The following is a 72,089-nucleotide window of genomic DNA, read 5'->3' on the forward strand; positions in this document are numbered from 1 at the left end:
GGATTTTAGCAGAACAACTAAAGCAGCAGTGTTAATAATAACAGAAACGCCAAAGAGTCACATCCTAATAGAAATATATAAAAGCATTTATTTTAAATTGTGGAGCAGTCAGTTTATAATTTTGGCAGCACTGTTGAGCATTTTGAAAATGTATTTTCATGCCTCTGTGCAAAGCTTAGTCTTTCTATCTTTATAGCCACATGGTGTAAAGTAACTAAGTTCATAAACTCAACAAGTACTATACTTGGGCACAATTTTTAGATACTTGTACTTTATTTAAGTATTTCAATGTTTTGCTACTTTGTTCTTCTACTTCACTACAGTTCAGAGGTACATTGTGTACTTCTACTCCACTACATGTATTTAATACCTTTAGTTACTTTACAGATGTGGATGAATGATGTGAAATATAATCAAGTGTTAATTCCGACTTTAGTTCCACCTGGAGTAAATCCACAAGCTACCCTGCAGTATACAAAGTCATTCAAACTAGCCGCACCTTTACCAGCTTTGAGAACACTTTCATGATCAATCATTATAAAACATATCATATCTATTATTCTGAAATGGACCAATCTGCACAATGACTACTTTTACTGTCGCTATACTTTCACTATATTCTGATGAGAATACTTTTCTACTTTTACTTGAGGAACATTTTGAATGCAGGACTTTTACTGTAACAGAGTATTCCTACACTCTGGTACTATTACTTTTACTCGAGTACAAGATCTGAGTACTTCTACTTGTACTCAAGTACAAGACCTGAGTGCTTCTACTTTTACTCAAGTACAAGACCTGAGTGCTTCTACTTTTACTCAAGTGCAAGACCTGAGTACTTCTACTTTTACTCAAGTACAATATCTGAGTACTTCTACTTTTACTCTAGTACAAGATCTGTGGGCTTCTACTTTTACTCAAATAGGCTACAAGACCTGAGTGCTTCTACTTTTACTCAAGTACAAGACCTGAGTGCTTCTACTTTTACTCAAGTGCAAGACCTGAGTACTTCTACTTTTACTCAAGTACAATATCTGAGTACTTCTACTTTTACTCTAGTACAAGATCTGTGGGCTTCTACTTTTACTCAAATAGGCTACAAGACCTGAGTGCTTCTACTTTTACTCAAGTACAAGATCTGAGTACTTCTACTTTTACTCTAGTACAAGATCTGTGTGCTTCTACTTTTACTCAAGTAGGCTACAAGACCTGAGTGCTTCTACTTTTACTCAAGTACAAGACCTGAGTACTTCTACTTTTACTCAAGTACAAGACCTGAGTACTTCTATTTTTACTCAAGTACAATATCTGAGTACTTCTACTTTTACTCTAGTACAAGATCTGTGTGCTTCTACTTTTACTCAAGTAAGACCTGAGTACTTCTACTTTTACTCTAGTACAAGATCTGAGTACTTCTACTTTTATTCTAGTACAAGATCTGAGTGCTTCTACTTTTACTCAAGTACACTATATATATACTTATATCACCTCTGTTTATAGCCTATGAAAAAAACTATTAGAAATAGAAGGCTAAAGCTAACGTTAGCAGATAGTGACAATGTATGCTAGTTAGCTAGCTCAACGATTCCTTAAATAATATTGCCACAGAAAAACTTTTCAGTTCACATCACGCTCTGCCGCTCCGACAGGGAGCTCTGCTCTGAACACCTGAACGGCCCGTTCTAACAGCTGTTCACCAGCGGTCCAGTCTGTGCCACAGTGACTCCGGACGCACAGTTAATATTAACGAACGCACCCGTAGGTAATGTAGCTGCTGAAGCTAGACCCTCATCACGGAGCAGCAGAGGCTTATTATACATCCATCAGAGCAGAGCCGACAGGCAGGAAGACTCGAGCACACAGCTCGCACTTCATTATAATATATAAACAAGAACACCATGTGTGTCATGATGGCACATAACAGCTCATGGCTGCAGATTACTCCGGGGTCCCAGACCCCCCCATACCCCAAAATAACTTTATTGCATATCTACATGAATCACACAAACGACCTATTTTGGATTCAAAACGGCGAATTTCGCCGAAAGGTGACAAGTTTGCATCACTGAACATAGACAGAGCACAACTGAAATATAACATCTTAAACGATGTAACAACATAATAAACTTTTTGGGGATGCAGCTTGGGATGTGAGGAGTGAGGGACACGGCTTAGAACGGGCGTGTCGCCTGGCAGGACAGGAGAGTGTGTGCACCAGACTGCCTTGATCTATGAATTCATGTACGTGACACTCACTGCCCGCCACAGCTGTTTTATAGAAGGAAAACCTCCTTCACTTCATGAAAGTGTTTTAACCACACACACCTCTATACACACACACACACACACACACACACACACACACACACACACACACACACACACACACACACACACACACACACACACACACACACACACACACACACACACACACACACACACACACACACACACACACACACACACACACACACACACACACACACACACACACACACACACACACACACAATTGACATGAAATCACTGACAAATATGAATATACTGTATTCAACTTCATTAAAACGCTATTAAAGTGCCTAAACTCAGTAATTCACTAAAAATATGTATATTTTAATGGAGCCTCGTCAGCATGAAGTGTGTTATTTTCCCCATAAGGAACAAGTCGCTGCAAATTATCCCGCTTATTACATGGCCACATTCTCAACAAATTAACGACATGACTCCCAATATTAATTGAAATGTTTTTATTGATTTAAAAAATAGTTGTATGTATTGATTTAAATTGACATGCATCCGCCAAGAAAAATAGTCAGTTTTTACCGTTTTTTAAACAGTCTGAATGAAACGGCAGCTCTCAGCTGTGTATTTACACAACTAATGGCCCATCAACCACAGCTCCCCCCCCCCCTCCCCCCCTGATCTTTCTTCTCCAGCAGCTAAATTAACTTTAGGTTACTCTGAGTGACAAGCTTACAGTTAGACACAACACTGTCATTGCAAGTGACCCTCAGTTAGTTGACTTTTATATTCAACTGCTAAATGTGTTACTGATTAAAAAGGACTTCTACTGTACCTAATTACCTTAACACTAGAACCGCCAGAGGTTTTTGTATAGGCCTACCTAAACCCGTCAAATTCCGCTATTAGAATGCAATTTTTAACAACATAGGGTGCTACATAACACACTTTCAGGAAAAGTCACGGACTGGGAGAATTTAATATTTTATTGAAAAAAAGTTACATTGCACACACACAACACACATCACACAAATTGACCCGATTGGCGGCTCTAGTGTTAAATAAACTCACTAATTAATGAAACCAGTTCAATAAGCATTATTTTTATTCTTATCATTCTTTATGAGCGCAGAAATAGTCTTAAAATCAGATCTGTTTTTCAAATGAAATCTGACGGCAGGCAGTTAGCTCTGATCACCTATGATAAATGCGCCACACCTAATCGCTGGCCATTCAGCCACAGAGCTCCCTCAATACAAATCAAACTGTAGACGGTGTGAAAGCACCTATTGTTTTAAATAATGGTCGGAATGTGACCTGTGAGCCTTCTGAATTACCGTGGGACAGCACATTCTAAACTAAAATGTTCAATCAATAAAGTAACATCTTATCTTATCTTAAAAATATCTTCATATTAATAATAATAATAAATCATACAGTATGTGTCCGAAAGGGAGCAGGAGGAAGCAAACACAAAAATATACAAAAAATATACTGCATATTAAAGAAAACGATTGTAAAGGTAAACGTATGAGCATAACAAATAAAGAAGTGTAATGTAAACATTTACATTATTATTATTATGATTATTTAATATATAAAGACTATATATTATTGAATTACAAGATTAGATATACTTTAGTTGATCTAATATATTGATGTGTTCAAATGCTCTTCAAAAGACAACTGAAAGTCCATGAAACTTGTCTTTCAGTATTTGTGAATGAAGCGCCATCTCCTGGTTAAAACCTGAAATTGAAAATCTGAGAACGCCCTCTTGGAAAATAGTGGAAGGGCTTAACATTCCTCTATACTGGTCTTAGGCAGGTTGCAGGCAGGAAGCTGTAAGCTGGAGTCTGAAATTAGGTGCTACATCTGTATAAAATAATTAAAAGAAATCTGTTGAAATGTCATGTTTTTTGTTTAATTTTGTATCGAATATTTCCAAAATTCCCCCCGGAAATGTACCGGAAAGTTTCCCGCCCCTTTGCAACCCTAGTGGTGAATAAATCTTGGAATCTGTTGTCTTTGACGAATGTCTTTGGTGGCAACAGAAGCCAAATAATCTAAGTCCTCTTTCTTTTGGATGGCACATTTATTACATGCTTATGAAAAGCGCCTCTAGATCGCCACCAAATGTACCATAAAACAATGGTAAGAGCCACTTATGGCGCATTTCCACTGCAGCGCGTAGCACGGTTTAAGCGTGCCGTAACAAACCTGGCCCGTTTTTTTTTGCTTTCCACTAGGAGTAGTTCCGGCTCAGGGCTACTTTTTCACCTTTTTTCTTGCCCTCCAAAATGGAGGTTCTTACCGGGCCAACAACCGGGCTGAATATGCTAAACTAGTGATGTAAACACTCTCGACTGCTGAATGGTCAGAGAGAATCGCTGGCAAGGGGGCTACAACTACAACAAAATGAACATATTTTACTGTGATTTAATTGTATTACACGTTTCAAAATGATGCCGAAGTAACAACATACTGATACCGGTTAGTAAAAACCATGAATTAATGCTTCACAAGTCTGCAGACAAGACGTCAGGCGAAAAACCTTTTAAAATGTTTTCTGAATGGAGATCGGCTAAGCTAACATTGTATATGCTCCGACCGTCCACACTCGCAACAACGGCTTACAGACATAAATAAACCAGCGACTGTATTTGCCATGACACAGACATTCTGTGGTTTGTACTTGTTTAACTTTTGTCTAGTTTTGAACAGATATGAGGAGCTGAGCTCTGAGTGCTAACAGCTAACAGCTAACGGCTGATGTTGATTTTGTGGTTCGCATTGAAGATGACGTCACGGCTCCGCCTACACTGCGTTACTATAGTTACTGCCCCAGCTACTAAACTGTCATTGAAATGCAGCATAAAGTGAGCCTGGCCTACCAAGGCCTAACTATACCGTACTAAGCTGTGCTAGGCCCTGCAGTGGAAATGTGCCATTACAACCCAGTCTCATGGCATTTCGTGTTCACCAACACGATATTTAATCTATTGATTTGTGTTCACCAACACGATTTTCCCCTTGTTTTCATGTTGCACAGCATGATTTTAAAAGCAATGTATTTCTATTGGTAGTCTCACGGCATTACGTGTTATAGGAAGACCGGAAGCTGTGTGGTTCATAAAAACATGTTCTTACTCAATATCAAGCCACAATTATTGCTTTTATTTTAAATCGTATAATTTCTGACTTTTGTTGCCGTCTGTGAGGAAAATAAATGTGGCTGAGAGCCTCACGATACTGAAATCTGTATTTTTTAAATATTTCTTTCCTTCTAATTTGTTATTCTTTTCAAAATAACACACTGTTATTTACTCAACAATAACACATAATTATCCTTGTTTTTATTTATTGGTTTATTTCCATAATCTCTGGATGTTTTTACGTCCGTCAGGAACTGAATTTCAAAATAAAAATAACCGGAAACAGACGTAGGCCTCTAGGAGTTTAGGATGGCCGAAGACACTACACTACCCATAATCCCCAGCTATCGTTTAGGACTACAGTCCCCGTGATTCATCTTCAAGCTCTGGGATTGGATGTTGGAGTGGCAGTGCGCCAAGATTAGCCAAGAGTCAAACAGCTGTTTGAAATGGAACGAAACCACGCCAGACTATCCAAAACTGGAATCGAACGCCCCCCCAGAACTACACATAATGGCTATTGTGTTTCGCAAAATGTTCTATGGGGATTGTAAACTGTGTTCGTTATTCTCCCGTCCAGGAGTGAAGCTTTAAAATGAGACTAAATGGAGTCTCTGTGAAAGTTCAATTGGGTACTTTAATTAAAAAAGGCGCGGGTTGGTCACAAGCATGATATTGTTCAGTCAGACAAACAGCTGTGATCCGCTCCTCGTTAGGGAAGAGAAGCGCTGGATCTCTCCTCCGGTGCTGTTCTATTTCGTATATGGCTTCGCCCTCTAAGGCTATCGCTATTGGGTAATCCCCCTGCTTCCCCGCGCAGCACTGAAACACTTGTAGTCCACGCCCACCCGCAAGGTGGGCCCCACCCTCGGGCCTCCTTCCGGTATAAATAGGAAGGTGGCCCGGCAATCTGCTCCCTCTTTTTTTCAGCAAACCAGCACAGTTACTGAAGCACAGCAATTGAGAATCATCATGAGCAACAACTGCGTCCGTGGTTGTCCCTCATGTGGCTCTGGGTTCATAATGAGTTATGACCTGCAGAGATAAAAGCAGTATGTGAATCCTGCCGGGGGTCAGAGCACGCGTACGCGGCTCTAAACCAGCAGGTAGCATGCATTGCGCTCGTCTCCCCTCGGGCGACAGGAAGCGGAGAGCGGACATTCTTGCTGCTGTGGCCGAGGAGGACAATTGGCCCGTCCAGGCTTACGAGCCCGCGGACGGGGCCTCGTGTCCCTGGGGCAGAGTGCCGGGCAGGAGTCCGAAGCAACTCCTGCCCCGCCTCCCTCCATGGTTCACCGTTCGGTTCTCCCCTCCCTCCTCTCCCCCGGACGGGGGAGACAGAGTCGGAGCAGGGTGCCAGCTTGGCCGTCGAACATGCTTTCCCCCTCTCCGTCACCACAGCGCGGCGGCGTCTGTTACGGAGACGGCCAGAAAAGTGCTACTGGACGCTCCAATCAGCCCGGATGGGCTGTTCGGACCCCAGTTCCACGCCATGGTGGAGTCCATGAAGACGGCCGCGGAACAGGTGGACGGCATTCGCCAGCATGTACAGCTGGCTCCAGTCGGCTGAGCTGCCACAGCGGCACCAACGCCCGCAGCAGCCGCGGCATCCACGCCGGCCACAGGAGGCCGCAAGCGGAGAGACGCCCACAGCAACCGCCCCGGCGGCTGCAGGGGCTCCGTCCCACGTCTCCGCTCCCCCGCTACCCCAGAGACAGGGTCTCCCAGCGGCGAGTCAAATGGGATTGAGGCTCCCCCGCTCCTGGTCGGCTCCGCGAGAGCCTCCGAGGAAGCGGAGCCGGTAATTAAGCCGGCTGCCACTAATCTGTTGATTAAGTAGACAGCACGGCTCCCTGCAGAAGCCTGCTCGCGGCATTCCTCTGTCCGAGATACGCCTCCTACACACGGTCATAACCCATGAGCGCCGGTATAACGCCTCATGTGGACAGCACTGCACACACCTCCACTCATCCCCTGAGCGTGTACACGCCTCATGATGACAGCCGGAGTGAAACGCAGCGTGTGGAGGTGTCCTCGCAGCCCTTTCGCCTCACGGGCAGCGGCGGCGAGGGCAATGGCGTGGCTCGTCACCATGACGACCATTACAGCACATCACAGAGAAGCCAGAACGGGGGAATGAGCAGTATTCCAGGCTGAGTGCCCCCAGCGGAAGCGCCCGCAGCGCCACGGCGCCAGGGCTCGCTGCAGAATCCTGCTGGTTTTAACCTATCGGTTAATTAACTGCAGAGCTCGCTAATTAAGCCGGCTGCCACAAATCTGTTGATTACCAGGAGGGCTCGCTGCAGAAGCCTGCCCGTTTTAACCTCGGTTAATAACCTGCAGAGCTCGCGGCATTCCTCTGTCCGAAATACGCCTCGTACACACGGCCTTAATAAACCCATGAGCGCCGTTATAATGCCTCATGTGGGCAGCACTGCACACACCTCCATCCATCCCCTGAGCATGTACGCGCCTCATGATGAGAGTTGGAGTGAAACGCAGCGTGTGGAGGCTTCCTCGCAGCCCTTTCGCCTCACAGTGGCGGCGAGGGCAATGGCATCACAGAGAAGCAAGAACGGGGGACTGAGCAGTATTCCAGGCTGAGTGCCCCCAGCGGCAGCGCCCGCAGCGCCACGGCGCCAGGTCTCGCTGCAAGAAGCCTGCTGGTTTTAACCTATCGGTTAATAACCTGCAGAGCTCACTAATTAAGCCGGCTGCCACTAATCTGTTGATTAAGTAGACAGCAGGGCTCGCTGCAGAAGCCTGCCGGTTTTAACCTCGGTTAATAACCTGCAGAGCTCGCGGCATTCCTCTGTCCGAGATACGCCTCCTACACACGGTCATAATAAACCCATGAGCGCTGTTATAACGTCTCGTGTGGACAGCACTGCACACACCTCCATTCATCCCCTGAGCGTGTAAACGCTTCATGATGAGAGCCGAAGTGAAACGCAGCGTATGGAGACTCCCTGGCGTGGCTCGTTGCCATGACGACCACAGAACATCTCGAGCATGTGCGCCCGCTCTTAGAGTGTTTCTCAGAGTGGCAGCGCGTGTGTCTGATGGACAGATGGATGAGCAGGCTGATCAGCAGAGGATACGTCCTGCAGTTCGCCTCTCCCCCCCCCCCCCCCCCCCCCACAGTTCAATGGGATACAGGAAACACTCCTGTCCTCCCAGAAGCTATGTCTTGCGCTCCAATCCGAGCTGCTGGAACTCCTGTTGAAAGAGGATATTTCCAGGGTTCCTCAAAGGGAGGAAAATCAGGGGTTTTCACTCCCGTTATTTTTCTAATCCCGAAAAAGACTGGGGGAATGAGACATCCTCGATCTGTCAGTATTCCACATGCTGACGATCAAACAGGTGCTGGAATGTTTTCACCAGGACGACTGGTTCACTTCCACCTGAAGGATGCATACTTCCACGTACCCATCATCCCGAAACACAGGGAATTCCTGCGTTTTCCATTCAAGGAATATCAGACCAGACAATCGTCTGCCGTTCGGATATTTCCTGGCTCCTCGCATTTGTGTAGAGAAGGCTGGAGCCACTACACAGAGGAGGGATGAGAGTGTGTTTCCTCTGGACGACCTGCTATTTGCTGGCTCGCCCCAGGGAGGAAGTCGCTTTACAGACGGTACATCTCGTATCGCATCTGTCAAAGCCTGGGTTTCATAATAAATTGGAAGAAGAGCTGTCCTCTTCCCTCTCAGACAATCGTTTATCTGGGAGTGGAGTTAAACTCAGCCAGCATGAGAGCGCGACTCTCGCGGCAGCGAGGGGAAGAACTGACAGCTCTCCTTCGGCGTGTCACAACCCACACCGCCCTCTCCGTGACGCAGCTGCTCGGCGTTGGCGTCAGCTGGTCACGTGATGATCCCCCTGAGTCTCTTCCAACAGGGGGACACTCCAGAGGTGGTTCATTCGCTGCAGAAGCCCGCTGTTTTAACCTATTGGTTTATAAACTGCAGAACTCGCGGCATTCCTCTGTCCCAGATATGCCTCCTACACACGGTCATAATAACCACAAGCTCCGTTATAACGCCTCGTGTGGACAGCATGCACACACCTCTCATCCCCTGGGCGTGTACGCGCCTCATGAGGAGAGACGGAGTGAAAGGCAGCGTGTGGAAACTCCCTCGCAGCCCTTTTGCCTCACGGGCAGCGGCGGTGATGGCGTGGCTCGTCACCATGAATACCATTATGGCACTTCACAGAGAAGCCTCTCCCCCCAGCAGTTCCATGGGATACAAGAAACACTCCTGTCATCCCAGGAACAGTGTCTTGCGCGGCTTTTACCCCCGCTATTTTTCTAAATCTCCTCTGTCCTGTGCGCGCGCTGTCCTGCTAGGTGGCGCGCACGGCGGCCTGGCGCCGTTCTCAGCGCCTGTTCGTGCACTATAGAGAGAGCTCGATCGGGCAACCTCTGTCTGCACAACGGCTGTCACACTGGCTGTGTGAGGCTGTGTCACAGGCATATGTCTCCTCTGGGGTGGAGCCCCCGGAGAACATCAAGGCGCACTCCACCAGAGGAATGTCCTCCTCCACGGCTTTGCACGGAGGAATGTCAGTGGAAGATATTTGCACGGCTGCATCTTGGTCTTCCCCCTGTTCATTTATTCATTTTTATTTGAGGGATGTCTCCCATTCCTCTCTGACACACCCTGTACTGGGTGTCCTGTCGGGGTGAGTGACGTCAGGGAGCCAGCTGTGCGCCTCTCTCCTGCCTTTTGGCACGCGGAGAGCGGCCCATTTCCCCTCTTATAGGAGGGATGTTCCTTTTTCCTCTAACACACTTTCTACGGAGTGCCTGGTCAGAGTGAGTGACGTCAGGGATCCAGCTGTGCGCTCTCCTGCCTGTCTGCACGCAGAGAGCTGCTGTTCCCCCACTACGATCGCAGGACGAGGTGGGACTTTCGTCTCTACTTTCTCACAGCGGCCGGTATGTATTGTTCCCAGCCTTCACCCCGTCGGGAAGATAGGCATGTTTTGCTATGTTCCAGGTACGGTGATGAGCCATTACGCATGGCACATCAGGCAGGGGGGTGTTATTGAGCAGGTATGTCTGTGCTTCTAGTGCCGGGCGGACCCAGTGGGGCGCAGACTACATCATGCTTCGCCCTTAACCCAATAGCGATAGCCTTAGAGGGCGAAGCCATATACGAAATAGAACTGAGGTTACCTACTGTAACCCCAGCTTCTATGAGTAAATGGCGCAGCCCTCTAAGTGCGGGGCCCCACTGGCTCTACGAATAGCTGAAGAAAAGTTATGTTGTATGGGAGCAGATTGCCGGGCCACCTTCCTATTTATACCGGAAGGACGCCCGAGGGTGGGGCCCACCTTGCGGGTGGGCGTGGACTACAAGTGTTTCAGTGCTGCGCGGGGGCGCAGGGGGATTACCCAATAGCGATAGCCTTAGAGGGCTGCGCCATTTACTCATAGAAGCTGGGGTTACAGTAGGTAACCTCAGTTATATATCCTCTGCTGGCTCCTCCCCGCCTGCCGGCTCGCCTCGTCTCCAATGTCCGTTGTTGCATTTAAACAGAGGATTGGTTCTTTTCACATTCAATATATGCTTAACACGCCTTTTCTCCTCATATTCTCTTTCATCACTTTTCTTTTAACAAATTCTAAACGCTGTAATCAATACTCTAAAAAATACTTCTCGGCTCGTTTGGTTTCCGGTCATTCCGGATGTTGTCACATGCTACTCTAGTCTGTAAACAATAATGTATTCAAATAAACTGTACCTTCATTTAATATTCAGCATGGTAGTATCTCGACATCTATAGTTGTAGTGTTAAATCAGTAGGCTTCGGTTTGCACCACTCCATATCATTTCGCTACTAAATTCACCTCTTTAGGAAATCGTATATTAGCCACATGCTAAATGCTAACCGTAGATGAAGGATTTTCAGAATAAAAGCTTAACTGCTTGTGCACAAGAATTTCTGGTTTTTCAGTATAAAAGAGCATTAAAACTGACGGCATGTTTAAACTACATTTCCCCATTAAAACATTGATTTTAATTTCTAACAGTCCCTCCTTACGCACCTAAAAGGTGTGTATAATCAGGGGTGCACATAACTGGTACGCAGGTACGCATGCGCGGCAACAATCTGAAATGCGTACCGTCACTTGTGTCACAAAGTGCATTTGCGTACCGATGTATATGTGAAGCTTTTCCAGAAGGCGGTTAGATCATCGGACGACGGAGTTGGTCTCCGTGTGCACAGACAGGGCTGCTGTTAACGTCGGCCTGTACAGAAGCACTGCGCTAAAACAGCTGATCACAACGTTCACACGCTCTGTGGTCACGAAGCTCTGCACTCTACTACTACCCCCCCCCCCCCCCCCGTTGACATTCGCGATACAGGGGGCTTCATCATACTCCACTAGCACCCCCACCCGCTGACATTCGCGATACAGAGGGCTTCATGGGAACTTTGAGGGGAGCCGGAAGTTGGAGTACCAAACACTGACGCCAGGTACTCATCTGAGTACCTCACTGAGAAAGTTGTGTGCACCCCTGTGTATAATACTGAAATCAATCAGTTCTTCATCTGAACTTTGCATATTACATATCTCATATTAACAAACATACAATCAAATGGAATGGTTTTACAGCCGGCTTTACAAAAATACAAAATAAATTCTTGTCTGTGTTCAAACATAAAAGTTTTCCCTTGTGCATAACTTCTAGTGTTTACATTCAATATCATTCTTCAAAATAGCAGCAATGGCTTGATATCAGAACATTTCTTCGTCCCTCCTTTCACAGAAACCGTTCTCATACCACGCTCATTGTTAAGGCACTTGTTTTTACAAAGTGAAAAGAAACAATTTTTGAATAGCAATGATTTTAGAATAGCAATGATTTTTACAACATGAGATCCACCATATTAGAATAGTATAAAGTAATAAAGAATAAAATAAAATATCTTGGATTGGCAAAGTAAATTGAAAAATAAAAATAAACTATCTTGGAATAGTGTAAAGTAAATTGAAATGGATTCACTCCATTTTAGCATTTTATTTTGCTCACTTCTTCACATGATTTCATAATGTAAAGAATCACATCAGCTGGACATTCATTGATCAATCTCATCTCCGAACATCCATATCATTTAAACTAATCTCATCATTGTCATCAACATCTGTATACGGGGGCTGGTCGTCTTGTTCTGCTAGCATTTGTAATTGTCTCCTCATGAGAAATGTACCCTCCCTCCTTTCATAACATTTAAGGTATGAAAGTAATATGTTCTCTAGAAGGGGCCGTCGTGATCAATCGGTACGTTCTACTCTGGGGTACGGCATTCTAGACAGTCATTTCTGGGAGAAGATTTTGGTCAGTTACAACAGTTGTAGAGTTTCATCACTTAAAAGTTCCTACTCATTACCTTTGGGTGGTCTGTTCTAATGCAGTGATAAAGTCCCTGAAATGGTGTGAGAACCAGTGGAATATCAATAACTCATTATACTAATTTATTTTCAATTCTGGTCTACTTAAATAGCTATGCTAACCCCTTTAACAGTGTGTGGAACCTTGGGTGCCCGAGCATGTGATAATTACTCCCTCCTTTAACAAGGACTTTAAAACAGAAGTCATTTCATTAATGGTTTGCAGTTCAATTCAGGAATATACACCTATGGCAGATATGTTTTTCCTTTAAATAACATCTCTAAATGTCAGGTCATCACTGATTGAATGGTGTCTTTTAAAACTCATATTCTGGTGCCGTGCGCTCCCTCTGAAGCTGCAAGTAAGATTTAAAACATCTGCAGGGTGGGTCGAGCGACCCCTTCTCCCTGAACGATATTAGTTGTAAAATATGCACCATCACAATGAGTGATCCAAGGCCCCGCATGTATTACTCCCAATTATATTTTAAATTAAAATGTGCAATCTCTCTTTGCCCAGTGTCTTTTTAAAACTCTACATCTTGGACGAAAAACAAATGTTATTTCCACCTTAATCTTCCCTCCTGAGGTAATAACCATGCTACAATGGAGAAATCAATACTCTAGATTGGAATACTATCTTTGGCTTGGTACTAGCTCTACCTTTAACATTTTCCATACAAATAAAGATTTGTCTGCTTTCATAGAGTGGTTACTAAAACCATCCCTTTAAACTGTAGGTCTATACTGTAACAAATTCAATCTTCCCCAAATTCACACATGAATAAAAAAACTCTTAAAGAATAATTTGTTCATATGATGAAAAGATTGAATAATATGTTCTACCCTCAGTGTGTTTTTAGGGTTATTTAATAGTTTCCTCTTTCTTTCTTTATAAATTAACCAATTGATTAATTCATGGCTAATAAATCTTTTTCTTTACGTATTTCTCGTTGGTGAACAAGTGTGTTTATGTGTAAACTCACTCACTCCCGTTTTCCTTCTCTCCCCCTCTGGTTGTCAAGCCACGACCCCCTCACGTTCTGCCGGACCATGCCAACTCCTCCGTCCTGTCCTCTTCTCCGTCCACCTTCTCCTCAGTCCATCCGCTCTTGGATCCTTCCGCTGTAACTCTCTTCAGTGTCCCATCTGCTTTGCTTTTCATCTCCTCCTTTACAGTCTCTACTTTGTTGCATGGAGGGCGTATTCTGCTCTCATGTCCCACACTCTGCTCTTGTGTCCAAATCTTGTGGCTCAGCTTGGAACTTCATGTCCTGTGGGGGACCGATGAGAGTGTGCCTTTTTATGTCACCTGTAGTTCTGGATTCCTCAGGTGGAGATGGTTCTGGAAAAATTCTTGTCATTGTTGGTTCAGCTCTGGTTCTCTGTCTGTTCGATGGAGGAGGAGGAGTCTTCCGTGGTGAGGTCTTTTGTCTGCTTGGACGATGGGGTCGTAGCGTTCTGACAGGCGGAGAGATAGAGAGAGAGAGATCTCGGGACGCATTATCTATAGTTAATTCTAACACACTGAGGTAAAATAAATCCAATCTATCCCACTCCATTTTCCTAACCATACTATCTTTCTTTGATGTTAAATGTCATCTAAGCCCAGTTAATGTTTTCTAATAATTGTACCATATCCCTAAACATTGTTTTCACCCACTGTAACATGTTTACTCCAATTAACTCTTTCAGGAAACCACTTTCTTCCATAAATTTAAATACCTAGATGTTTCAAGCACCACATATTTCACACACTATAAAGGAACATCTCCATATTTTCTCCATCACTTTAAATCTCACTGTTATTTAGAACATAAGTAACTTTGGTGACTGGACATATCTGCAATGTCGCCACTATTTGCTGGGAAATTTTGTTCATAGAGTTTGTACGTACAAAGCTGTACTTTTGGGTTAGTAGCCTGTTTCAACTGTAATCATTTTCAATAATTCTACTCAGGTCACCGGTCGGTTGTTCATAAACTTAACAGGGGGTGTTTCTCGTACAGACTAAAACATGAATCCAGTGTATTTAGAGATTCCCCTAATCTGTAAATCCCCATCACTTACATATCCCGATCACTTAAACCCATCTCATCATTTGATACAAGAACTGCATATAGGGGGGGTGAATCATCTTGATTATAACCGCCTCTTGTTTGGGACAGAGTATTTCTAACTCCTCCTCTTTTTGCTCAGCTGATCTTTTGGCTCTGGGGATAAGTGAAAGTCTGTGAAACACAGCTGGAGTCTTGTTAGTGATGTGGGCATTCTCTATGAGTGAACTAATGGTTCCATGTTTTACTTGATATTGTACTCCCCATCCAACCAACAAGGTGCCAAGTGTAATGAGCACAATCAACAATGCTATTCTGACTCTTATCCCTAGGGGACCCCACAATTGGTTTGGCTTTGTTCTCGTCATCATCTCTATTTTATCCCTGGTTGTGTCCGTTACAGAATTTAAATAATGAGTCCAAAAATGACATACAAAAAATTGGACTCTTTTTCAGATGTAAAACAAAAAAAAATAGGTTTTCACATTAATGTACAATCTATAAAAATCTATAGACAATTTGTCTTTTGAGCTGTTTCTATCTTTATCTTATTTCTATTTATTGTTTTGTTCCAGCTCTGCCAAATCAGTCCTAACTCCCAATAATGTTCTGGAAGTTGCCAGTGAAGGGTGACAATGTGTGAGGTGGTGTCAATTTGCTCCTTTTTCTTTACCTTTAAACCGGAGCGCGTGTGAAGTTTGTTACAATTTTTCACGCTTCCGTCCACCGGGGATGAGCCCACTGTCTTTTGTGAACTTTCACCCTCACCCAATCACCTGGCCGAACAGGAGTCTCTTCTGGTGTCTCGTCTGGTATCTCTGTAGTTTTCCTAGCCTGCTGTGTAGACAAAACTTGCATAATATTACTCAGAGTTCTGACATGTTCATCCACTTTTATTTGTCTAATATCTAAAACTGGACCACTTCCTCCTTGGAGAAGGCCCAAGCTTCGGCATACCTCTTGTTGTTATGAGACCTATTGTTGACTACATCTTATTATTTATTAACTACAACGTCACTGAAATCAACATATCTGTATAATCATGACACTCCCTCCTTTGAGCATAAAATGCTCAATTAATATTGCAATGATTACCGTATTATGAACAGGACATGTAAAACCCATAACATTGCATTAAATAAATATAAATTCTCCGTGTACCCACAAGGCGTACAAAAATATCATATGATGTATGGCTTTCTGATGGCATAAATGCATATTCACTAAACATTTTCCATTAGCACTTCTAATAGTTTACTTGTTTCAATAATGGCTTTTTTTTCATGGTATTGTGCATCATCGTTGCTGCGAAAAACAATACCCCTGGTGTTGCTAATGCGTCTCAATAATTCTAGGATTAGAGGATTGGTTTACACTGCTGAACTAACATATGATAAAATAATCTTTCTCCAAACTGGAGGGAAAATATGAACTATTCTCACAGAGTGACCTGCATGAAGGGCTGGTGCCCCTCACTCAAATGAGATATTGCCTTACGCACTACACTATAAATCAGTAAAGTTACTCAAGAATAAATAAATAAAGACTGATTCTTGAAACTGTTGTAAAAACCCTACAACTTCTTCATCCAAGCTCTCAATCAGTGTTATGTTATTTAATCTGCGGCTCATGCCTTAAAACAGATACTTCAGACTGATTATAAAATTGTGTTTATGAGAAAAATGTAATCTGACTCCATAAATCACATAATTGTTTTATTAAAAACTGCACTTCTGGCTAAGAATAAATGAAGTTCCCCTTTAAACACAGCCCCGGTCTTCTGACGGGGTCTATCTATGTACTGGCTGGAAAATGTTGGGCCAGTCTCTGTCGCTCCGTCACAGTTCTCCCACTAACAGTCACTCTCTAGTTCTGCTGGGTTCTTGTTGACTTCTTCACTGGTTTGAGACAATCGACCCTATCGGACACCTCCCTTTGTAGCCAGACTTCACCACAGCAGAATCGAGTTTCTGTTTTCAGGTCTGGACAGCTTCACGTCAGGTGTATCGCCGCCCCTTGCATATTTTGGGTGGAAGCCCGTCTTCTTGACCTCACTAGTTGTGTGGACACAATAGTTTTCTGTGTGGGGGAACAACATCACTCGTAATGTATTTTCCTTCTCATAATTAAAAAATAGTCTGCTAAATGTTCTACTCTGCTACTTCTAATTGGTGGATGCTCTGTGTAAATGCAATATTCTACTCACTATCTTTTAAATAACATTCAACCTCTCCCTCCTGTGGTGACATATGTGGCTCTATCTAGCTGGATTTCAAAATACTCTAGTGCTGAAGATGCATCACCAGATGGTCCGGTCCTCTAAGCTTCCTCATTGTTGTGGATGATACCAGGCTGTCAGTGGCATTTGGTTCATGTTTGGAAATCCTGTACGTCTTTGACATCTCTGGGATCCCCTGCCTCAATCGTCATCATGGAAACTGCATGGTGGGCCGTTGTGTGGTGCATGTAGTGGGTATTTCATTTGTTGTTGTGGACAATCTCTAGCCCAATGGCCCAGCTGATTGCATATGTAGCATCCCTCGAACCGGAGAACTTTTCCTCTGCCTCTGCCTTCTCGGAAACCTCCTGGTTGTTGGTTCTCCATCTGATTCTCTGGCTGGTGAGGTTCAACTGTTTGAGATGTCTGCACTGCATTCTCTGGTTCTTCCTGAGCTTGAATTGTTGGAGGAATATGCCCTGCCTTCTCTGATGTAGCTGCCATTTGTCTTGCCGCTTTCTTGTTTTTATTAGCTTCGGTATCTTTCTCAGCCATTTGTATCTTCAAGAGTCTTAGTTGTAATGTTTTAATTTCTTCGTCTTTTTCCTTCTGGGTTGCTTGGTATTTCATATCGTGGTAAATGAGATGTTGTCTCCATTCTTCAATTGGTATAGCGTCTAATACCACCACATCTCCCAGGCTTGCCTGCACTGAATGGGGAAGGGCGTTAATGACTGCGTTCTTCCACAGCATTACGACAGACGGTGAAACGTCATGTCGTTCTCCAGTGCAGTCCTCCCACACTCCTTCACATCCCTTCAGGAAGGCATACATGTCTTCCCCCGGTTCTTTTCTCAGGCTGTTGAGGGCATGTAAACTCCGTGTTGTTGGGTAGATATGACGAATGGCAGCCCAATACCTCGACCTGACTTTGTTGAAGAAAATGTAATCTGGAGAGTTGGTGCATTTGGCCTTGGAATCCACTGCTCTTGCCTCTAGTCTTCCTTCTATCCGTCCAAGCAGTGCCCTCATGTCTCCCAAGCACAGGTGGTCTTGGACTGTGTATTTCTCCAGATCATTCACCCACTTCTGACCTCCTTGTGTAAGTGGAGGTAGTTTTGCCGCTAATGCTTCCATGTCTCTGTGAGTCCATGATTGGTATTTCAATCCTCCTTCTCCAGCCGCTATCAGCGGTAGCATGAGTGTTGAGCAGTTCTTGAGTCTTCCAGCTTCAGTTACTGTTGTTGTGTCTGGAGAACCTTCACCTTCTCTTCTCTTGAGTTGTGCTTCCATACTTTTGCTGAGGTCTTCCATCTTTCTGTTGAGCTCCTCTTCCATTCTTATGCCTAGTTCTTTCAATTCTGTTGAGCTCACCAGATAGGAGTCTTACCTCATACTCCAAGTCTTTGACACGTGTAGCTGTGGGGAGACCGTCCAACTCCAATACTCCTCCTAAAACACCTAGAGTTGGAGCTTGTATTGGGGGTTGAAATAAACTGTATTCTTCTGTCATGTAGGGAGGAGGCGCATCTGTCAGGCTTGGAAGGAGCTTTGAAGGTTGGATTACTGGAGCTTCTTCTGTCTTTTCTTTCTTATCTTCCTTTGCTGTGAGCTCTGCTCCTTGAGCCACATACATGCTGTTCGTTGATTCTTGGCTGACATATTTTAGATGGAGTACCAGACTTGTAACTCTAGATTTTCTTTTTTCAGCTCTGTTCATAGCAATGTTTTCAGGTCCATACCAAGAGGGTTGTCCGGCTTTGATCCATGCTTTTTCCTGTTGTAGGTATTCAGCATTCTCATGTTCAACTACAGCTTTTCTATGGGCTTTCGTTGGTCCAGGCTGATCATCTGCTGGAAACAGTCCTCTCGTTTGCCACTGTTCCAACAGTTTCTCCATGTGGTTCCATGTCTTTTGTCTAAGATTTGGAACTGTTATAGCATCTGATCTGATTTTTATCCTTCCCTTGATATCTGCTGTTGAGCCTGGCTCTGCGTCTGGTCTCAACTTAGTTTGTTTTGGTGACATGTTCTCTAATTATTTATTAACTTATCAAAGATGAAGCACTAATCTTCTGACTAGCACCTTCGTTGCTGTTCGTCCGAACTTTAAAACAATTTTTAGTTGCTCAAGGTTTTATTAATCTTTTTATTTTTTTAAAGTTATAGATTTTTTTTAAAGTTTTTTTTTTTAAGTTTTAGGTAAAATATTAATAAAGTTAATTAATATATAAAAATTATGCAAAGTTCAAATATGAAATGTTAAAATAAAGTTGTACCGTGTATGGTTTTGACTTTGAAATATGAATATGGTTCAAATCCAAATCTCCTGTGTACAGTGCATACCAAAATGTATGAAATTATGCAAATGTCTCAACTTGTGTTAGCTTCAATAAAGTGATGTTTGAATATTCTACAGTCTAGGTTATGTTATTATAAATTTCTCATCTTATAATTAGAAACCACTTTGCAATTCTATTCTGGCGATCAAGCTTATGTTTATTTATAACACTTAAAATTATATTTCACAATGTTATGATGTTTCTTCTATTTGTGTAATAATTCTGTACTACCACCAGAGTGCGCTATTTTAATTTCCTAGCTTAATCCACTAGGGAATAGCTGTTGCAAAACTGACTTGTTTTTAACAAGGAGAAACTTATTTTCCTTAAAAATATCTTTAAAATAGGAAGAACATTACACTATGGTTAAACAACACAGCACGTAACCGCCAAAACACATTTGCAACAAGGAATATTTCAAAAACCGCCAAAACACATTTGCCAGCAGAATTACATCAATAATCCGCCAATACACTTTTGCCAGCAGCAATACTTAAAAACTTTGAAAATACAACAATCCTTCCCTTTAATATCCAAAAATTGATTCAGCCTTCTAGTTCCAACTGTGACAAGAAGTATTATTCGTTCTTCACAAGATGGAAGTCAGGAAAATGCCTCATTGGAGTGAAACCAGCTGCATAAGAACAAAGAAAGGAGTGCTTTGAATTTGCATTTCACGAAATGGCGATTGCCCTGTCTTTGTTTTTCCACATGTGGGGTGTAAACAAGATGGCACCCGATTATTTCGCACACCTGTAGACAAAGAGATTTGTCCATGCGGCTCTCAGGTGGGAGTTTAAACAATGGCGAGGTGATCTTTAAACAAACCGTAACAAAGTAAACCACTGGTGTGGTATTATAAACCCTGAAATCCAAGCCAAAACAACACTTAGTTTAAAATAACAACATTTCTATCTAGTTTACTATGAAAAAAATGGGCTTTATCTTATTGATATCATCACTTAAAGTTAGGAACCCTTGTGCACTAGCTATAAACCTGTTCACGTAATATTTGACTTTATAGTCGACTATGGGCTTTATCTTATTGATATCATCACTTAAAGTTAGGAACCCTTGTGCACTAGCTATAAACCTGTTCAAGTAATATTTGACTTTATAGTCGACTATGGTTAACTGTTGCTATTTGGACACGCCAAACCGGGACCAATATGGAGACCTATCAGCAACTAATAATAGACCGTCGTCTTATTACTGCACTGCTGTTGTAATTCCGATTACCGTAACCCACCTGCAATATCTTGTTTAAAAACAGAACAGTTTTAACCACTGATAAAGGCTTTGACCTTAACCAAGCCTTTTCTTGAAAAGGACTTCCTTTAAAGCACTGACTTTGGTTACTTAACCCTGAGTTAATTCGCTATGCCCTGCTGGTTTTCACTTACTCGGCCCTTAACCGATTCGCTATGTCTCCAGATCTTAACAAAAATCGTCAAATGGGCTATATACCCTTACGTCATAGGCTAACTAACTACGAGTGTAACAAGAGACACCTACGTGAAAACAGCAAGGCACCAATCCGAAGTACAATGTCCACACACATTTATATTTAAAATTCAACACCCACACATGGTTAATAGCATGCAGGGTTAATGGAACAAAAGAAAGTGTGAACTCACCCTGCTTGTGACAAAACAACGCCTCGTGGTTTTAGAGTGATTATTTTATCAATTTGGGTTGTTTTAACATTAAAATGCACAGCTATTTTCAGGATCCGCCGGCTGCCGTCAAACACACAAATCTAACTTTGCCTAGTTTAACTAGTGAAGAATCTTTGTCATAACAGGCATCTTCGTACCGATTGATTTGAGCTCTTGTGTGTCGAATGGCTGCAAGCGTCTCCAGGAAACAGCCGGTTGGTTTTCTCTCCTCGGTCAGCGGGATCACGTCGGGGAACTCACCAGATTGTAAACTGTGTTCGTTATTCTCCCGTCCAGGAGAGAAGCTTTAAAAGGAGACTAAATGGAGTCTCTGTGAAAGTTCAATTGGGTACTTTAATTAAAAAAGGCGCGGGTTGGTCACAAGCATGATATTGTTCAGTCAGACAAACAGCTGTGATCCGCTCCTCGTTAGGGAAGAGAAGCGCTGGATCTCTCCTCCGGTGCTGTTATATATCCTCTGCTGGCTCATCCCTGCCAGCCGGCTCGCCTCCTCTCCAATGTCCGTTGTTGCATTTAAACAGAGGATTGGTTCTTTTCACATTCAATATATGCTTAACACGCCTTTTCTCCTCATATTCTCTTTCATCACTTTTCATTTAACACATTCTAAACGCTGTAATCAATACTCTAAAAAATACTTCTCGGCTCGTTTGGTTTCCGGTCATTCCGGATGTTGTCACATGCTACTCTCGTCTGTAAACAATAATGTATTCAAATAAACTGTACCTTCATTTAATATTCAGCATGGTAGTATCTCGACATCTATAGTTGTAGTGTTAAATCAGTAGGCTTCGGTTTGCACCACTCCATATCATTTCGCTACTAAATTCACCTCTTTAGGAAATCGTATATTAGCCACATGCTAAATGCTAACCGTAGATGAAGGATTTTCAGAATAAAAGCTTAACTGCTTGTGCACAAGAATTTCTGGTTTTTCAGTATAAAAGAGCATTAAAACTGACGGCATGTTTAAACTACATTTCCCCATTAAAACATTGATTTTAATTTCTAACAGAAGTCTCTACTGAACGTTTTCGTTTTCTCACAATTAGACGTTGCCATGACATTGGTGTTATCAAATGTAAAACATATAATTAATAAATGGGTGAAAATTGCTTGTGTCCATAATGCGCAGCATTAATTCCACATGACAGCTCATTGTTACTTTGTAATTCTACTCCACTACAATACAGAGGTTAACCTGGTATTTTTACTCCACTACACTTATTTGAGTTACTTTGCAGATTCTGATTAATGATGTGAAATATAAACAACCCTTAAATCAGACTTTAGTTACACCTGAGTAAAATTCAGGGAAGGTGATTGTCAAGTGCCAACAATCAGGAGAGATATTTGATAGTTGGTGCTTGAGAAGACTAAACATTTATCTGCAATTGACATGAATGGAAACGAGTAATAAAGTATATTCATTACTCGTTATTCTCTACTAATAGTTAATTAAAGACTGTATAATGGCTATTTTGCACATCCCTTTCAAGATTTTCAAAGGTTATTGACATATCATATACACAGTTACGGTGTATGCAATGAATGAAAATCTTGGGTCAGAGGTTCCTCAACAGCGCATTACAAGACATCTATCAATATGTGTGTATACCTCCACCATTAAACTGTCATATTCTGCACATTTCTTATACTATCTACATACAGTACATAAGAGTATAATTCATGTATTGTAAGTCGCTTTGGATAAAAGCGTCAGCTAAATGAAATGTAATGTAATGTAATGTAATGTAATAATATCAGTTAAAATAAGTGCTTCAACATAGTTAACATTGCAGGAAAGCAATATAGCGTTAAGTACTTTGCCAGGCTCAATATTTATCTGTAGATACCCCCAAAGCTTTTTTCTTATTCAAAAGAAGACCTTAATCTAAAGTATTATTTAATGTTTAAATAAAGGTTAATTTTTTTTTTCTGTTTTGCACCTCCTCCTATTAATATCTTTCTACATCCTGCACTAAACTGTTTTATTGTAGAGATCACTTATAATATCTTCTTGATTTTTTATATTCTATATTGCTATCATTGACCTTCTACTTTCCCCCTATGAAAGTATGTACTCTTAATATTTTTGTAATCAAATATAACACATAAAAACAATAATTCAATAACGTGCTTTAACCACCAGGTGGTGCACACAAGGTACACACAGCCATAATAACTTTGTATTATTAGTGTAGGAAACTTATGTATGTACAACATCTGAAGATGAGTAGTTTTATTCATATTTTCACATAATTTTACAGCATATTGCTATACTATTTCAGACTCAGTATTTACATTCTTATATTCAAAGAAAATCAGTAATATCTTTAAAAACTACAAGTCCTTTTATATCAGCTGTGCACCGTTATGGTGTAAATATAACCTATCTACAAATTAGATCAAATGTGAAAGTCAGCCGAATTAGTGTTGATATTGCAAGGGGACGTATTGTGTGAAGAGAAATGTAAGATGTTGTTTAGTTGTTGATATATTTATGATTCACGTCAAGTATTCAGTTTCGGCGGAATTTCTTCCAGTTTTTCCAAAGGTCTTCTCATCAGGGCTCTATAAATAAAGAACTATGGCAGATCTGTAATATTTAATGCAGCCGAACCGTGTATTACAATGCCGTTATGTGATGACTTTCAAAGAGAAAAGCAAGAACACTCGGAATTAAGTATTATTTTATTCTTTTAAAAATGTTTTTTCAATTTCATATCATATAAACACCAAATCCCAACATGCATTGCGGCCAAGCGGTAAACTCTGGGGAAGAGCCGGGACGCTAATACGGAAGTGCCTCAAACTGGGCCCCATTTATTTTCCTCACAGACTGCAGCAAAAGTCCGAAATGATACGATTTAAAATAAAAGCAATAATTGTGGCTTGATATTGAGTAAGAACATGTTTTTATGAACCACACAGCTTCCGGTCTTCCTATAACACGTAATGCCATGAGACTACCTATAGAAATACATTGCTTTTAAAATCGTGCTGTGCAACACGAAAAAAAGGGGGAAATAGTGTTGGTGAACACGAATCAATAGATTAAAAATCGTTTTGGTGAACACGAAATGCCATGAGACTGGGTTGGCCATTACAGTAGATGCCTTTCAAACAAACATTTCTTACGCTTGATCTTTTAATTGATTTGTTTTGCTTACAGTTGTAATGACTTGGTTTATGGTGATGGCTTGATGATATCTGACTTGTGGTTAATCAAAATGAAAATTCAGTTGTTACATTCAACAAAGAAAATAGGGCTGAAATAGTCAGACGAACCAGACAACTCAAATAAAATGTTGCACACTTGGATAGCTTGTACGTAATATAATTTAATGGTTAAAAAACCATTGTCTCGAACGGTGTCCACCACACAGGGTGTCCATATCTGTGTCTCTTAGAACCTACAATGCCCTGGGAATTGTACTAGCATTGTCCGGACAAGACGTCTTAGAATAATCTGGTGTTTGAAAGACATCGTGTCACAAATTTGTCAGTCAGTCACTCCTACATTTACAGCCATCATAGACATTCATCTTCTGACTGTGAACACACCCTGATAACTTCCTAATGTTCACAGCCATTAGCACTGTTAATGTGGCTAATCCGTGAGCTGTACCCCAGATGTCCTATGCATCTAGGGTTAATTTTGGCTCCACCACTCTCCTGCAATCTCTATCTGTTCTCTCTTTAACAGTGCCAAGTCTGGCTCACTTAGAATGTGTTAGACATATAATTGGGAGCCAGCCAAATGTGTATGTTTGACACTAGTAATGTACAGGGAGTTAATCTGTGTGTGCAAGCAATATAAGAACAAGTAGCCAAAAGTGGGTGGATCCATATTAACTAAAAGGTCAGTGATTGGCCAGCTGCCCTTCTGTATCCTTGGGGCGGAGCCAGTCACATTAGCAGTTTGATCTCCCTCCAGAAAGCAATGGGCCAGATGAATTGTTGAGTGACCTGACAGTCATTCAAAGAGGCAAAAGTGAGAAAATTACCTAGAAAACCACCAGCTATCCAGTTCAAAAAGCAATGTGTAACTCTGCAGAACACTTCTGACAGCATAATGAAAGTTATATTTCTGCAAATCCCTGCAAAGGTGAACCAACAGGCATTTGACAGATGGTACTGCGCTCGAGAGGACTAAGTTCAACATCCACTTAGATAAGCACAATATTTTCACAAAATGATATGAAGTCATAATAAAAGAAAAAATCAAACCTTTTCTCATACTGCCTGTGCTGCAGCACCTCTTTTCACCCTCTGTCTGAAACCAGAGCCCAGTCTGCTCTGATTGGTTAGATGGCCGACTCTGTCGTGATTGGCCACAAGTTTACAGGTGTCCAGGCCCTTAACATATCATGTACAACGCGTTACAGCGCGAGCCAATAGAAGCGCAAGTGTTACATAGTGATGTCATTATGTTACAGATGTAAAGATAGGAGTCCAATGGAGGTGTATCAGACAGGGGCCGTTTCTCAATCGCGAGTAAAACTGCAGCAGAGCAACTATTTCAAGTATACTACGTCATTGAGTGGCGCCGAAGGACTGTTTAAATGCATGTCAAATGCCCAGCATTCTGCGCCACTCGATGGCGTAGTATACTTGAAATATTTGTTCTGCAGCATGTGTACTCGCGATTGAGAAACGGCCAGGGTGTGTGGGAGAGAAACTCCCTCTCGAGGGAACTTTTAGATTTTTAGCCTTTGCTGACCATTTGCATGCACAACAACCTACACACGTCTAGAGCAGTAGCGTGGCGTGGGGAAAAAATTAGGGGAAGCCAATAATACGTCCTTTCTTTTGGGTGGGGGTGTGGCGGTCAATGTAATAACGTAACCAGATAAGTGATTACAGCGCCCGGTATCATTTTACACACATTTGTATCATACAGATGCAGGACTTACACACGCCTGTTATCTGACCGACAGGTCCGCACGCACTCTCCAGCCGAAACTCTAATAAGCATTCATTCACAAACTAAATCAGGAGAGCTTTAACGTTTCACGTCCGGTTCGCTCCTTTGTTCCTCGCTGTACACAGCTCCAGTTTGGGCGTTGGCCTGTCATCAGATTGTATTTGTTGTTGCTGCTGCAGCGGAAGTTTAGTACAATTATTTTTGATTAAATACTCCAAATCTCCACCCTCCATAATTGCACTTGCTTCAGTTGCTTGCTACTTTCTAACGGCGGTGAGAGTGGTGCAGTGACGCTATCTATCTTCTATCGATTAGACTTATGATTCGAAAATTATAAAAGTAGGGTAGACATGTGGATATTATCCGACTGAACAAAACGTGCATTTACCTAACAGGTTCGTTTTCCACTGACCTTTTTTCGAGCTATTTTCCAAAATCCTATGGAGAAATCCCATTGCTATTTTGATGAGGGAAACCGAGCGCAGCTTACTTCCGCTTTTTGGGACGCGTCACTGCACCACTAAGTTGATGCGATTTGATTGGATTGTGAGGCAAGGGAAGCCAGCCGCCTCTGGCTTCCCTTGGCATGGCCCTGACCAATCACAGGTTGGCAGGGGCATGACGTGAGCCTCATCTGATTGGTCAATCCCTCCTTTTTTTTTCACCAAGGGAAGCAAATTTCGGCAAGCCTCCTCTCGCAACAGAGAGTGCAATCTACTGTTTCACCATAACATCTAGAGGGGCGCTGTTTCACTCTTTGTAAAATACTCAATGAGAATGGGGGAGAGACACACAACAAAGAATTTCCGAAACTAAACGAAGTGTTTTTATTTATTTATTTAAATGATAACTACAATCCGAAAAAACAGGGGAAGCCTGGCTTCCCTTGGCCTCCAGGAGAAAACGCCACTGGAGAGAACATAGAAAGGAAAAGAAGGGGCCGGCAATGGATAACAGAGGGAAGAGTGTTAGATGATTTACCTCTTCAGTGTAAAGGGTTTAGTTACTTTGTTGCAATCACTCTATTCTTAGTATGTTAGATCCTTACAACACAGTATATTGACCCTGATGAAGCATTTCATGACACAGGTGTGAGATGATGACAGACAGCCAATAAAAAGGTCTGCAATTAATTCTGTACTTTACACAAATTGAGTACTCACTTTGTGCTCAAGACTATTACCTTTAGCTAGAAACGCACCAAGATTAGTAATATTACAAATTATTATGCCAATACTACTCTGCACACTTAAAGTGTTGTCCAATAACTAAATCTTCTAATGCAACTATGCATACTACTGTAAATGTTAATTGGAATATTTGGCTTTCACCTATTTCACAACTGACCACACTCAATGGTCAGAAGTGAAATAGGTGAAACCCATTCAATGGTCTGAAGTGAGGTTTCTTGCCCATATGGTACATTTTGTCCACAAAATAAATGTTGAGTCATGAAATGTATGTTGCAGCATGATAACTAGACTTTAGCTAACCTAGTTAATGCCCCATATACAAGTGTCTGGCTGCAGAGCTCTATGCTGGACTACATACAGCTGCAAAGTACAGCAAATACAGCACTTCTTTTTAACTTGATGTGCTTTTTAACATTGGTGACGATGGCAAACACATGCAAACAAATTAAGTTAGTGACCACATTAGGATTACCATTTCGGGCCAAATTGTCATTCCTGTGTTATTCCCATTAACACAATTAAAACAAATCTGACAACCTCTTCATTTACATACATGCAATGTTTTACAGCCGCTGTCACCCCTCTGTAGGAAGAGAAGTCAGATGTGCTTTTGCTTAAGAAATAAATGAGACATGCTTGAATGATTAGGCTTAATGCATGAGCATGTCAGTGTTTCCCCTAGGATGGAATCATTGCAGCGTTGCTAAGGCACGTGGGCCCAGCATAATGTGAGCGTGAAGCGTGTGGAATATTTTAGTGTGTGCACGTGCAAAGTGCGCGTCGCCAATTTGTTTCTATGTCTCTGACAGCACAAGAAAGGCTCTTGAGGCCTAGTACCAGGGCCGTTTCTAGCCAATTTGCTGCCCTAGGCGAGATTTTAGATATAAAAAATCAATTAAAAATCTCTGCAAAAGACAAATACACTACAAAAACAGAAACGTATTGACATAGGTAATATACGTCAAAATGGCTTCAAATGTACTGTATTCAGTATTGTATGAACATGTTTTAATTGGGGGTGGACGTCACATCCTCTAGGGGGCTCTGGGGGTATGAACATTTTGAAGTAAAATGCTTCAATCTGGTGCACTTTGAGCACACAATTAATAGAGACTAGATCTAGGGCAGTGGTTCCCAACCTTTTTTCCCAAGAGCCCCCCCAAATGACTCCTGTTGGAACCTGCGCCCCCCACCCCCTACACACACACACACACACACACACACACACACACACACACACACACACACACACACACACACACACACACACACACACACACACACACACACACACACACACACAAGGGGGTAATTAAAGTTTAAAAGTCTCAAAAATGCTACAACTACTGTCACAAACTGGATGAATGTGAAGTATTTTTGTTAAAGGAGGATGAAAGCGTAATTAAGGAGCACTATTGGAGTGACTTTGATGGTTATTGGACTCAGGATTAATTCATTTGGATTCCCGCTGTATGAAGAAATTAAAGGACGGCGCGGAAGTGGAAACAATTCACAAAGGGATTAAACTGTTTAAAACACATGCTCAAAGTAAGCCGGATTTTGCCGATGTGTTTATGTGGATTCAAAAATCGTAAATAATCTACAAAATGGAGGAGACCGATCTGATCGGAGCAACTGTGACAAATAATCTGAAACCGGCATGGACAAATGACATGACTTTACACATTGGAAAAAGCGTGCATTAGATACGCTAAAGTCCGATTTTGCGTGCCTATCATAAGCCAAATTCCCATTGAGTTCTGAGTCCGAGTTTTGCTTGCATATGAGACGCAAATGGATACGGTCGGGTCTGAGAAGACCGGAAGCTGTGTGGTCCATAAAAACATGTTATTACTCAATATCAAGCCACTATTATTGATTTTATTTGTAATCGTATAATGTCGGACTCTTTTTGTCGTCTGTGAGGAAAAGAAATGGGGCACGGAGCCTCAGAATAATGAAATCTGTATTTTTTAAATCTTTTTTTCCTTATAATTTGTTATTCTTTTCTAAATAACACACTGTTATTTACTCAACAATAACACACAATTGTCCTCGTTTTTATTTATTTGTTTAATTCTATAATCTCAGGCTTTTTAGCCGTTTCTCGAGGAACTGAATTTCAAAATAAAGTCACCAAACAGACATTTCGAGCATCATCGCGATACACAACACAAACCATGACACAAACCCACTGAACCGATTACCCAAGATCCTCAGCTAGAAGCTCGGTGATTGGATTGTTTAGCCGCAATGCACGTTAGGATATGGTGTTTATGCGATATGAAATCCGAAAAACATTTAAAAAAAGAAAATAGTACTTTATTCCGAGTGTGCTTGCTTTTCTCTTTGGAAGTCATCACATAACTCCATTGTAATACACGGTTCGGCTGCATTAAATATTACACATCTGCCGTAGTTCTCTATTTATAGAGCCCTGATGAGAAGACTTCTAGACAAACAGGAAGAACAGCCACGGAAACTGAATATGTGACGTGGATCATAAATATATCAAAAATTAAACAACATCTTCCATTTATTTTCACACAATACGTCTCCTAGCAATATCAACCTTAATTCGGCTGACTTTTATATTTGATCCAATTGGTAGATAGGTTATATTTACACCATAACGGTGCACAGCTGATAGAAAAGGACTTGTAGTTTTTAAAGATATTACTGATTGTCTTTGAATATAAGAATGTAAATACTGAGTTGAAAGAATAGTCAGGGGATTTGGGTGATGGGAGACACATCTATGGAATCACAATTTCAATAGCTTACCATTAAATGACGGATATACCTTTCTGTCTGTGATGTTTTACAAATCAGATATTAATGTTAGAAGTAAAACATGAGAAATAGTATAGCAATATCCTGTAAAATTATGTAAAAACATGAATAAAACTACACATCTTCAGATGTTATACATACATAAGTGTCCTACACTAATAATACAAAGTTATTATTAGTATGCTGTGTGTACCTTGCGTGCACCGCCTAGTGGTTAAAGCACGTTATTGAATTATATTTGTTGAATAATGTTATTTTTGTTGAATAATGTTATTTGATGAAAAAATATTAATAGTACATAGTTTCATAGGGGGAAAGTAGAAGGTCAATGATAGCAATATAGAATATAAAAAATCAAGAAGATACTGTAAGTGATCTCTACAATAAAACAGTTTAGTGCACGATGTACAAAGGTATTAATATGAGGATGTGCAAAACAGACAAACTAATTAAACTTTATTAACACATTAAAGAATACTTTAGGTTAAGGTCTTCTTTTGAATAAGAAAAAAGCTTTGGGGGTATCTATCTAATATTAAGCCTGACAAAGTACTTAACGTCTAATATATTGCTTTCCTGCAATGTTAGCTATGTTGAAGCACTTATTTTAACTGATATTATACACATTAATTATACTGTTATGTAGATAGTATAAGAAATGTGCAGAATTTGACAGTTTAATGGTGGAGGTATACACACATATTGATAAACTGCGACCCAAGTTTTTCATGCATTGCATAACTACACCGTAGTTGTGTATATGATATGTCAATAAACCTTAGAAAATCTTGAAATCTTGATAGGGATGTGCAAAATAGTCATCATATACAGTTTTTAATTAACTATTAGTAGTAGAGTAATGAGATCTGCAGATAAATGTTTAGTCTTCTCAAGCACCAACTGTCAAATATCTCTCCTGATTGTTGGCACTTGACAATCACCTTTCCCTGAATTTTACTCAGGTGTAACTAAAGTCTGCTTTAAGGGTTGTTTATATTTCACATCTGCAAAATAACAAAAATAAATGTAGTGGAGTAAAAATACCAGGTTAACCGCTGAATTGTAGTGGAGCAGAATTACAAAGTAACAATGAGCTGTCCAGCCTGTCCTCCTACAAAAAACGACCAAATAGGTCGATTGTTTAAGCAGTGTTGATCACGATATTACGACCCATAGCCACGTAGCTTTCCCCCTATTCATTTCTAGCAGCAGTTTATTACGACCTTTTGTCACGTTTTGTCACGATCGTAATCCCGTGAACTTTAACCTTGCGCATCAATAAAAGTGCGACGAGCCAAGAAGATGAAGATGAAGAAGAAGAAGAATTGTTAAAGAGCGTCAGAGCTTTACAAGTGGTAAATCTGATTTCTGTATTTCATTTGATTTGTTTACGCTTTTAATTAATCCTGTCGTTTTTCTACTAATCATGTTTAACCACGATATTTCAGTATTACGTTTTAGGGCTGGCCCGTGGCATAGGCAGTATAGGCGAATGCTTGTTGTTAGCAATAGCATGGCTGTAAAGGTTAGCACTTAGCTTATATGCGCTAACGCGATAATATAAGAAGGTTAATCTACAACAAGTTGGAGGGAGAGTTTTCTCCTTCGCACAAAAGGAGCTAAAATCTTGCCTAAAAACAAAACCCTTGGTAGCACGTGACATAACACATAACAATGGCAAAAGTATGTATATTCAGCTAACCAGACCAGGACATGATATGACCGTAAACAATGCGAAAGGAAATGGCATTTTAATAATAATAATAATAATAGTTGACATTTACATGGCGCTTTTCATAATGCACACACTTTTTTTTTCTTCTAAATGTCACCTAACATGTTGCATTAATGATAGTTAGGGTAAGTTCAACACTTGAATATCATCAGGTCATAGTTGTTTTACTACTTTAAACATTCGCTAATTCAACTTAAGTTTTGTGAAAGCATCACATCTAGTTAAAAAGAGAAATATATTTCCTTGTAATTACTGATTTACCTGGGACTGGATTGATTTTGGTGCCTGTAGTTTTATTTTGGCAAATGCTTATTTATGAAGCAACAATTAAATTACATTGTAGCACAGCTAATCTGAGTTCATCTGTTTAGTTTTTTTCAGGTCATCTATCAATGAAATTATTTGAAGTAGCCTAATATCATAAAAAAATCAACTGTTCTTTTCAGAGCCATATTCCTCTTCCTACTCTCTTTCACCCCTCTCGTTTTCTTGTCTTTTGTTTTGTTTTTCTCCCTCCCTGTATGTCAGTTCATCCTTTGTTTGTTGTTGCCCTTTTTATCCTCACTTAAAAATGGCATCCAAGCAACTGAATGAATGGCTAGAGATAGGGAATGCCCTCTCAGATGAGTTGGCAAATAAGGCAAGTACAACATTATCCAAATATGTATTATAACATTTACTCAAATGATAAAAGACACACACATTACAAAGATGTGTGTGCAACAATTAAGGGAAATATATAATCTCTTTTATATATTTATATATTAAGATACCAAAGAAACCAAAGAAACCGAAGATACCGAAGATACCAAAGAAAATAACGCAAGGATCAAATGTTTCCTGGAGGAAGAGGGACCTGGATGGGAAAATTATAGCCCAACATTGGAATAAGAATCGATCTGGTCTGTAAAATATAATCTAGTTCTAGTGTTTCATTAAGTTTTAATGTCGTTGGTCGGTCCTCAATAATGTTTCCCATATCATCGTACTTTGTTTTATGCAGTTAAACCTTCCAGCTCTCAGAAGTCCCCAGAGGTCGAGGAGACACATGAGATTCCTCTACAGGTCCCAAGTCTTGGTATGCACAATGAATTCTTAAATTATCCTTCAACTTGAAATGTAGGTAATTGTTTGTAGTATGTAATAGCTTTATTCATGATACATTGTAAAGTGAAAAGCCATGTATGGAATATCTTTTTTTAATTAAACTAAATTCCATGATTTGTTTTATATTTTGTTATTTTAGATCAACTTCTTCAGACACTGAGAAACCTGTTGGGTTCTCTCACTGTCCCTGCATCATCAGAAGAAACACCCACTGCATCAACATGGACCCAAAGACAGTTGAAACGTGAACAAAAATTCAGAGCTGCAATGCCAGAGCTCCTTAATTTGAAATTGGCTGCAGAGATTGTCACTACACGTTCCTGTCTCCAATGCAAAACTGCTGATGCTGTGGTCCGGTGCTTGGACTGTGTTCCACCAGGAACTCCCTTTCTTTGTCCGGCATGTGACCCTATTATCCATGGTAAACATGTCTTCCTTGACAGGGAAGCCATGTTTGATGGGTTTTACAGACCTATTCCTCCCACATCCTTAGTGGTTGTGGATGAAAGTGGCCAATATGGACTCTGTGAACAAGGTGGGTTCAAATAATGTATTACATATCCCTTACCATGGTTTCCTAATGTGCACTACATATACAGCGGCATCATTTTCACTATGTCGGAAGTTTGCTTTAACTGTTAAAATGTCTCAATTTGTATTGACTACATGTCCTAACATGTCCTAACATACATATGAATCTCTGAAATTGTCTTTGCTGCAGTGTGTCTGCTTCCAATTCCTCCACCATCCCAAATCTGCTTCTGTGGTCCAAGCCAAGATTTCACCATCATCCCAGGAAAGCAGACCGTGTTGGTGACTATCAATGGTTTGTTGCCACCAGAAGACGATCAAGCAGAATTACAGGATTACTATTATACTTTTGTCCTACATTGCATAGATAGCTGTCAAATTGCACTTTTATATTTTTTCTCAGGTCCATACAACGTTCGTCTGCCTTCTGTGTGCTGTCCAATTTGTTCCGCCAAATGGTCCCCGAGCATAGGTGACTTGCTGGGATACAAATACTGGCCAGTCACAGCTGCAAAATTATTTTTAAGTTTGATGTGTTCACATCATTCGAGCAAATTAAATTGGCCAGCCCAGCATTATCCCAGCAAGTATTTATAAAAATGGTTGAACATCGATCGTTTTCCACAGGAAGGGTCAGAATAAAATGTGGTTTTCAAGATTTTTGAATACCAAACTTTTAATTAACCAAATGAATACCATTCTTGTTTCCAGACAGGCAGAATCTGTAGCGATACCTTCCACAGAATCTTTCGGGAGTTTGCCTTCTGTAATTACAGACAAGAAGATCTGTGCCTGGTGGAGCCCTTTAAATGCCCAGCATGCACACCTGACATGCTGGCTATTGCTGTAGATGGCAATAGAAAGCATTATCGCTTCAAGAAGTCCAGAGGGTCAGTGAAATCATATTCTCATTTTAGTTGTTGTTTTATTGACTAAGCTGAATGTCTTTGCTGAAATGTTTAACTTTCCCCAACTCTGCAATTTCTTTTTCTAAAGTTTGTAGACCATCAGAAAAGAATAGTTGGTTTGAAATTACACATAATTATATAAATCCAATTCATAAACATTATTGTATATGACGCCTGTAAAGTTAACTCAACTTTAAAATGTTAAATGGTTGACGTTAGTTGGATATGTTGGAGCTAAGAACCAGTTTTAGATATAATCGCTTCATGAAAAATGTATTAAATTGCCCAGGAACCTTTTTCTATGCCTTCCTCTGCCCTATTCCATGCCCATCAATATAAAGGATTTACTTTTATTTGTACCTTTTTACAAGAAGTCAGTAAACTTTTCACGAATGTTAAATAATGGTGACAAAAGACTTTACACAGAATTACAGATCAAATTCACAAAGACCTTTTCCACATTTATGAAAATGTTATGGCAAAAGCAAATTGGCCACATTAAATAGAGGACACAATCAAACTTATGTATGTATGATAATGTTGCTTACAATTTCTTTCTCGAATTTCGCAGGACAGATGAACCGTCTCTATTTGATGGACTGTTCATTGCCCAGGACAGTAAAGTGTCTGCCTTTGTCGACAAAATCAGGAGCCAGATGACGATTGTATGAATCTATTCAATCCCCTAACCCTTTATTTTTTTTTTAGCACAGGGTTAAATGTAACAGATTGTGTCTATTTCAGAAAAGTGGTCGTGATGTTTGTGGACCGGCAACATTCACAGCTTGCAGAGAAACCTCACACAAGTCCAGGGCCAAGGTGGATGAGGAAGGCCTGCAAATAGCTGTGTGCAGACATGGCATCTTGCTACAAGGCCTAAATCACTACCGTGGTGATATATATGCCTACCCAATGTTCCTGCAGAAGGAGCTGGCTGAAGTTGCGAATGCAACATTCTTTTGTATGGATGTTGCCTGCAGGTAGTTAGAACTATTGCAAAATTGGAAGTGTTTGTGGGAAACGTGTTATCTATTTAATTATTGCACATCCAGTAGATGTAAAGCAAAAAAAGCATTCATTTGGATAAATGCTGATGTTGGTTACAAGGATTGTACTGGTAATTTTAAGGACCTGGTTTATCTTTTTACTATTATGCCATCATGCAACTGGAAAAGCTAATTGATTTTGTCATTACAGGTACTGGCCTTATTTGGAGAAGATGGCAGCAAAGTTGCCTGAGCTCCAACCACTTACAGAGATGAAACCTTTTCTCTCTGTAATGCACACCAAGGCCCACACAGGCAAATGCGAGGTACAGTATGCAAGTTAAACATTTGTGTCACTAGATTCAAATGTTTTAGAAATTGTAGTGCACATAAGAATATCATGTAGTATATTCTATTCAAGCCTGTGGAATAATTGTAATAGTTAGAAATGTTGACAAAATTGTTACAAAACAAACTGTCACAAGGATAGGCTTCCAAAACCCATTATGTTTATTTTAGTAAATATATCCGCACTGTAGAAATAATGAATGAACCTCTGTTCATTATTCCTTCAAATAACTGCAGTTGTGACATTGTAGTTCAAAGCATAATTCAATCTCAGAACATTTTAACTTTCTGAAATTGCTCCTGACACTGATGTTAACTAAAGATGTACAGTACAATAAATTATAATATTGAACTAAATATCTAGATCTCATTGTTTATGATTCTGAGCAGGTGAAGTGGGGTGGCAGAAGCCAGGAAGGTTCTGGAAATACTGTCGGCGAGGAAGTGGAACAGGTTAACAGCTTCCTCTCAAGGGCAGCTCTGACAACAAAATACATCACCAAATCAGGTTGGTAGAGGAAAACAAATAGTTTTAAGTAGTGCCACATTGTAAAGCTCATATGAATTTTCATGTTTTTGTGTTTACAGCTAGAGCAGATATGATAACCGTGCTGGCTATGCAATGGAACCACAGGAAGGTGGAGAATCTCCACAAGACACTCTCAAAGAGATTTGTCAAAGTAAGACGTCCATGCTGCATTTCAAAATGTATATTAAGAACATCCGAGTTTCTTGTTGTAGTAATTTAACACCATCCTTAGCTACATGTTGTTGAATTGAATGTATTCTGCAATCATTTCATTATGATGGTGCTGCCATGGCACACTGTTCTGCCAAGAGAGTCTCTGTTCTGTTTGTTTTTAATAAAGCACTATAGGTTGATTCATCTGAATTTCTGGATAATAATAATAATAATGTTAATCCTGCTTGATCTTGAAAAAAAAGGGACACTAAGGTGATACTTGCCAACCTTGAAGAGAAGGTGTTTAGCATTTCATGTTGTTGTCTGGTAAGTTAATGTGCATAAAGGAATTCAGTAAAAAAAAAAACCTTCTCAACCAACTGGAAAGCATATTCACTTTTTCCTTTTAAACATTCTAACCAGACTACACAGAGAGCACAAACTGAAGTGGACAATCTTGAGAGTCTCAAGCAAGAGCTGAACATCTCCCTGGAGGACACGGAGCAGTGGGTGTTGGAGGTCAAGCAATGGGCAGCCACTGGTATGTTATATGATCACTGTGGTATAGATTTGGTTCCATATTTCCAAACATTTGGCTTCATGTTTTATGATTACACCTTGTTGTTTCTGTTTTCAAGAGAAACATGGAGCCCAGAGTAGCCAGGAGGAGCTCCAGAGAGAAATAGATGAAACAATTATTTATTCCCTCCGAAGAAAGAAAGAAACACGACCTCTATCGACAAAATGGTATTTATTATTACGTTATCTAGAAACAATATTTGTTTCTTGTTGTTGTTGTTTGTATTATTAATATTAGTTTATTTGTATTTTGTTTTACTTTACAGACAGCAACCAAACAAGGCAACGCAAACGGAGAAGACTGACAGAGCTCAAGAAGAAACTCAGAGAGAGGATACTGCAGTACAACACCATTGATGCCTGTTCAGAGAAAATTGACACAGAAGCAGCATGCGGTCTGTCTGAGGATGTCATTCTGCCCTGGGAGGCGCAAGGAGATGGTAAGAAACAACTTGTTTTTGTTTGCCCTAGATATTCCATAAATTCAGTTGAAGTACTAGAATACAATCACCAATGTAACACAGAGCTGTCAACATAGGTGTCACAAATCATCATGATCACAACAAATCATTTTGAAATAATTATATTGAAAGGTCTGTATGATGTTGCCCTATCAAGTCTTAATAGTCTAGTCTCACTGGGACAGGCACATATATGGAAACAGTAAAACCCTTCCTGACCACCCTGAACTGCATACTAATGTTGAATCTCAAGACATACTGAATGTAATTCTGTCAACATAGACAGAATTGAAAAAATTCAGCAAGCGGCAAGGTTGAATTTTTTTTTACCAGATTTTAAGGTTTTGGTCAATTTAAGTTAAAAAGATTGAATACAAACTGATATTATTTGTTTTATTAGCCTTACCATTGTGGTTGTTATATTTTGTGTTTTTTCCATTATAGTGGTGAACCTGCGCACAAAGAGGCGACTTTTTGACCAGGTCATGCTGGTCAGGCGTATGGAAGAGGAGAAAGTCATCATTGTGAAGGAGATGACCCAGCATTTTCAAAATCTGAGGCAGGCACTGGACAAACTGGACCACCTCCTTCATCAGACAAAAGACGACATCAGGAACCAAAGTATGTTCCACAAATAACAAATTATAACATTTGCCACTGCCCCCTCCCAGTGTCAAATGTCTATCACTGAATAGCATCTGTAATGATTGCATTTTTTCTGAATCACAAATCGTTTTAGTTAATATACAGCCTCGGAGTTAAATATTAAAATTGCTTATATGGAACCAACATCAATGCTAATTAAAAGTTGCCTTACATAGACTGTCATTTTGTCTTTTTATTTTAGTTTCTCCAAGCGATATAACAGAAGAGGGATACAGGGGACTGCACTGCTGTATTTTACACCATCAATATCTTCTGGAGCAGAAACTGAGCAGAGTCACCAGCACCTACAGCTGTATTGGCTCGGACTCGTCTTTTCTCATGATGGAGGAAGACATTGAAGACAGTAATGAGGACGACGAACAGGACGGTGATGAGGACGATGAGGAGGACAACGAACAGGACGGTGATGAGGACGGTGATGAGGACAACTAACAGGACGGTGATGAGGACAACAAACAGGACAACGAACAGGACTTAACAAGTGTATTGTGTTGTATGCTGTCAACGTATTAAAACGAGTATTACGATTGAATGGCTTGTTTATTACCTTTTTTATATATGATCCTGCTTTGCATTTACTATGTCTGGTATTCAACTAAATGCCATTAGCAGTTATCAGTCACCTTCAGATCCGAGTTACCTCGAGGGCCGGAGGTTCCCCACCCCTGGTATAAGGTTTTAGTGATCACCCTTATTATCATCCATCCATCCATCCATCTTCTCCCGCTTATCCGTGGTCGGGTCGCGGAGGTAGCAGTTCCAGCAGAGAGCCCCAAACTTTCTTTTACCTGGCCACATCAACCAGCTCTGACTGGGGGATCCCAAGGCGCTCCCAGGCCAGAGAAGAGATATAATCCCTCCATCTGGTTCTAGGTCTACCCCTTGGTCTCTTCCCAGCTGGACGTGCCTGGAACACCTCCCTAGGGAGGCGCCCAGGTGGCATCCTAACTAGGTGCCCGAACCACCTCAACTGGCTCCTTTCGACGCGAAGGAGGAGCGGTTCAACTCCGAGTCCCTCCCGGATGACCGAACTTCTCACCTTATCCCTAAGGGAGACACCAGCCACCCTGCGGAGAAAACCCATCTCGGCCGCTTGTACCCGCGATCTCGTTCTTTCGGTCATGACCCATCCTTCATGACCATAGGTGAGGGTAGGAACAAAAATGGCCCGGTAGACAGAGAGCTTTGCCTTCTGGCTCAGCTCCCTTTTCGTCACAACGGTGCGGTAAAGAGACTGCAGTACCGCTCCCGCTGCTCTGATTCTCCGACCCATCTCACGCTCCATTGTTCCCTCACTCGAGAACAAGACCCCGAGATACTTGAACTCCTTCACTTGGGGTAAGGACTCATTCCCTACTTGGAGTGGACAGTCCATCGGTTTCCTGCTGAGAACCATGGCCTCAGATTTGGAGGTGCTGATCCTCATCCCAGCCGCTTCACACTCGGTTGCGAACCGATCCAGTGAGTGCTGAAGGTCGCAGACCGATGAAGCCATCAGAACCACATCATCTGCAAAAAGCAGTGGTGCAATCCTTAGTCCACCGAACTGCAGACCCCCTCCCCCACGACTACGCCTCGAAATCCGATCCATGTATATTACAAACAGGATTGGTGACAAAGCGCAGCCCTGGCGGAGGCCAACCCTCACCTGAAATGGGTCCGACTTACTGCCGAGGACCCGGACACAGCTCTCGCTTTGGGAGTACAGAGATTGGATGGCCCTGAGTAGAGACCCCCTCACCTCATACTCCCGCAGCACCTCCCACAGTGACTCCCTGGGAACCCGGTCATATGCCTTCTCCAAGTCTACAAAACACATGTAGACTGGATAAGCATACTCCCAGGCACCCTCCAGGATTCTTGCGAGAGTAAAAAGCTGATCCGTCGTTCCAAGACCAGGACGGAATCCGCATTGTTCCTCCTCAATCTGAGGTTCGACAATCGGCCTGACCCTCCTTTCGAGTACCTTAGAGTAAACTTTCCCGGGGAGGCTGAGTAGTGTGATGCCTCGGTAATTGGCACACACCCTCTGATCCCCCTTTTTTTTAAAGGGGAACCACCACTCCGGTCTGCCACTCCTTCGGTACTGTTTCCGACTTCCACGCAACGTTGATGAGACGTGTCAACCATGACAGTCCCTCAACACCCAGAGCCTTCAGCATTTCTGGGCGGATCTCATCCACCCCCGGGGCTTTGCCACTGTGAAGTTGTTTGACGACCTCAGTGACCTCCCCCCGGGAGATTGGTGTCGATCCCCCTTCATACTCCAGCTCTGCCTCTAACATAGAGGGCGGAGTTGTCGGGTTCAGGAGTTCCTCAAAGTGCTCCTTCCAACGCCCTAACACTCCATCAGTTGAGGTCAACAACGTCCCATCCTTACTGTACACAGCTTGGATGGTTCCCTGCTTCCCCCTCCTGAGGTGTCGGACAGTTTTCCAGAACAACTTTGGTGCCGCCCGAAAGTCTTTTTCCATGTCTTCTCCGAACTTCTCCCACACCCGCTGCTTTGCCTCGGCCACGGCTGAGGCTGCTGCCCTTCGGGCCTGTCGGTACCTTGCAACTGCCTCGGGAGTCCCCCGGGATAACAAATCCCTGAAGGCCTCCTTCTTCAGTCGGACGGCTTCCCTGACCACCGGTGTCCACCAGGAGGTTCGAGGGTTACCGCCCCTTGAGGCACCTATGACCTTGAGACCACAGCTCCCCGCCGCGGCTTCGGCAATAGAGGCTTTGAACACCGACCACTCTGGTTCAATGTCCCCAACCTCCACAGGAATGCCCGAAAAGCTCCGCCGGAGGTGTGAGTTGAAGGCCTCCTGAACTTGGGCCTCCTCCAGACGTTCCCAGTTCACCCGAACTACACGTTTGGGCTTACCAGGTCTATCCAGAGGCTTCCCCCGCCACTCGACCCAACTCACCACCAGATGGTGATCAGTTGACAACTCCGCCCCTCTCTTTACCCGAGTGTCCAAAACATACGGCCTCAGGTCCGATGATACGATAACCAAATCGATCATGGACCTTCTGCCTAGGGTGCTCTGGTACCACGTACACTTATGAGCATCCTTATGTTCGAACATGGTGTTTGTTATGGCCAATCCATGACTAGCACAGAAGTCCAGTAACAAACCACCACTCCGGTTCAGATCAGGGGGGCCGTTCCTCCCAATCACTCCCCTCCAAGTGTCTCCATCATTGCCCACATGTGCGTTGAAGTCTCCCAGCAAGATTAAAGAGTCCCCTTCAGGAGCCCCATACAGGACTCTTTCCAGGGTCTCCAAGAAGGCCGTATACTCTGAACTGCTGTTGGGTGCATAAGCACACACAACAGTCAGAGTTTTCCCCCCCATAACCCGCAGGCGTAGGGAGGCAACCCTCTCGTCCACTGGGGTAGACTCCAACAACGAAGCACCCAACCGGGGACTTGTGAGTATCCCCACACCCGCCCGGCGCCTCACACCTTGAGCAACTCCGGAGAAGAATAGAGTCCAACCCCTATCCAGAAGTAAGGTTCCAGAGCCGACGCTGTGCGTAGAGGTGAGCCCAACCAGATCCAACTGGTAACGCTCCACCTCCCGCACAAGCTCCGACTCCTTCCCCCCCAGAGAGGTGACGTTCCACGTCCCCAAAGCCAGCTTCTGTCGCCCGGGTCTGGTCCGTCGAGACCCTCTGCCTTCACTGCCACCCTTCTGGCAGCGCACCCGACCCCATCGCTGTTTCCCGTAGGTGGTGGGCCCGCGGGACGGAGAAGCGGAGGTGTTGCCCACGTCGCCTTTTCGGGCTGAGCCCGGCCGGGCTCCGTGGCAAGCCCGGCCACCAGACGCTCGCCGACGAGTCCTCCTTCTGGGCCTGGCTCCAGAAGGGGACCCCGGGCTTCCTCCGGGCCGGGTATCCTCACTTCGTGTGTCGTCTTTCATGAGGTCTTTTGAACCAATCTTAGTCTGGCCCCTTGCCTGAGACCAATTTGCCATGGGAGACCCTACCAGGAACACAAGGTTCCAGACAACACAGCCCCCAGGTTCATCAGGGCACACAAACCTCTCTACCACGGTAAGGTGCTGGTTCTTCAGAGAGGCCTGAGAGCCTTATTATCATCATGTCATTTAATCATGATCGGTTTAATTAGCCAATGCTTACATCCAAAGAATGTGTCTAGACTTTACTCCTACAGACACACACTAACAATAAAAATTGAGCTAAGTAATACACTCACGAGCCACTTAATTAGGTACACCTTGCTAGGATGGGTCCCCCATCTGCTAGGATGGGACCCCCATCTGCTTTCAGAACTGCATTAAGTCTTCATGGCATAGATTAAACAAGGTACTGGAAGCATTCCTCAGAGATTTTGCTCAATATTGACCTGATCGCATCACGCAGTTCCTGCAGATTTTGTCGGCTGCACATCCATGACGCAAATCTCTGGTTCACCACATCCCAATGTTGCACTGTAGGATTTGGATCTGATGACTGTGGACTGTGACATTTGAGTACAATTCATTGTCATGTTCAAGAAACCAGTTGGAGAATATTTGAGCTTTGTGACACGGTGAGTTATCCTGCTGGAAGTAGCCATCAGAAGATTGGTACACTGTTGTCATAAAGGCATCTACATGGTCAGCACAACCCAGTATCACGGCAAGATGTGAACATGTGACGATTTACCATGATGGGAGACGTGAAGCTGTCACGATTTCGTCCTTTCAAACGTGACAATTACACAGTATTGTTAACGTGGCCCAACCAGTGGAGATATACCCGGAAATGCCAAGCAAATGCTACCCCGACGGTCGGTTGTTATTATTATCAATGTTAATATAATAATGATTTAATTTGTAATAGTCACACTCGATTTCACCAATTTTCTTGTTGCCCCAGCTGGTCGGCACCTCTTTTAGCAGATACAAAGGCTACATTCATTTATTAAATCGATGTGTGTGGATGTGGAATTAACGGACGTGACGTTGCACGATTGCGTTACCAGGCAACAGCTTCGGTTCATGTTAATTTATAAACTCTTCAACTCGAACCGTAGTTATATTTTAAAACATTTTAGAAAGCCTCACGAAAAACTTTAATGTACGTTTTAATTTAAATGTGAAGAAATGTGTGTATAACAAAATACATCCGTCAAAAACAATACCGGAAACAGACGTAGGCAAGATCCTCGGTTATGGCTAGAAAGGATCCGTCTAGTGTAAATATGACGTCACGTTCTCGTTGTAACTCTCGTTGTAATCGGAGCGGCTCGGAAACACATCTACAGCAATAACATGATGCAACATACACATTAATGCAGCAGCAATATTAATAGAGAAACATCAGACATAATAGTAAAACACTGCAAGGGAACATTTTATTGCACCAGGAGCTATCTTGGGACTTTTACTGCGACAACGTTGACTTGCCTGTGAATAAAAAATAAACCATAGTGTTGGTGATCTACAGTGTTGTCATTCTTCTTTGAACACCAGCAAGACCGCTTTTCAACAATCACACTCCCTGTCATTGACATAATTAATAGATAGTTTAGCTTCTCACCATCACTTGCTGTGGCCAACTGATATTAACGATCCTAACTGAAAGGCTGCCTGCCAAACGTAAACATTCAGCCACGTGACATTCAGCCGAACTCTCGCGAGAGTTTTACACAAGAAGGATCCTTTCTAGCCATAACCCAGATCCTCAGCTCGTTGATTCATGTTTTAGCCGCAATGCACGTTGGGAAATGGTGTTTATGCGATGTGAAATCCGAAAACATTTTAAAAAAATTAAATAATACTTTATTCCGAGTTTGCTTGCTTTTTCTCTTTGGAGCTAATCACATAAAGGCATTGTAATACACGGTTCGGCTGCATTACATATTACATATCTGCCTTAGTTCTCTATTTATAGAGCCCTGATGAGAAGACTTCTATACAAACAGGAAGAACTGCCGCCAAAACTGAAAACGTGACGTGGATCACAAATATATCAGCCATTTAACAACATCTTAGATTTATTTTCACACAATACGTCTCCTTGCAATATCAACAGTAATTCGGCTGACTTTTATATTTGATCCAATTGGTAGATAGGCAGTATTTACACCATAACGGTGCACAGCTGATAGACGGGCACCTAGTGGATAAAGCGCGTTATTGAATTGTATTATTATTATTAACTAACAGAATAAGAGACCTGACAGGTGATGGTCAGACGTTGACCTGGCTGCACAGTCACAGAGGCTGGCTGGCTGTGTCAACTGTTCAAACTTCACACCTGTATAAATACAAAAAAAAGTTATATGACAGATTATCCTGTTAAACAGCAGTATAATAAGTGTTGACTCACTTCCAGCTGCCAGCAGCAGCAGCAGCAGCAGAGAGAACATGATGATGATAACTCATTTCATTTCATTTCAAACCTTTATTTATCCAGGTGTATCCCATTGAGATCATTGATCTCTTTTTCAAGGGAGACCTGCTCAAGTAGGTTCCACATGAAACATAAAAACATAAACAGAACAACAAAAGGACATCATACAGCATCATTTACATAACTATCCACATAAACAGGTACCAATAGCTTCCGATTGAGTAGCATCCAACCGAGCTTTAAAAACATTTAGTGGCCCCAGATTTCTCAGTTTCCATTTAATTTGCAGACTATTCCAAGACAGAGGAGCTGCGCATCTAAAAGCTGTCTTCCCTAAGACAGTCCTAGTAGTTGGCACATTTAATAAAACCACAGCATTTGATCTCAGGCAGTAGCCACTTACAATTTTCCGTGAGATCAGGGAGCAGATATAAGATGGAAGTTTCCCTAACATGGCTTTGTATATAAAAATGTACCAGTGAGTGAGCCTCCGTACAGTTAGTGAAAGCAAACCAGCCCTTGCATACAGGGTACAGTGATGGGTTAATGCTTTACAGTTTGTCACAAATCTCAGTGCACTGTGATACGCAGCATCTAACTTGACCAGGCAATTGGCAGGTGCATTCATATAGATCAGATCACCATAGTCCAGCACAGGTCAAAAGGTCAGAGTGACTAGCCTTTTCCTGGCCTCAAGCAGAGAAACAGGACTTGTTCCTGTAGAAGAAACCTAGCCTAACCCTCAGCTTTTTAAGCAGGTTATTGACATGAAGTTTAGAAATGTGAGAGAATCATCAAGCCAGATACCAAGGACTCTGAGAAGACGTGAGCTCCTGATCCCCTTTAATCTCCACTGACAGTCTCTTGTGAAGGCCTTATAACTGTATCGCAATGGATATTACTGAGTTTGCATAGAACCAAACGTGTTCACGTGTGAACGTGAACATTGATAGAATATCACCTCCCATCTTCAGAGCAATCTGACTATTATAACATTAGCGTTAAGAAAGCTTAATTAAATATCTGCCACAACATAAGTAACTGGATCAAAGTAACAGTACAGTCCGCGGCATCACATCATAATGTATCATATATTTCCTTATCTGAGTCAGCTGAGCCGTATCTGGCCGTGCAAATCTTACAGTGTCACATACTGTATGCAGAAGTATTATTTTAAGCAACACATTACGAAACACTCGAGTCAAATGTAATTAAAGTCAGATCGTGTCTTAGGGGCATATCATAAACCTGTTGATACGCATTCAAACACTTTTTCTTGTACCAGCTGTATTCACCTTGCAGGTGCAGCTTTGTGGCTTTTATCCTAGTTAAAGTGTTTGAGTCATGGATGTTTAAAGTTTAACGTCTTCATATTTGTCTAATTATATAGTTGACTTTTCATTCAGGAAGTATGACGCGCTGCGCTCTCCCTGTTTGTGATTGGTTGAATGATGCTCCAAATACTACCCCTTTTATGTGAACGCGCACCTAACTAGATAGGACATGGCTGGCTTGAGCGATCCACTTGATAACACGTGTCGTAGTGCCGTTTAGCGAGAGGGCGTATGTTTTGGATTAGGCCAACCGGCTAACTCAAACATAGCCAGGTTAGGTTGAACCAGTTTCATGGTATACCCCCCAGGTCTTATCCTGACTGAGCACAGGCACCTGTAGCCTTGGCTGCTGTGCTCTCAGTGTTTTGTCTCCCTGTTCCTGCCTATTGGCGTCAGCTGATAGAGGTGTTGGTTTTATCTTGTTATGCACAATGTTGATTCTTCTCTCAGAACTAGCTAAATATGGGTCTGGGGTAGAGATCTTCAGAATTGGTTTGGCATCTTTTGTGTCAATTCGTGGCACACAACATGTCTTGTGAATAAACCATCAGTTTGCCATCAAATTTCCTGCTCTCCTCGTGTCTCTCTGACTCCTGTTTCCATTGCTTCAGAAGGTTCCATCGCATATGAGAGATTTTTACATGTTTGTAAATGATTTTGGTTTCAGTGTGTGTGTTTCACATGGGTGAACAGTATATTTATATGTTATGGAATGAAATACAATGTCAGATTAGGGGAAAGTTAGGGGAGTGCATGTTAATGTATCTGGAGGTGGCGTGTTCCAAAAGTGTTTGGGTTTGTCTGCCGTGTGTGGGCTGCGTTCCATTTCAAATTGCCGCCTGTACAATGTATGCACCAGTCTGTGGTATGCCGATGTGCAGGCGCGCCCCTCCATACACGCCGATCACACAGACTGCGTCTGCCTCTCGCCCTCATCTTGTGGAGGGAGCCTCATCTGATGCGCAAATGCGGCGCAATTGAGCGCGCCACAGTTTCTGCTGCGAGGCTCCACTAGCTGTAATCGGCTTGGTGTGTCCAGGGTTTACACACCACCCCCCCGTCAACGCTCGCGAGGGCCTCATCACATCACAGCCCTGCCGATGTGATATAATGTATAGGACCTTTTTCCTCATGGGTGTCATTCACAACAGACCAATCATGACAGTTTTAGAGAATGAGTTTGTATGGATACACTTATAACATATATTTGTATTTGTCTTGGCTTCAGCTCACTGATAACATAAGAACACAAATAGGCACAACACTTACATAGATGTTTTTTTTATATGTATTTTATTACTCCAAAGTAGAAAAAAAAAAAGTCAGCCATATTTAACTGGGAAAGTTTTCCTTTGGTTCCCAGGAATTGTTCCACTTCGCCCCACTGTAAAACAGAAACACAGCAAAAAGTATGTGATCAACTAAATTGAATTTACTGCTGAGGAACCCAAAATGTTTAAGTTAGTGATCTCAGGGTTGATGAAGTTGGTTGGTAAGACTACTTTGTGGCCCCTGTTCTGCCAGACCCATCAGCTACACTGAAGGAAACTTCAGATTAGATACATACCATCCAGAGCAAGACTGCCACTGCACCAATACCTCGGTATGGCCCTGAGTAAAGAAACACAGATTTTAGGTAAACTTCATTTTTTTCAAATGTTATACATGTAAATACAAAAAGTCCAGTGAAATCAAATGATGATTTGAAATAATAGTAGGTACGATTAACTCAAACATATGAAGGACTGTAACATAGTCAATAGCATTTTCCCCATCAGTTTAATATTTTGGAATACTATTATTATTTAAAAATATATTTTTACTGCCAAGAATAGGAATTCACCTACAAAGGATTACAAGAAAAAATGTAATATACAAATAAATGGCTGGACATGATGCATTAATGCGACATGAAGCATTACACAAGTACCTCAACCTTAAATTAATAATACATTATTGTTACTGTAATTTCAATATTTACATTAGCAGTCATGCTTAAGACTGAAACACTCCTTTTAAACAAAGTATACGAAAATCCAATAAGATAAGACTTTGTTCCACGGAAACATTATTGTCATTGTTTATTTATTTTTAAATATTTTCTTAACAAACCTCCCTGATTCGTTCCCTCAGTAGTTTTTTGTAGGGGAAAGTGTCTGACCCTTGATGAATGGGACATTCTGCAAGGAATTAAAAGATGGTAATAAGTTGAAGTTCAGCAATAACCTCCTAAACATTGCCTAACATCACATTGTGCTCAATTAAACTGTTCAAAATGGCACTGAGACTTTTGATACTGCAAAGTCTTAAACAAAACAAAAGGTGGTGTATTCTAATTGTACCGATGATTGTTTTCTCTCTCTTTAACTAATTCAATGTGCAAAATCAAACACAGTTTCAGTCGATGTAAATAAGATAATTACTAATCCGCACATACCATTAATTGCCACTTTATTCCTCGTTGGTCTTCTTTTCTGTGAGGAAGACACTGAGGAGAGAGCAGGAGTCAGGCCGGAGGAGAGAGCAGGAGTCAGCCCGGAGGAGAGAGCAGGAGTCAGCCCGGAGGAGAGAGCAGGAGTCAGCCCGGAGGAGAGAGCAGGAGTCAGCCCGGAGGAGAGAGCAGGAGTCAGCCCGGAGGAGAGAGCAGGAGTCAGCCCGCAGGAGAGAGCAGGAGTCAGCCCGGAGGAGAGAGCAGGAGCCCGGAGGAGAGAGCAGGAGTCAGGCCGGAGGAGAGAGCAGGAGTCAGCCCGGAGGAGAGAGCAGGAGTCAGCCCGGAGGAGAGAGCAGGAGTCAGCCCGGAGGAGAGAGCAGGAGTCAGCCCGGAGGAGAGAGCAGGAGCCCGGAGGAGAGAGCAGGAGTCAGCCCGGAGGAGAGAGCAGGAGTCAGCCCGGAGGAGAGAGCAGGAGTCAGCCCGGAGGAGAGAGCAGGAGCCCGGAGGAGAGAGCAGGAGTCAGCCCGGAGGAGAGAGCAGGAGTCAGCCCGGAGGAGAGAGCAGGAGTCAGCCCGGAGGAGAGAGCAGGAGTCAGCCCGGAGGAGAGAGCAGGAGCCCGGAGGAGAGAGCAGGAGTCAGCCCGGAGGAGAGAGCAGTAGCCCGGAGGAGAGAGCAGGAGTCAGGCCGGAGGAGAGAGCAGGAGCCCGGAGGAGAGAGCAGGAGTCAGCCCGGAGGAAAGAGCAGGAGTCAGCCCGGAGGAGAGAGCAGGAGTCAGCCCGGAGGAGAGCGCAGGAGTCAGGCCGGAGGAGAGAGCAGGAGCCCGGAGAAGAGAGCAGGAGCCCGGAGGAGAGAGCAGGAGTCAGCCCGGAGGAGAGAGCAGGAGTCAGCCCGGAGGAGAGAGCAAGAGTCAGGCCGGAGGAGAGAGCAGGAGTCAGGCCGGAGGAGAGAGCAGGAGTCAGCCCGGAGGAGAGAGCAGCAGTCAGGCCGGAGGAGAGAGCAGGAGTCAGCCCGGAGGACACAGGAGTGAGAAAGAGATTGAACTCAGTGTCAGTCTCGGTGGTAAGAGGTACAGACAAGTCTGATCCTGGGTCTGTGGCCATTTCTGCCTGTGTGGTTGAAGGGCCCTCAGGTTCAACTGCCAAAGTCACTATTGAGAAGAAAAAAAAGTAGACACATGGTGAATAAATGACCAAGTATAATCCGCCATATACATTTATAATCTGAGTAATTACAGCTAAAAATGAAACAGCGGAACATCGGTGATTATGTGTTACAATGGCGTTTGTTAGCAACCAGGAAATGACACCAGTAAGGACAAACAGATGAGAATGCTGCATGGGGGTCTGGGTGCTGTGTTGGTGGGACGTTGGGGGGCTCGCTGCTCCGCCCTTTGAGACTCGAGGAGCAGACAGTGTGAGCTGGATTACTGGTGTTGTTTCCTGGTTGTTGCGTGGGGTCTGCGAGACAGCGAGGAACTCAGCCTGAGCACACAAACACACACACACACTCACAGCCAGGCTGTGAGTGTGAGTGCGTGTGTGCGTGAGGAGATCCACGGAGCCTCGGCTGAGAAAAGATAAGGGTGAAAAAATGGAAAAAGAGAAATCTCCAACGAGGAGTTTTGGGGCAGCATAGACAGGTATTCTCTGTGTTAGAGTTTTACTCGCTACAGGGTGTACTTTGAGGGTTTGTGACTCTGCAGACCGTTTACATGCAGGAAAAGCTTCATAACACACAAGGGGACGGGTAATAACCAGAAAAGCATGACATGTGCCCTTTAACTGACAAAACAAGACATAACGACATATTTTTACTACTTGGTAAACAGTGATTCACATTTTTTTACATTTAAAACCAGATAACTGAGCAACTAATTTACAAAAAATGTTAACAGATAAATTGCTGAAATATAGCATGCAGATTTGTATACTTTACCATTAATAAGGCTTTCGTAAATCCTCTTTATGGTAACAAGTGCATTGTTACCATCTTCTGTCTCGATTTGCCATGGACAGATGCAATCGGCCGCAAAACCATTTGTGCCTCTCTTGGCAAGAAGGAGGATGGGACGCCGATCTAACATTTTCCATTTGTGGAGCTGGAACACAATGGACACAAAAAAACAAGAAATATTATGTACACAACAGCTCTAAACATTTTCACACACCTAAAGCCATTATAACTCCATTTATTTTGCATAAGTGAAAAATGCACTGATGTTATACGTGTGCACATTGAAGAAGGCACCCCACAATTAACCAGGTGTGATTTTAGACCCCTTTTAGGGGAGCCCCTAAAAAAGAACTGTAAAAAAAAAAAGAAGTTTATCGAGCTCGGGTTCACTGAGGTTTTTTTACATGGGCATGGTTATTTTTATATGGGTTAGAGATGCCAGCGATTATTCTATTTTTTCGAATATTCGTTACAGTCTCCATAATCTAAAATTATTTTTAAAATTCGATTTTATTTATATATATTTTTATTATTATTTATGTTTTTCTTTTTTTTCCTGGCTTAGTTTCAATTCGGCGGCGAATAGTCGATTAATATTCGCCAGGGCTGTCCAATTTTGATCATGGTCAGTTTCTGGCATCCCTGATATGGGTCCATTTAACTCTCACATTCAGATATCTGAATAAGCTACATTTAGCTTTGAAACATGTCAGCAAGCTATAACCTATATCATTTCAGGTTCAAAGTTCTGCATTAACAGCACTTCAGATGTAAAGCTGGTGTTACAGGGGAATTTTGAAATGACTGGTCGAACACGGCTCAAAGTCAGAGACTCTGGTAAGCTTAATGAAAGTGCTTTTAAGGGCCTCTTTATTAATACTAACTCTTTCCAGGTCTTGATTGTCTTTCAAGCACTATATTAATATGGGCTAGTCTTGATTCTGTGACATTCTTGGTTTTACCATTTATTCAAAAATGTATATGATATTTCATTTATTTTACTTTTGGAAACCATAGTCACATAATTACCGTAGGTGTTTTCCATACCATGAAGTTCCAAAATAAAATATAAAACACCAAAATACAGGTTTTTTTGTAAGATATAATTAGAAAAAAATGTACATTGAAGCTCTGATTCTAGGAATTACCACTGGCCTGAACTATGTTACTTCTGGTTAAGAAATAATGTTTTACTAAAACTGGGTGCCTGCAAGTACAAACACTATCTAACATCAGTTTGAAAAAATGTGTTATGCCTTTACAGATTTAAATACAACGGTGACAACAATTTTGCTTAACACATTAGATGAAGTGCAGTAATCGTGCACTAGTCTGTACTTCTCACATAAACTTAATTCAGAAATTAGGATTATTTTTAAAAAGTAAATGAGGGCGACTGTTGGAAAGTATAAATCAATTAAGTAATTCAACAATTTGTATAAAAAGATTAAGATCAGGGATTATTTACACACTTTTTTATGATAACTGACATCTGCAAGAGAAAAAAGCTTACCAGTAAATGTGTTGAGTCATGCACTTTGTTGACACTGTGGTTTTTCTTTTGCGTGGCCTTCCACTCCTGTGCAACATTTTCTTTTTGCTTGGAGAGTTTCTCTTTGTAGGGTTGGATGCCACCACATTGTTTGCATTTTTTACTTGCTACTCCTATGCTTTGCCTGCATGTCTGGCACACTTTTTGAGTAGGCATCTGTAACAGAAACACAGATAATGTCAGGGAATACCAAAAATAAGAATACTATACTACAAATGTTTACAGGATTCATGTATTTTATTATAAAAAAAAAAAAATCTTGTTAAAACAATGAACTCATGTTTTTCTATCTTTTAGATAGGATGAACAAAAATCACAAGAGTAAGGAAAACAATGTTATACAGAGTCAGTCACATGTTTAAAGTGACTGTTATGCACAACCCTAATCTGTCAATATCTGGTTGATCCAAAAGTTGATGCTCCATCATCACAGAAAATAATACTAAAATCATCATTACCAGGGGTGTATTGCTAATTCTATAAGTTCTGCACGTGCAGTTGTGGCTCGTTTTGAAGCTTATGTAACTACTGTCAATTAACACTCCAGCCAGAATCAACAAAGAATGGTCATTTATTAAGTCTGCATTATTGAATAAATGTGTGATTCTTACAGTAAATGCTGGACACAGCTGCGTGATAGTTAAGTGATCAGTGAAGGACCTTTATAAACTAACTCCCTCCTGCTGAGGTACAAAGGTTACTATATAAAAAGTGTGCACATTTATTTAGTATCCTATCCATGTGAATATGTTTTAAGTGGGGGTGGACCTCATGTCCTCTAGGGGGGTCCGGAGGCCCCCGGGAAGTTAAATGCATCAATCTTGTGCACTTTGAGGGCAAAATTAACTAAATCTATGGATATATCTGTCAACACCCATATGAAACTTAACTGTATACATTTCAATAATTTAAAAAAATGATAAGAATAATACTTTTTTTTTTATTTATCTTTGTGCATATTTAACTATTTACTGTTTTTTTTCTTTATGCATTTGTTGTATGTCCAATAGTATGAATTGTAATGATTTCATCGATGTTTTAGATTAATTCGATTTTTTTTAGGGTGCTGTGTGACGTTGAACCTGCGACCTGCAACCTGTGACCTATGAACCTGTATTTGTATGCTACCAAAGGAGCTATTGAACCTAAGAACTTGAATTTCCGACTGCTATTGTGGAACATTACAATAATATAAAAGTGTGCCTTGGAAATATGTATTTCCATATATGGTGACCAAACTGTTTCCGACCCACTGAGATAACTTAGACTAAAGTTAACTGTGTAAACATTACATTAGGTACATTAGCTTCTTAGCCTATCCGTTATCATAGCTAGCTAGCACCAGATGCTAACAACCATCCCCGTTTTAGGTGCCGGAGCGGTGTTCCGGCAGTATTACACCCCTGGTCACTCTTCACTTAATAGATACATTGTATTTAATATAGTTATAAAGAATGTGACGTGTGATAACATTTGGATCAACCGCATGAACCGATGGATCACATAACTTCCATGCTCACGTTAACGTTAGCTGATTCTACTTTTGGCTAATTTAGCTTTGCTATCATTATTCCTAGGTAAACATAGTAATCTTAGTCACTGTACTAGACGACAAAATAAAACAACATAATACATATCCCAAAATGAATATACTTTTCATATCTGACAACTCACGTTTATTAGCTTGTCTGGGAAATAAATGGATGTTGTCAGTGATGCAGTGACGAGTCCAAAACCCCGGTGAGTTAGCATTTTACCACTTCCGGTTCCCTCGCCTCAGAGCCAATGAGATTCCTCCATAGGATTTGGGAAAATAGCTCGAAATAAGGTCTGTGGTCGACACAAATTTAAGAGACGGATCACGTTTTGTTCTACGACAGACAGCCGTGATTTTTGAAGAGTGTACGTATCTGAAAAACGATGGTTGTTAATAGAAGTTGTCAAGGACGTTGTACGTCATTACGCCGCCTTCCGTTGATTTAAAACGCGCCCGTGGGTCGTAAAGGTATGCAGGCTGACGCACCCGTTGATTGAAAACGCTGCTCTGGGTCGTATTAATGGGTGGGAAAACAAGGAAAACAATCGACCTATTTGGTTGTATTAGATTGAGGACTTGTTGGAGCTGTCATGTGGATATTAATGCTGCCCATTATGGATACAAGCGATTTTCACCCATTTAGTAATTACATGTTTTAAATTTGTACACACCAATGTGTTTCCTATCACCTAAACCTCCAGGGCTGTACACAGTTTAATACTGTCAACTTCTAATTTTGGGAAAAACGAAAACGTCTTTTAAAACTACAATTCCCAGTAGAGACGTGCCATAGAAAACATATTGCGAAACACAATAGCCAGCATGTGTAGTTCTGGGGGGGCGTTTGAGTCCAGTTTTGAATAGTCTGCCGTGGTTTCGTTCCATTTCAAAGAGCTTGGTGCTCGGCGTAACTTTGGCGCACCACCACTCCAACATCCAATCCCAGAGCTTGAAGATTAATCACGGGGTTTGTACTGTAGTCCCAAACGATAGCTGGGGATTATGGGTAGTGTAGGGTCTTCGGCCATCCTAAACTCTGAATTTTTTTTCGGATATCATATCGCATTAACACCACATCCCAACGTGCATTGCGGCTAAAACATCCTGAGCTTCAAGCTGAGGAGCTTGGGTAATCAGTTTACCGTCTACGTCTGTTTCCGGTGCCCAAGATTATAGAATTAAACGAATAAATAAAAACAAGGATAATTGTGTGTTATTGGTGAGTAAATAACAGTGTGTTATATAGAAAAGAATAACAAATTAGAAGGAAAAAAGGATTAAAAAAAATACAGATTTCAGTATTCTGAGGCTCTGAGCCCCATTTATTTTTTCATCACGGACGGCAAAAAAAGTCCGACATTATACGATTACAAATAAAATCAATAATCGTGGCTTGATATTGAGTAATAACATGTTTTTATGGACCACACAGCTTCTGGTCTTCTCAGACCCGACCATATCCATTTGCGTCTCATATGCACGCAAAACTCGGACTCAGAACTAGATGGAAATAGTTGGCGTATGATAGGCACGCAAAATTGGGCTTTAGCGTATCTAATGCACGCATTTTCCAATGTGTAAAGTCGTGTCATTTGTACGCAGACTGAAGAGAGTGGGTTGGTTTTAAAAATGTGCTTATCCAGAAAAGCCCGGTTTGGACACTTTACGGGCAGAAGAAACATTTCTATTAAAGAAAGAATTATACATTTCTGTCTTTTTATGCCTTTAGCTACTAACTTGAATTGTTATTCAAATTAATTAATCAATTATTTTTTATATTTTATTGTAATGTAGAGACAAGGCTTTTAGTGACAATCATGTATTGCTTTACAATTACATGTACAAAAAAAAAAAAAAGTCTAAATATGATATTCGGCCTCAAATCATCTGTGGCCTGGAGCCCCCCCCCCTGCGATCTTTGGCGCCCCCCCAGGTTGGAAACCTCTGATCTAGGGGGTACAGATGTAGCGATTCATTTCAGACAGTTTGAAACGCTAGGGCCGTGATTGGTACGTGATCTGCCCTCGCTCAAGGGAAAACCTCAAGCTTGACTTGAGACCGCCCCCGTGATAGATAAATGTAATTATAATGAAGCCAGCTGCGATGGATCATTGATCCACCAGGGGGTGCAGTGGGGTTCCACACTGGAGTTCATGTGAAATAAAGTCAGATACAGCACGCTGGATGTACAGCGGAACTTTGTTAAGATCCATATGTCACGGATATCATACTCTGTGCTAAATAAGAGACATGTAATCATTTACAAAACATCACCATGTTGTTATTTAACAAAATAATGTTGTTTAGTCGAAAAAAACGAACGGGAGGAAATGCAGCCCGGCTCTCGATTTTTAATCCTAATTTAATCATCATCTTCACCACGATCATTTATGTTTATGTTCGCCGAATTGACATGAAATCACTGACACATATGAATATACTGTATTCAACTTCATTAAAACGTTATTAACGTGCCTAAACTCAGCAATTCACTAAAAATATTTATATTTTAATGGAGCCTCGTCGGAAGATCAGGATCCCAAAGCGTGGCGGAGGGATCCTGATCTGCATGACGGGTGCTATTTTCCCCATAAGGAACAAGTCGCTGCAAATGATCCCGCTTATTACACGTCCACATTCTCAACAAAGTAACAACATGATTCTCAGTATTAATTGAAATGCTTTTATGGATTTAGAAAATGTTTTTATTGATTTAAAAAATAGTTGTATGTATTGATTTAAATTGACATGCATCCGCTAAGAAAAATAATCTGTTGTTACCGTTTTTTAAACAGTCTGAATGAAACGGCAGCTCTCAGCTGTGTATTTACACAACTAATGGCCCATCAACCACAGCTCTCTCCCCCCTCCCCCCCTGATCTTTGTTCTCCAGCAGCTAAATTAACTGTAGTTTACTCTGAGTGACAAGCTTACAGTTAGACACAACACTGTCATTGCAAGTGACCCTCAGTTAGTTGACTTTTATGTTCAACTGCTAAATTCGTTACTGATAAAAAAGGGCTTCTACTGTACCTAATTACCTTAACACTAGAACCGCCAGAGGTTTTTGTATAGGCCTACATAAACCTGTCAAATCCCGCTATTAGAATGCAATTTTTAACAACATAGGGTGCCACATAACACACTTTCAGGAAAAGTCACGGACTGGGAGACTTTAACATTTTATTGAAAAAAAGTTACATTGCACACACACAACACACATCACACAAATTGACCCGATTGGCGGTTCTAGTGTTAAATAAACTCACTAATTAATTAAACCAGTTCAATACGTATTATTCTTATTCTTATCATTCTTTATGAGCGCAGAAATAGTCTTAACATCAGATCTGTTTTTTAAATGAAATCTGACGGCAGGCAGTTAGCTCTGATCACCTATGATAAATGCCCCACACCTAATCTGGCCATTCAGCCACAGAGGTCCCTCTATACAAATCAAACTGTGAAAGCACCTATTGTTTTAAATAATGGTCGGAATGTGACCTGTGAGCCTTCTGAATTACCGTGGGACAGCACATTCTAAACTAAAATGTTCAATCAATAAAGTAACATCTTATCTTATCTTATCTTAATAATATCTTCATATTAATAATAATAATAAATCATACAGTATGTGTCCGAAAGGGAGCAGGAGGAAGCAAACACAAAAATATACAAAAAATATACTGCATATTAAAGCAAACAATTGTGAAGGTAAAAGTATGAGCATAACAAATAAAGAAGTGTAATGTAAACATTTACATTATAATTATGATTATTTAATATATAAAGACTATATATTATTGAATTACAAGATTAGATATACTTTAGTTGATCTAAAATATTGATGTGTTCATATGCTCTTCAAAACACAACTGAAAGTCCATGAAACTTGTCTTTCTGTATTTGTGAATGAAGCGCCATCTCCTGGTTAAAACCTGAAATTGAAAATCTGGCAACGCCCTCTTGGAAAATAGTGGGAGGGCTTAACATTCCTCAATACTGGTTTTAGGTAGATCGTAGGCAGGAAGCTGTAAACTGGAGTCTGAAATTCAGTGCTACATCTGTACAACTCTAAAACACCCATATGAAAAAGATCGGTTTACATGTTGATAATCAAATAAATATATGAACATAACCAATAACCTACCATAGCCAATAACAAATAAATGTAACTTATTTTATTTTTGTTGTTCATTCATATCTTATTTGACGTAGTTTACATTTATTTATTTATGCATATTTTTGTATCTCCAACTTTAAACGATATTTTTGGTTTACTGTCCTATAGCATACATTGGAATGATTTCAAACCTGTTTTTATTTATCCTAATAATTATAAAGGAGTGCCTTGGAAATATGTGTTTACATAATTTGTGGTCAAAACGTTTGAGACCCTCTGAGATAATAGACTTAAATTAAGTTTCTAAACACTCAGAGAGTCCTTTACCTCACTGAGCCTCTCAGTCTGACAGGAGAGCTCTCCTCCACCCTGGTTGTAGAAACATCTACTTCTTATATCCGTTAGCGCAGCTAGCACCGGATTCAAAGGATGTTCAACAAATCAGCTTTATAATGTAGTCATTTCGGCATACTTTTGATCAGTGTAATGTCATTTACATTTAAACAAAAATAAGTTGAATTGTGGTTCACATGGGCCGTTGTACTGTATACCAATATAATATTTCAGGAACATCTTAAGGCGAAACATTTGCTGGGCAATTTGGTATGAGGACAGCAGAACATTGCCTTCCCTAATTCGAGCCACTAGCTGGGAAAAGACTGGGTGTCAAGGGTTTCCTTAAGCAACATTTTAAAAATGTAAATGTATTAAAATAAAGAAATATACATAAAAATACAAGACTATAATTATAATTAATTTAATATAAATAAACACATTTCTATATACTTAAAACTAATTTGGGGGGGCACGGAGGAGCAGCGACATGTGAGGACGTAGTTTTCTGAACTCTGCTTGGAAGGAACATTTAAAAAGTTATTTTTTCGCCTCTTTTCTCGCTCCCGTGGGGCAAATGTGTCTCTAAAGTGTTCAGCTATCTAAAAGTGACCGTGTTTTGATTTGGTTGTACATAAAACTCTCAAAAAATGCAGAAGAACCAAAGACCGAAACCAGGCCCAAACGCCGCGGATTTGCCTGAGGAAGACACGGCCGGGTTGGTGGAGCCGCTGTCGGATACACAGACAATCATGGCCGCCCTAAAGCGGAATGAGCAGTGTTTGCTAACTAAGATCGACTCAACGGTGGCGGCGGCTGTAGGTGAATTGCACAACAAAATAGACAATCTGTCGAGGGACTTAAGATCAGAAATCTTCAATGTGCGCACAGAGTTTACTAAAGTTGTTGAAGATGTTAGGAAGGAGAACGCAACTTTCGCAACGCGCATTGAAGGCCTTGAGGAGGGGGCTAATTGCTATGCTAACCGGGTAGTGGAACTCGAGGCTAAAGTTACTACGCTGTCCTCACAAGTAAACAGGTTGGTGGACAAAACCGAAGATCTAGAGCAGCGGTCGGGAACCTATGGCTCGCGAGCCATATATGGCTCTTCCGGTGACGGCATATGGCTCCCAGACAATTTTGAGTTGAAAAAAAAAAGAAAAAAAAGAAATCAGTTTGGAACTGATTTTAAAATACTTGTGATATTTCTTAATAATACTGTGTAATTTTAAAGTAAACAGACATTTGTTTTGAAGATAAATTTAACGGGTCACGGGTCACCCGTGGGTCGAGTCGGGAACCAATGGCTCGCGAGCACGTCCGGGTCATTGTAAAGGTGAAGAAATCAATTTGATCAGATAGCCAACTAGTTTATCCGCTTCAACCCTTGTAACAGAAAAGATGACGAAAAGAAAAAAAGACGATGATTACTGTGCATTCCAGGCTGCGTGGACAGAGGAATTTGCATTTGTGGAGAGAGCAGTATGTCTAATATGCAATGATAAAATGCATTGATGAAATGGTCAAATATAAAGCGGCACTTCGATACGCACGTCGCACCATGCTTCATTTGCATCGAAATATCCAGCGGGGGACAGCAGGAAAAGGGCATGCCAGGAGCTACAGCGGAGAGTGCAGACGAGTCAGCAGCAACTACGTGTGTGGACCAAGCAAGGTGACGGGAATTCCGCTAGCTTTGCGGATGCTTTGGCAATAGTAAGGAATGGAAAGCCATTCACAGATGGCGAGTATGCCAAAACATTCATGCTTGATGTGGCCAATGAACTGTTTGATGACTTCCCAAATAAAGACAAGATAATCAAACGAATAAAATACATGCCCCTGTCAGCAAGAACTGTGCACGATCGTAGCATCATGATGGCAAATCAAGTCGAGGAAACACAAATTTAGGACATAAACGCCGGGACATACTTTTCTCTCGCGTTAGATGAGTCAACAGACGTTAGCCATCTATCTCAGTGCAGTATAATTGCCAGGTATGCTGCAGGTGACACACTGCGTGAGGAAAGCTTGGCTGTTTTGCCAATGAAAGGGACAACAAGAGGAGAGGATTTATTCATGTCTTTTATGGAGTTTGCTAAAGAAAAAAAACTACCGATGGATAAACTTATTTCTGTCTGTACTGATGGTGCACCCTGTATGTTTGGGAAGAACAAAGGATTTGTAGCGCTTCTCCGTGAACATGAAAAGAGAGCCATCCTAAGTTTTCATTGCATCCTGCACCAGGAGGTGCTTTGCGCTCAGACGTGTGGCCAGGAGCTTGGTGAGGTGATGTCGCTGGTCATTCGAGTGGTCAACTTTATTGTTGCCCGAGCTTTAAATGATCGCCAATTTAAAGCTCTGTTAGAAGAAGTTGGGAATCATTATCCCGGTCTGCTTTTACACAGCAACGTGCGTTGGTTGTCAAGGGGGAAGGTGCTCAGCCGTTTTGCAGCTTGCCTGAGTGAAATCCGGACTTTTCTTGAAATGAAAGGCGTCAAGCATCATGAGCTAGACAACACTGACTGGCTCCTGCAGTTTCACTATCTCGTGGACATAACTGGCCATCGGAACCAGCTCAATGTGAAAATGCAAGGTATTGGAAATACAATCTCATCCCTTCAACAAGCAGTGTTTGGATTTGAAAGCAAGCTGGAAGTCTTTCTCAGAGACATTGAAACAGGTCGTCTTCTGCACTTTGAAAGACTGCAACAATTTAGAGATGCATGCTTAGCAAGTGACTCCACTCAACATCTGGATCTCCAGCGGCTAGCTGGCTTTACGTCCAATCTCCTGCAGTCATTCAAAGCACGTTTTGGAGAATTTCGTGCGCGCACTGGTCTTTTCAAGTTCATCACTCATCCACATGAGTGTGCAGTGGACAAAATCGACCTGACATGCATCCCCGGGGTCTCTATCGGAGACTTTGAGCTGGAAGTTGCTGACCTGAAGGCATCAGACATGTGGATGAGTAAGTTCAAGTCACTTAATGGAGAGTTGGAAAGTCTTGCGCGACAGCGAGCAGAGCTGGCGAGGGAACACAAGTGGACAAAAATGAAAAATCTTCAACCTGAAGACCAGCTGATTCTTAAAACTTGGAACGAGCTTCCTGTGACATACCACACAATGCAGCGTGTGAGTATTGCCGTATTGACCATGTTTGGCTCTACATATGCATGTGAGCAGTCATTCTCGCATATGAGGAACATTAAGACCAACCTACGCTCATGTTTAACTGATGGAAGCCTCAACGCCTGCATGAAGCTCAACCTCACCACGTATGAACCAGACTACTAGGCCATCAGCAAAACCATGCAGCACCAGAAGTCGCATTAAAAGTAAGACATATGTAATTTATTATACGTTAAAAATACTATATGGCTCTCAATGAAATATATTTAGAAATATTTGGCTTTTATGGCTCTCCCAGTCAAAAAGGTTCCTGACCCCTGATCTAGAGTCTCGACAACGGAGAGATAATTGTCGACTAATCGGTGTGGCGGAAGGGACTGGGAATATTCGACCAGAGAAAGCCATAGCTCAACTACTGCAGGATGCTCTGAACCTGGATTACACACCGACGCTTGACCGTGCACATAGGGGCTTGCAGCCGAAACCAGCGGATGGGGATGCCCCGAGGCCGATCATCATTAAATTCCACTACTTTCAGGAGAAAGCAGATATTATACGGAAAGCCATGGGAGCGGGGCCCATCTTCCACAACGGCAAGCGGTTCTACATCTATCCGGACTACACGCTCTCGGTGAGGAAAAGGAGGGTGGCCTTTACTGAGGTCCGGGGGCTGCTGCGCAGATGCCCTGGTGGGAAGTATGGACTTTTGTATCCTGCCACACTTAAAATCACAACCTCAGCTGGAGAGCAAAAGTCATTTGAAGACCCAACCAAGGCAAAGCACTACATTGAGACGGATTTGCACCCGCGGGGCCCAGAGGGAGAGTGATAATCAATATTGGGGCAATAATGTCACAGCCTGTGTCACAACTACTACATTTTTGATTGTTAACTACACTACAGTTGGTTGCGCTATATGTGTGGACTATGGACGATGAGTCAGGGAAATTACAACAATGCAGATGTTCTTAAGTTATAGCTGTTTGTATCTCCCAACTGTAGGTGTTTAAGGCTGTTTTAAGTTATGACCACATAAATGCAGCAATGTCGGTACTATGAGAAGGGCCATGTTTCATTTAAATTCATATTGTTCTGCCCGTGCACAGTTCAGTCGAGTGTTTAGGTTAGTCTTGACCATAGGCGAAGTTTGGGGGGGTTCCCGGGGTGCCCGGCACCCCCTGGTGGCCGGAGTCTTTTTTTTTTTTTTTTTAGTTATGATGTACAGATAGTAGGTGGCCTAGATAAATATAACTCTGGAACGCTATATCAATAAATGCAAACTCAATAAACATAATAAATTTAAATCCACAAACATATTGTCTCAGTGTGTACTGCTGTCAGAGACAGAACATTACTCAAAAATGAGTCTACACAGACGATCTGTGCAGCTGCTGCGCCCTCACACGCTGCACGCACATGCGCACTTTGAGCACTCAAATTCAGACAAGTCGAGTCTGCCAGCCGCCAAAACCTGACAGGAGAAGACTAAAAAAATGGATATACGCAGGTTCTTCGCAACCAAAACAACTCCAGTTTCGGATTCAAGTTCCAGCGCCACCGTTGCTGCCACCCAAGCTGCACCTGCTCCGGACCCGCCAGTCCCGCCTCGCCCGTCGACCAGCCACCACATCTTGGCGCCGGTCGGCACCGCAGCTCCCGCCGCTTGCAATCCCTGTGAGACAGCCTCTGATGGCGGTCAACTTCCCAGTGACCTAGGAGATAAAAGTGTGGGCCCCAAACAGCCAGTGCTTCCCGTTTTCCCAAGACACAAAATTGGAGATAGAAATCGTTGCTTTTCTGCATTCTTTTATAACAAGCATCCGTGGCTGGAGTACTCGGTTTCAAGGGACGCAGTGTTTTGTTTTTGTTGCCGCCACTTTTCCAAGGAGATTGGAGAGGAGGAAGACACACTAGCTAAACAAGGCGGGCGATATTGGAGTAAGCTAACTGAGAGGCTGATAAAGCATAGCTCTTGTGAAAAACACAAGGCCTGCATGAGACTGTGGGAGGGCTACAAGGAAACTGAAAAGCATGGATCTGTCAGAGTCACCAGAACACAGTGGATAAAAACAGGGAGTATTTGACAAAGGTCGTGGATGTCGTTAAGCTGCTGTCTCAACTGGGCCTCCCTTTCCGTGGACATCGGGAAATACAATGGAGAAAAAAGGAAATACAAGAAAATAAAAATGAAAAAAAGCACACAAATACAGTCGATACAGAAACAGATAAAAGCAAGCCGGATGATGATGATGAAACAAAGGGAAACGTTTTGAGTCTGTGCGACTTCCTCGGCAAGTATGACCCAAGTTTCCACAAAATGCAGGATGAGAAGTACTTTAATTGTACAAGTCCAGATTTTCAAAACGAGGTCATCTCTTTGTGTGCAGAGCTAGTCAGAGAGGAAATAGCAAATGCAGTGCGTGAGACTGCTTTTTTCACGGTTATCGCGGATGAGGCCAAATCATCAAAGTCTGAACAACTGTCTGTGTGTATCAGATATGCAGAAAAGCTACAGGTTAAGGAGCGATTAATCTGCTTCATTGACTGCTCTGCCTCCCGAGATGCTGCTGGGATTGTTGAGGGTATCAAGAAGGGGTTGGAGTCATGTGGACTGCAGGACGTCCCAATAGTCGCACAGTCGTATGATGGGGCCTCAGTTATGTCTGGGCATTTAACTGGAGTGCAGCAGCGTATCAAGGAAGATTACCCCTTTGCCATCTACGTACACTGCATGGCCCATAAACTTAATCTGGTCCTGGTGGAATCATGCACAGTCAACAGAGACATCAAAATGACGTTAAATGTTATTGATAAGCTGTACTCCGTGTTTTCAGAACCAAGCAACCACCACAGGTTTCTGGCGATGCAGAAAACACTCGAGATGAAGGCAAAGGAAATTGGGCAACCCAGTGACACGCGTTGGGTGAGCAAATGGCGATGCGTCTTTGCGGTTAAATCACATTATGTGCCTATCACACGCTGTCTGAAGGAGATGGTGGATGAAGGAGAGAAATGGTCAGTGGAAGCAAGTGGGTTGTATAATCACATGACCACACCTGGCTTCATCGCCTGCCTCATTATCCTTGAGGACCTACTGCGGGTTGTGCACGTTGTTCACAAGAAACTTCAGTCCAAATCCACAACACTTGCAGATGCTGCCTCCACGATCAACAGTCTGAGAGCACACTTGAGGGAACGCAGAGGAGAGGAGGAAGGTTGGCAAGACATATGGAGCCAGATCAAGCAGTTTGGCGAGGACGTCGGCATGCCAGTTGCCACTGCAGAAAGTGACCCCCCCTCCATGGCAAAGCGAAAAAGAAGTTCAAGACCCCCTTTGTCGCTTTACCAGTATGTAGTGGGGGCCACACTTGGGCAGCGCCAACGAGATGAAAGGAATGAGGAAATAGACGGACAATTTGAGGCTCACGCCATCTACTGTCATTTATATCTCCCTGTGCTGGACAATATGATGGCCGAGTTGGACAGACGGTTTTCAGGTGAAGCCATGGAGCTTGCAGCGGCATGTGATGCTGTGATAAAGTGTGAGAAGAAAGGCATTGAACCACTTCTGAGAAAATATGCAAGCCTCAAGATCGTCCATCCACAGCTGGTGACAGCAGAAATGGACCTGATAAAATGTGCTGTCCAATCTCCCATTAACCTGAAGGACCTGCAAAACGAAGTGAGCAAGGAGAGCTATCCAAACTTCTTCCCATTACTCCAGCTTGCACTGACACTGCCCATTGGATCAGCGACATCAGAGAGAAGTTTCTCAGCAATGAGGAGGATCAGAAACTGGCTGAGAACTACAATGATCCAGGAGAGATTTTCTGATCTGGCCCTGCTGCACATTGAGGGAGATTTGACTGCAAAACTGTCAGTTGAGAAGATAGTGGTGAACAAAAGTCATTACTTTGTTAGTTGGCTTTGTTTTCATCGCTGAAATTAGGTCAAAATGTGATAAAACTGCTGTGCTTATATCCTACAGTTATTAGTTAGTATGCCTATACAGTTCATTAAAAAGTGTGTGAGCATTGGGGAACATTGATCCTACAGACCTCTGTGTTATAGCCTAATTATAGCAGCAGTATGTGCCGCAGCAGCCGTTTTATTTTGCGGCGAGTTCCGCTGCCATAGTAATTTCATCTATTGGGCATATTAGTTATGAAAACACACCTGCAGTAGCCTGTAGGCTATCCTGATCAATTTTCATGTATGAATCCTTGTGTTGCAGCCTATAGCTATACATTACATTTGTAGTTATTTTTTGGCACCCCCAACCTTAAAGTTCAAACTTCGCCCATGGTCTTGACGTGTTATATGCCGAGTAGGACGAGTGTTTGTAGGGCAGTCTCAGCCTTTAAGAAGACCAGCCCGGGGATCCAGGATGGTAAGAGTTTATTTTTTGTAACTTTTGTAACTTTTGTCTGTTTTACGGTACTTTTTTGTTTTTCTATTGTTTCATGTCTTAACCCAAGATTGCACATGTGTGTTCAGATTTTGCCAACTTTCAAGTCCAGACCATATATCCAGTGGCAGAGCTACAGATGTAGCGATTCATTTCAGACAGTTTGAAACGCGAGGGCCGTGATTGGTACGTGATCTACCCTCGCTCAAGGGAAAACCTCCAGCTTGACTTGAGACCGCCCCCGTGATAGATAAATGTAATTATAATGAAGCCAGCTGCAATGGATCATTGATCCACCAGGGGGTGCAGTGGGGTTCCACACTGGAGCTGATGTGAAATAAAGTCAGATACAGTACGCTGGATGTACAGCGGAACTTTGTTAAGATCCATATGTCACGGATATCATACTACTGTGCTAAATAAGAGACATGTAATCGTTTACAAAACATCACCATGTTGTTATTTAACTAAATAATTTTGTTATTCGAAAAAAACGATGTTAAGGGAAATGTTTACATACTGTATGTCCTCAGTTATTGTATGTATAGAGAGATTGTGTCTATTCTGTACTATATGGATGTAATACTGTTATTGTACCACTGTGAGGCACTGTAGTATTACGTGCTACGTAATGACCAGGCTTGCGCCATGTAAATGAGGGTGTGTTCACCTGATGCACGTGTTCACTGTCTATCTTTTGTTCTCTTCTGAGTTAGCTCGGCTGAGCGAAGGAATCACCTGTGAAGCAGAGGAATAAAACATGCTCAAGGGCTAAACAGTTTATTGTCTCCGTCTCCACTATTTATCTCCGAGTGCAGCGCAAGAATAAGCTAATGGCCCATCAACCACAGCTCTCTCCCCCCCCTCCCCCCTTGATCTTTCTTCTCCAGCAGCTAAATTAACGGTAGGTTACTCTGAGTGACAAGCTTACAGTTAGACACAACACTGTCATTGCAAGTGACCCTCAGTTAGTTGACTTTTATGTTCAACTGCTAAATTCGTTACTGATAAAAAAAAAGGGCTTCTACTGTACCTAATTACCTTAACACTAGAACCGCCAGAGATTTTTGTATAGGCCTACCTAAACCCGTCAAATCCCGCTATTAGAATGCAATTTTTAACAACATAGGGTGCTACATAACACACTTTCAGGAAAAGTCAGGGACTGGGAGACTTTAATATTTTATTGAAAAAAAGTTACATTGCACACACACAACACACATCACACAAATTGACCCGATTGGCGGTTCTAGTGTTAAATAAACTCACTAATTAATGAAACCAGTTCAATACGCATTATTCTTATTCTTATCATTCTTTATGAGCGCAGAAATAGTCTTAAAATCAGATCTGGTTTTAAATGAAATCTGACGGCAGGCAGTTAGCTCTGATCACCTATGATAAATGCGCCGCACCTAATCGCTGGCCATTCAGCCACAGACACTGTTCGAAATGGGGGGGAGCTAGGGGGAGCTTGGCTCCCCCGAAGAGGGAGGGAGCTCCCCTGATGGCTGACTTTGAGATAAATAGGGGGAGCCCAAAACAATCGTGCATATTTGTGTCACACAGATTTAAAATGTTGAGTTTCTGTAAATAACAGTTCTTGAAATAAATAATAGTTATTGTTCATTACAGTTTCTGAATATTTGTTTTATATTTGTGAATATGTCTGGGTGTTGCCATCTGTACGTGGCGGCGCTGCATTCTTACTTACGTTGCTATGCTTATGGCGGTGACGCCGGCGCGGTATTTGAAATGTTCATATTGATATTTTTTTTAATCTGGCTTTGTAATAAAAAATATGGCAAAACGAAAACAGCCAAGCGTCACAGCTTTTGGATTCACAAGCAAAGAAGGGAAGGAGTCTAAAGATGACAACGTGAACGGAAAAAAACTTTTAGTTGGCCGGCTGTCAGCGGCGTTAGGGTCGAGCTTCACAGCTCCACACCGAGGGAGAGGCCTGCCGATGCGGAGCCTGAAGAGGCTTCAACAACGGCCACATCCGCCGGCATAGTGACACCGTCTGTATTAGTAGAAGAGTGTTTTTATAGCAATTGATCGCATCCGCGCTGCTGCGCCAGTCAACAGAGCGTGCGTGTGACATATTTAGTAGCAGGATGTGCTCTGAAAAATAGGGCTCCCCGAAAGCAAATGGGTAATTCGAAAACTGACAGAGCTCCCTCTATACAAATCAAACTGTACACGGTGTGAAAGCACCTATTGTTTTAAATATGGTCGGAATGTGACCTGTGAGCCTTCTGAAGTACCGTGGGACAGCACATTCTAAACTAAAATGTTCAATCAATAATGAACATCTTATCTTATCTTAATAATATCTTCATATTAATAATAGGGCCGGGACTTTAACGCGTTAATTAAGATTAATTAATTACACAAAAATTAACGCGTTAAAAAAATTAACGCATTTTAATCGCACTTGTTTTTGCACCGCGGAACGTTTCTCACTGGATGAGTTTCAGGGGTACCGATTATACTGGAGCACCAACTAACGTTCATGACTTCAAACAACAACAAACCACAGTGAACAATAGTCAAACGTGAACGAAGAAGCTGATGAGACCGCTTTGGTTGGCCCCGTGGATGGGACATTTTGTTTTAAAAAACGGACGGATGGAAGCATCGATAAGAGCACGGTTGTTTGCAAATTATGCAAAAAGGAATTTGCGCATCACCGCAGCACATCAAGCCTCAAGTATCACCTCAATGCAAAACATATAGCAGCTAGTGTGGAAGCTAGCGTGGACGTTAGCCCGACTCGGAGTACAAGGACCCACACCCAATTCGCGTTGATCAAACAGTGGCCTATGCAACAGAGAGATTTTACTTTTCATCAGGATATTGGAAGAATAGGAGGGATTGAGGTCAATCACTGGCACTTTTTTATTTTATTTTAAATGGTACACTTTATGTTGAACTATTTATTACGTTGTTGGTGCAACTGGCACTTTATGTTGAACTGTTTATTGTTTTGGCCAAGGTTATTGAGAGAGTTGGACTGAAATTGATTAGATTTTTTAAATCAACTGTTGGTAAATCAACAAAGTCTGTTATGGCCTCTGAAGCAACAGAGAGATGTTTTCTAATAGTCAGGGTTTCCAATGTTCTGAATGTACTTGAAAGTATTGTGTTTTACTTAAAAAACCAAGTGTTATAGTTTACAGAAGGTCTACCTACCCATAGGCTACCTGAATCTCTGAAATGTACTATATTCCTAAATATGCTGTTGCTACACTTTATGGCAAAAATTGCACTTTTCTGTTGGTCTTTGTTAAGTACCACCTTGAAAAAGATAAACAATGTTTTGATGCTTAAGCTTATGTATTCAGTCATTATTCAATGGTATACTAAAATACATGTGAAAAAATGTGATTAAAAATGCGATTAATTGCGATTAATTAATTACAAAGCCTGTAATTAATTAGATTAATTTTTTTAATCGAGTCCCGGCCCTAATTAATAATAATAATAAATCATACAGTATGTGTCCGAAAGGGAGCAGGAGGAAGCAAACACAAAAATATACAAAAAATATACTGCATATTAAAGCAAACGATTGTAAAGGTTAAAGTATGAGCATAACAATTAAAGAAGTGTAATGTAAACATTTACATTATAATTATGATTATTTAATATATAAAGACTATATATTATTGAATTACAAGATTAGATATACTTTAGTTGATCTAAAATATTGATGTGTTCAAATGCTCTTCAAAACAAAACTGAAAGTCCATGAAACTTGTCTTTCTGTATGTGTGAATGAAGCGCCATCTCCTGGTTAAAACCTGAAATTGAAAATCTGGCAACGCCCTCTTGGAAAATAGTGGGAGGGCTTAACATTCCTCTATACTGGTCTTTGGCAGGTCGCAGGCAGGAAGCTGTAAGCTGGAGTCTGAAATGAAGTGCTACATCTGTATGGCTCCTGATGCTGTAAATAAACAACAAAGTGCATTCTCTTTCATCAGCTGGAATGTCAAAGGCCTAAATAATATGGTGAAACAGAGTAAAATATTTTCCCATTTAAAATCACTGAAGCCTGATGTGATGTTTCTGCAGGAAACACATCTGAATATTAACTCCCAAAAGAGACTAAGATGCAGTTGGATTGGACAAGTGTATCATTCACGTTTTGATTACAAATCCAGGGGCACAGCAATTTTAATTAGAAAGGGGATACATTTTGAACTCTCTGAAATAATATCTGATCCCAACGGTATAGATATATTGTTGCAGTTGGCAGGTTGTTTAATACTCATTTAATATTGGCTAATATCTATGGACCGAATTGGGATGACTCACAGTTTTTCAATAACTTCTTCTTAGCCCTCCCTGACCTCAATACCTATAAATTGGTATTGGGTGGTGATTTTAACTGCGTTCTCCATGCCCGCCTTGACAGATCTAACCCTATACCTAATAGTACCCTGTCAACATCTGTGATAGCTATAAACTCCTTCCTGCGCTCCTGTGGCCTATCTGACCCGTGGCGGGCAAAACATCCTAATACTAAACAATTTTCGTTTTTCTCCCCTTTCCACCATAGCTATTCCCGGATTGATTATTTCATTGTAGATGACCAATTACTTCCCTTAATCCCCAAGAGCCAGTACCACAGCATTGTGCTATCAGACCATGTTCCAGTACAAATGGATATGATGTTTCCTGGTAATATAGCACCCCAACGCACCTGGCGTCTAGACCCCCATTTGCTTTCATATGAACATTTTAAAACTTACCTCAGTGGCCAGATTGACTTTTTTCTAGAAATGAATGACACCAAGGATATTTCGAGGAGTGTTCTATGGGAATCCCTAAAAGCTTACATCAGGGGACAGGCTATTTCATACACTGCACATAAAAACAAAGAGCGATCTAAGAAACTTAAAGAACTGACATACAGCATTGCATATGTTGACAGACGGTATGCTCTCCTGCCCACGGCAGATCTTTTTAAAGAAAAAGTACTGCTTCAATCTGAATTTAAAACACTTTCAACGTGGAGAGCTGAAATAAATAAAAAAAAACTAAACAGGTTTACTATGAACATGGGGACAGAGCAGGGAGACTCCTCGCACTTCAGCTCAAGCAGCAGGCGGCTGGACAGACGATCCCGAGGATCAATACGGGTGCCGATTCGCCTTCGCATAATCCCCAAATAATTAATGACCAGTTTAAGCAATACTATTCTACTTTATATCAATCAGAGGTAGATGTTAACTCGTCTGAAATTCAGTCGTTTCTGGATTCCTTACATATCCCAAAACTCTCACTAGACTCCCAGTGCTCCTTAGAACAGTCATTAACGGTTGGAGAAATAGAAGGCGCAATCAGACTGTCTAGTAAGGATATTTTTAAGTACAATTATAAATCTATCTTGGAACGCACCAAGAATAATCTAGATAGGTGGTCGAAGCTACCTATCACACTAGCAGGGCAGATAAACGCTGTGAAAATGACAATATTGCCCAGATATTTGTACCTGTTTCAGATAATTCCGATTTTCATCCCAAAATCATTCTTTGCCCAACTAGACAGCCTTATCTCTGCGTTTATATGGAATAAGAAGCCTGCACGCACAAAGAAGGCAAATCTGGAGAGGGGTCTACCTAATTTCCTATTTTATTACTGGGCAGCTAACATTGCTAAACTCACATACTGGATTACCACATTTGCAGAAAAGGAGGGCCCAATATGGGCTACAATGGAGTTGGAGTCCACACTCCCAGTTTCCCCAATCTCATTTTAACTGCCCCCCTTCCATTGAATGTTAAAGTAAGTGAGTTTAACTCAAACTTAGTGGTCCAAAACGCAATTAAGATCTGGGGTCAATTTAGGAAACATATGAATCTGGAAAACATATGCAGTTTCTCGCCAATAATGTCTAATCACCTTTTTACACCATCCCGTTTGGACATGGCATTTGCTGTTTGGCATAGAAGTGGCTTGGTTTATTTTCAAGATCTTTTTAGTGACGGCAGTTTTGCATCCTTTACACACTTGTGTAGGGATCACAACATACCAAAATCTCACTTTTTTAGATACCTCCAGGCTCGGTCTTTAGCGTCTAAACATTTTCCAGGTTATCCATGTCCACCCTCTAAAGATCTAGCTCACTCGGTTCTTAATATTAATCCATTTAATAAAGGGGCTGTGTCCAAAATATATACATTGATTCTGAATACCTGCCCTCCCACATGGGACAAAACAAAAAAAGCATGGGAAGAAGATATTGGTGATTCTATCTCAGAGGAAGCCTGGGAAAGCATTGTCTCACGTATACACACCTCTTCTTTCTGTATTAGACATGGATTAATCCAATTTAAGGTAGTTCACCGGCTACATTACTCCAACGACAGACTATCTAAGATCTTTCCCAGTGTCGCTCCAACCTGTCCCAGGTGTCATTATTCTCCTGTTTCCCTGGGCCATATGTTCTGGTCATGTCCGTCATTAAGCAGTTTCTGGGCTTCTGTGTTTCGGTCACTCTCTGCAATATATGGCAGGGCACTATCTCCTAATCCTCAAACAGCTATTTTTGGAACTGTTGATACTGGACTAGGGTTCTCCTCTCTCCACAAAAATGCGGTTGCCTATGCGTCGTTGCATGCCCGCCGTCTCATACTCCTAAATTGGAAAGGAAAAAATCCCCCTTCCTATATTCACTGGATCAGGGAAGTGATGCTTGGGCTAGACTTGGAGAAATTGAGATATGCAGTGCGCGGTTTAGACAACAAATACGACAAAACTTGGTCGCTATTTATTACCCATGTTAGAGGCCTATCCCTCACCTGATTCACTGTACATTTTTCTTTGACTCTTGACCTGGGCACTCTGGGGTCCTTAACTGTGGGCTTGAAGTTGTTACGTACCTTGTCACACTAAGGGTGTAGAA

At 41.8% G+C, this 72,089-nt stretch overlaps 2 protein-coding genes across 4 annotated transcripts; one reads left to right on the plus strand and one right to left on the minus strand.

Moving 5' to 3' along the window:
* Nucleotides 1-32,517: 32,517 nt before the first annotated feature.
* Nucleotides 32,518-37,286, plus strand: LOC307030918 (uncharacterized protein). Of its 3 annotated transcripts, XM_079667557.1 has the most exons (13): nt 32,518-32,653; nt 32,755-32,829; nt 32,998-33,393; nt 33,580-33,684; nt 34,101-34,279; nt 34,869-34,962; nt 35,042-35,277; nt 35,495-35,609; nt 36,022-36,139; nt 36,220-36,311; nt 36,737-36,854; nt 36,952-37,060; nt 37,159-37,286. In XM_079667557.1, coding segments are annotated over exons 4-13 (1,065 nt in total). In that variant the 5' UTR covers nt 32,518-32,653; nt 32,755-32,829; nt 32,998-33,393; nt 33,580-33,681; the 3' UTR covers nt 37,160-37,286. The 3 variants fall into 3 exon arrangements, with proteins under 3 accessions (XP_079523683.1, XP_079523684.1, XP_079523685.1); XM_079667558.1 differs by having other exon boundaries at nt 32,532-32,829; XM_079667559.1 differs by lacking the exons at nt 32,518-32,653; nt 32,755-32,829; nt 32,998-33,393; nt 33,580-33,684 and having other exon boundaries at nt 33,999-34,279.
* Nucleotides 37,287-49,293: 12,007 nt separating this feature from the next.
* LOC307033263 (uncharacterized protein) lies at nt 49,294-53,458 on the minus strand. The gene is made up of 4 exons (XM_079671674.1): nt 53,318-53,458; nt 51,605-51,799; nt 50,074-50,236; nt 49,294-49,704 (listed from the first exon to the last, which is right to left on the minus strand). Exons 1-4 carry the CDS (start codon nt 53,393-53,395, stop codon nt 49,646-49,648), a joined length of 495 nt encoding a protein of 164 aa, XP_079527800.1. The 5' UTR covers nt 53,396-53,458; the 3' UTR covers nt 49,294-49,645.
* Nucleotides 53,459-72,089: the final 18,631 nt, after the last annotated feature.

Source organism: Notothenia rossii (genome assembly GCF_949606895.1).
Source record: "Notothenia rossii genome assembly, chromosome: 3".
NCBI classification, from domain to species: Eukaryota; Metazoa; Chordata; class Actinopteri; order Perciformes; family Nototheniidae; genus Notothenia; species Notothenia rossii.

Coding starts and splice junctions, on each gene's coding strand:
- LOC307030918 (XM_079667557.1), top strand. Junction 34,280..34,868: donor CGCTTCAAGAAGTCCAGAGG/GTCAGTGAAATC, acceptor CGAATTTCGCAG/GACAGATGAACCGTCTCTAT. Junction 36,855..36,951: donor CAAGCAATGGGCAGCCACTG/GTATGTTATATG, acceptor TCTGTTTTCAAG/AGAAACATGGAGCCCAGAGT.
- LOC307033263 (XM_079671674.1), bottom strand. CDS start 53,395: ATGCTAACTCACCGGGGTTTTGGACTCGTCACTGCATCACTGACAACA. Junction 51,800..53,317: donor TCCCAGACAAGCTAATAAAC/GTGAGTTGTCAG, acceptor TTTCTGTTACAG/ATGCCTACTCAAAAAGTGTG. Junction 50,237..51,604: donor ATGACTCAACACATTTACTG/GTAAGCTTTTTT, acceptor ATTGTGTTCCAG/CTCCACAAATGGAAAATGTT.